Raw genomic sequence first — 72,089 nt, 5'->3', positions numbered from 1 at the left:
ATGTTGGTTTTTAATCCAGTTTTGGTTTTGTTTTTATGTTTGGTTTGGTTTGTTTTTACAAAAGCAAATGAAAAAAAAAAAAAAAAGCAGGAAGCCCCAGATAATCTTGAAATGCATTTCTTTATGATTATTTCTTTTCCCAAATCATTTATCCTATTTGTGTACATTCAGAAGTATTTAACACAACTGGGATAAGGTGGTTATTTGCACAGCATTTGCCTTTTTTTTTTTTTAAGTTTTATGCTTTCTCCCAATAGAGATGAGACATGTAGACAAGGCATCAACAAAAAGCCAAATGGATCAGCTTTTGGCTTAGGCAGCTTGAGCTCTTCCAAACTGAATACATGCATAATTTTTGCTAAAGCATCTTGCGAACCAAGGTGGTTCTGCTGGCTGGGAGTTTAAAGGCAAGTTCTTTACAAGGGTCAGCAAGTATGGGGAGTGCATGGCTGTCCTTTCTCTTTCACCCACTGCAGCCATGTACAGAAATCCACCACCTTTGTTCATTCAGTGGTCAAAGTTTCACTGGGTAGGAATTTACTGTTGATGAATCTTTAAGCCATTTGCTGCCACTTACTGGATAACTAGACAACCTGCTTCATAAAAAGGGAAAAAAGAAGCAGAAATGGGCTTAGGATGAAATCCACAGTAGGCATCGCCTCAGGCCAGTGCCAGTATAAGAAAAATGTCAAGGGCAGAATGAACATTAAAGTTGTTCCACTCACTGGAGACTGAGTTCTTTGTTAATGAGTTACAACTATAAAATTCTTGTGAACTATACTGCCCTATTTCAGTTCCTCCTTCTCCGTGCTGGCTGTGCAACTCTCTTGGGAGTGGGAGCAGGCAATCGGTACATCTAAATGAAATTGGATCCATTTGCAGAAGACTTCAGAGAGAAAGTGGCACCTACCTGGAAGAGAGAGTATCTTTTCCTCCCATTTTCGTTTTATTTCCACATGATTTTGTTTCCTGAGGATGCCAATGCTGATAGCACTGCAATTTGCTTAATGAAATGAGAAATTTGTTTTGTTTTGGTGTATCAGCTGGAGAGTTTTAATTGTAGCTGCCGTTAAAAAAGAGATGGTTAAAAGAACATTAGAGGCTGCAAAGGCAAATATTTACAAATAGTAGCCAAGACTGAGAAGACAGAAACAAGAGAGTGCATTTACACTGCAGCCTAGTCTTTAGTCATGCAAGAGCATACTGTTTTGATGGAATCGTTCCATAACTGGGAACTTGATGGTGAGGTCCAGTCCATGCGTATTTGGTCTATCCTCACTTCTCAGTCCCTCTTCCCTTACCTACTACGCATCACCGAAACCCTGATCTGAAGGCAGAGGTATTGATTTCTTCCCAGGCTGTCCTGTAGAAGTGTTACCTTATTATCCAAGCACATCACAACCAAAAATTAATTTATTTTTGTCAGCAGCTCTCTGGGAAGAAAATAATTGCTGTGAATTTCTCATTTCACAGCTGACAGCTGAGATGTAATCAGCAATGTCCACAATATTTTCATAAATGAAGCAGCCAGCTCTCAAGCAGGCAGTCTGGAAAAGAGAAACACCACTAGTAGCTGCTTTTGAAAAGTCTGGCTTTAGCAGCTTGTACAAGGTTTCTGTGACAGAGCCAAGGACTGAGCACGGTTCTGCACCACAACACCCGTTTCCTTGGCTGTGCCTCTTTCAGCTCCTTCAGCTAATATGGCCAGGATCCAACAGCTTCCTGCAGCCAATAAACCTGATCCATGACCAAAACAGATCTATGACGTCCATCAGTTGAGCTGGGATCTCAGTACAATACAAACTGATCATATATTTAAAACTTACGGACTGGAAAGACAGCAGGTGTCTGAATTTCCCTTGCATATAGTAGCTTTGGGACTTCGGCATTTCCATGGATCTCACTAGCCGCATTTTGAGGTTGGCTTTTTCTATTTCTTCCATGGCCTTCTCTGGTCCAAGCAAGAGCTTGTCCAAGGAGCAGGAAGCCACCCTGCCTGTGCTGCCTGCATGGGCAGGAGAAAGCGAGGAATGCTGCAGTGTGGCTTGGGAACAGGAGATGGGGAGATAACAGCAGCTGCCAGCGGGTATGTGCCATGAGGGAGGTTCCTTCTCCTCCTCTTGGGGCTCTGGGTGAGGACAGCCTGGTGTATAAACAGCCCCTGATGAGAAAGGTGGTGTTTGAGCTTTGCCTGAAGGCACAGCCATTGTTAACAATACTGCTGGCCTGTTTTCTGGTCATAAAATAAAGTAGATCTTACAATGTGACAAGTTTTATCATTTCTTGGATGCAAAGAAAGCTGCACACTCACTGCTTGGGATGGTGCTTTTCCTGCCTTACTTTACATTGACTTCACTCATTGCATGATCAAAGAGCACTAAGAAGAAGAAAAAAAAAATCCAAACCCTCAGCCCTTCCAAACTGTCTTCTATTTACCTTTTTTTTTGCTTCTTTTTAAAGTAAATCTTGAGTGAAAAATGAATTGCTGCAACTCCACTGAGCTTTAGCTTTTCCTTCTGCCAAAGACATAATGGAAAAGTGACTCTTAGCAGGGAGAGGCCATGGTGTCCAAGGGGAACAACATGTCCACTGCAACTCCCCCTCTGAGATACCCTTAGGAAGCAGATGCCAAAGGTAAACCATACAAAATGCTTGACACCACATCCACCTGGTTAACAGCTTAGGATCAAAGCAGAAGAGACAGCACATACTAAAATACATACATACACAGATGGAAAAGGATGTTAGGAACAACCTAACTGGTTAGGACTATCTCTGTGCATCAACTATATTTAAATTTCAGATTAATATGCAGCTACAGTAACCTGGAAGCTCAGGGACTAGAGGAAGGGTGCATTACCTACAGAATCACAGGCACTACTGATGTCTAGAAGAAGCTTGAGGTTTCTGCGGTGATATGCTAAATGCCACATGAAACTATTTCAAAACCACCCAAGGTCTGAAACCCACGGCCTGTCCTGCAGCTCATGCATCACTGGGAGAGTCTGGCTGTCATTAAAACTGCAGACATCAAATTGGCTGCCATGTCTGGCAGGCTGTGTTTTAAAAACCCTTGACATAGGAAGGTCAGCATGAACTAGGTTGGATATAGATGTGGTTATGGACGTGCTGTGAGCTCCAGATGCAAGCTGCTGTAAAGCTAGAAGCAGATGCAGTCAGACCTTCCCAAGGCTGAGCTTAAAAGCCAGGTGAAAAGGCAGATTCAGTCATTTAGCTGCTCCATCTTAGTGTGAGGCCACTAGGACTTGGACTCAAACCTCTAGTTTGAAAAAGGCCCTGTTGGGCAGCTGTGCTCAGCACCGGTACATCCAGCCAGCCAGAGGCAGGAAACTGTGAACAACACAGACATGAGGAGCCAGGACACATACACTTGCCGTTCCCAGGACCTCCAGACCTCTGAAGGTGGCCCTGGGTTTCTCTTATCTGGGACATTATACAAATGAGAAATTTGACAGAAATGGGACAGCAATGTGTTTTGTTAACCTGTATGACTGTGATGTTTGTCTTACCTTTTCTACTTGAGATAACAGCTCTCCTCCAGCAATTGCTTTCCTTTAGTTCTAGGTGGATTGGTTTGACTACAATAAGGAAAACATAAACAAAAGTTTCTCAAACCAGTTTTCTTCTGCCTTATTTGCACTCCAGGTCTCTGCCTTTTAAACTTTTCCACTCCAACTTATCCATATTCTTGTCAGGATCGATCTACTTCTTCACAGTTATTTTCAGGCCTCAGATTTCATAGGGAGACATGTAAGATGAATACACAGCTATTAATTTGGAAATTGTCTTCTTTGCAAACATTGGTCAGTCATTTTACATGAATCTGCATTTAAAAATGAAAGGGAAAAAAAAAGCAAACTCTAACTAAATTTGTATCGGAACTCTAATACATAATTTCTTTTAATTTTGAGGACAAGTTCAGATGATGATCACAACTATTTGTTATAGGTTCGTGTCTCCTAATCTCCTTACAAACAGGTTTTAACATAGAACATTCAGCTAGTCACTACTGACTGGCATTCCCTTGTGTTCTTGGTCTTGATGTTTCCTATGGAGAACGGAAAGTTCAGGGGCTTGGCTGGCATTTAAATCACCTGCACATAACTGCTGGAGCCAGGTCTTTTGCTTCTCTAGGACTCGTTTCTGCTGCCCCGAAATCGCAGGAGTGCTGTAAGCCAAACACACCGGTCCCAGCTGCCTTATTCCATGTCAGGCAGCCCTCCAGTCCCTGACCAACCCTAAGCTCTGAAACGCACAAGGACTCTTTGAATTCCTCCTTCTGCAGGTGACTCAGACGATGGGAATTCAGCCTCACCGTAATTCACGCTCAGTTGCCTTTCTAACTTGTCCTTTAATTAACTGATATGTGCAAGAAAACTGTTCTCCTAGCTATTCAAAATGTGGCTATTCAACATTAATCCATGGTCTTTTACTATATCAACAGTCACCAGCAGAAATTATTGCAGCTACCTGACTTGGATCGGTTTGGACAGAAGTGAACTCACTGCAAATAAAAGAACACTGTTTCAGACCAGCCTCTCCTGTGATTATAGATTTAAGGCCGAACCAGCCCTGAGTTACCAAAATGTCATGGGATACGGAAGCCTGTTGATTACATGCAACCTGAGCTGGTGAGAGTGGTTATCTTAAAGAATAAAACAAGTCTGTTTTCTTGAGCTGAACTCTGGTGGGAGTATTTGCTAAAACATATAGCCCCAACTCAAACTAGTGAATAGCAGCATACCCAGATAATAGACCTGAGTCTCTTCCTTCAGGATCAGTTAGATGCTCCCTCTCCTCCTAAGCTCTGCTTTTGTACAGTGTTATTGAATTTTGTTAACCATCCATCCTATTTAATTCTGGAAACAACTGTGTTTTACTTATGGGTGAAAAACATACGATGTTGTAGTTTCATGTTTAATTTTCTTCACCAGCAAAGCTGGTTGACAGGCCTGTCCGGAGCTGCCTGTTCCCACCCCCGCACTGTTAGTGGTTGTGCCAACACTGACGGTGTGCAGCGGTGCCTGGTAAACTGGAACACTGAACTGCTCTTTTAACCGTGTTAAAAGACCTCCAAAATAACCCCAAAACAAAACACATCCAGGGCCGTACTGCTCACAAAGAAAATGTAACGTGAAACTATGGCCTTCCTCAACCCCACCCTCAAAATAGCTCCAGTTCTTTGATGAATAAAATACACTGAGTTTCCTCACTGTGACTGTTTTAATTCCGTTTCAGGATGGAAAATGTTAGCACACCAGGTTTTTATAAAGAACAGAAATTCCATTTCTTTACTGGGGTCAATTAAACAATTCAGGTTCTTTCAAAACAGTAAAAGCAGTATTTTTAATGGAAAAAAAAAAAAAAAAAAAGAAAACAGTGATTTTCAGTTGTAATTTCGAACCCTATATATTTTTTTTCCCCTCAATATTTTCCTTTTTCCTTTCCTTCGCTTATTTTGTGGGGGTAAAGAAAAGCTCAAAAACATGCAAGTATAAGCTCCCTATCTGACCTGCCTTATCTCATCTGGAGGGTTTCCCCATCTTCGGCAGAGCTGAGCGCAGGAGGAAGCCACATCCCTCCAGCCGCTCCCCTGCTGCCTCCCGAGCAGTCAGGGAGAGGGATGCTGGCACCTCACCAAGAACCAAACACAGACGGACCTGAAAACCTCACCTGTCACCAGCACAACTCCTCTCATCAGAGGAACCCCTGTTTCATCTTTTCCTAAAACGGTTTCCTTCAGCTCTCTTGCTCTCCTAATGGAATTACAGGTTGACTCTATATCTCTGTCCTCCAAAGTGACACAGCTACAGCCTCTCCCTCCCAGCCTCCAGTATACTTTACCTCTTCTCCCCAGAACTGCATGTGTCTCCACCCACCCACCCGAGACCACCAGGCACCAGGACTTCTGCTCGCCCACTCCACCTACAGCCAGCACTCTTGAAATTACCCACAAATCCTGGCCATTCCCCACCCAGTCCTGGGGCAGAAAAGTGCAAACACAGAAACACCGGATGCTGCAGCTACCCATGGACCCCCATACATCCACCTTTCCCTCAGAATATCCAGCATCCCCGGCTGGAACCCATTCCCACTCTGCTTCCCCAAAGTCCACAACTTTGGGCAGCCAGTTGCCTGCCATGGCTCTGAAAATATATATTTACTGCAAACAGAGGCATATGTTAATATAAATTATTAGCAAATCTACACATTAGTTCCAAAACAAGTGTAAGAGGTCACAAGTGGAGCTGTGCAGAATTTATCAGCCAGACGACTGGCAGCAGCCTGCCTCTGGGACAGCAGAAGCAATAGGTCCAAGTGAACGGCTTTGACTATCTTCACTCTGAAACCTGCTGCCTCCTCAGGGATGGACAAAGCCCTCAGGTGGGAGTGAAGTCCGTCACAGGCAAGGGACAAGTTGGGTACAACAAAATTCAAAACCGGGAGTGCCCTGGGCTTTGTTTTGCTTCAAGTCAGACTTGCTGAACTTGGTTTTCCACAAGTCCTCTTCCTTCAAGATGCCTTCATTCCACCTAGTTCTGGGGTGGGGAAAAAACCAAATCCAAAGGCCAAGCTTTTCAATGTGTATTACAGAACAGGGATTTTTACATGAAGAGGATTGACAGAGTTTGGAAGTACATCAACATGGAAACAAGGACCTTTTACCTTCCAGCAAGAAAAAACATCTTCCAGAGAAATATTTAACTGCCTCTGCTAACAGACAGACAGTCCAATGTGGGTGAGGATGTGCTTATTTTGGCAAGACGTTCCAAACTGAGCTGTTTTGTGTGTGGTTACGAGTGTTGGATGCAAGCTCAGTAATTTGCTAGTGGCATCTTGCTAGTTCTTGTGAGAAGGTTGACTAGGCAGCCAAAATATAGGTCACCAGTGGGTGGAGTTCACAACCTCCCAGCTCTGCTGGTCAGGATGCAGAACTTAGATCTCTCACAGAATCTGAAATAACCAATGAAGCCTGAAACCTTGGCCACTAAAAATAAGCTTTTAGAATGATAATTTAATTGGTTCCTCACATATAACGGTATATAATGCTCAGTCTGTTCCTCGATTAGCTTTTATTTAGGAGAACTTCAGGACATGCAAAGGTGTGTGTCTTGCTCTACAGGGTTTAAATATCCATGGGCACTTGCAGTTAATAAATAAAATTTTCATAATTCAGTTTGAGTATTGTTACTCATATATCCAAAGTGTGTCCTTCCTATTGCCCTCATGACAAGCTACTGAAATCTGATGGCCATTAAACTGGTAGGACTTTGGAGCAATGATGGGTGACAGCCATGCGGTTCTCCATCCATGCCTGCTGCTCAGCTTCCTGGCCAAGCATTTAGCAAGTGGAGTCAGGGGATGGCACTAGTTTCTCAAGCGGACATTTAAAATAAATTCTATATAGCAACATGCCAGCCTTTATGCTTCCTGCCGCATGTATTTCAGGGAAAAAAAAAAAAAAAAAAAAAAAAAAAAGCTTAATAATTTTTCTAAACAACGAAACCAAAACAATACACCCTTTTATGTTTGCACACCCTCCATAGCCACCTTAACTCCAGGCTAAACCACTTCTATATATCTGCATAATCTTAAACCTTAGCAAATTAGAAAATAAATACACATGCATGCATTTGAAATAGCACATTCTCCCCCAGGCTTTATCTCTCTCTAACTGGTGAAGCTGTCTGACAGGGATATTCCTCAGAGTTTCATCACACAGATCTGTGGTGAAAAGGTCTCTCGCAGTGCAAGATGTATCATCAGGATTGTCACTGGGATGCTTTGGAGGGACTTGTGAAACACAGCTGCCCTCGCAGAAGATTGCTGCACACAAGCAAGTGTGCTCTGAGTGCACAGGCTGCACAGACATGGAGTTATTGCATATAGCACCTCTGATACATCAAATATCAGACTTACAGCCTAAAAAAACAGTAGCTTCAGTTGTCTCTGCAACAGCAAAACTGACCAGGCTACTTAGAGAGTGGCCTGTCTGATGTCTGTGTGAGATGTACTGGTAGGATTCATGAAACAAAGCTGGCAAGGATATCTGGTGCTTAAGGCTTTAAAAAAGCAGGACTTTTTTTATTCTGACCAAGTAACATAAATGGAAGCTTGTGCCATAGGGTTTCATGTTTGTAGTCTGTTACTTCGTGGGAAAAGGATTAATTGCAGACAAAGGTATTTCATATAAGAGAAGTACAACTGGGAACAATGCCAGCTCTATATCAGGATACGTTTTAATGTGAATGCCTGTCCTTGCTTCTGACCCTGAGTGGTCAGTCTGCATTAGGCATAATCACCTATCAGACTGGTCCCTTCAAAGGGCAAGGGTGCTTGGTTCATGTGCCCTAAACTGGAAATAAAATAGCAACAAAACAACCAGCATGGACTAGCCAAGTGGGACTCATAGAGTCATAGAATGTCCTGTGTTGGAAGGGACTCACAAAGATCATGGAGTCCAACTGTTGTTCCTGCATAGGACAACCCCAAAATTCACACCATGTGTCTGAGGGCATTGTCCAGTCTCTTCTTGAACACTGTCAGGCTTGGGGCCGTGACACCTCCCTGGGGAGCCTGTTCCAGTGCTCCACCACCCTCTGGGTGAAGAACCTTTTCCTAATGTCCAACCTAAACCTCCCCCGGCACATCTGCCTGCCATTCCCTCAGGTTCTGTCATTGGTCACTAAAGAGAAGAGATTAGCGTCTGCCCCTCTTCCTCCTCTTGTGAGGAAGCTGTAGCTGCCATGAGGTCTCCCCTCAGTCTCCTCTTCTCCAGGCTGAAACAACCAAGTGACTTTAGCTGCTCCTCATACGGCTTCCTCTCTAAACCCTTCACCAACTTTGAAACCCTCTTCAGGACACTTTATCCTGTGGCACCCAGACCTGCACCCAGTGCTCCAGATGAGGCCGCACCAGTGCAGAGCAGAGCGGGACAATCACCTCCCTGCCCGGCTGGCAATGCTGGGCTTGATGCATCCAGGACACAGGTCCCTCTTGGCTGCCAGGGCACACTGTGGGCTCATGTTCGACTTGCCATTGACCAGAACCTCCAGATCCCTCTCCACAGAGCTGCTTTCCAGCAGACTCAGGAAATAAGTTATTAGGCATCTAAGAAACTTTACAAGTAAAAACACAGGTGTCCCAGAAGAGGTGGGTATTGCAGGACAAGCCACGTTTGCTGTCACTTGGGTCTAGGCAGCCAAATTCCACCTGGGTTGCACATGAGGCATCTTATGGCTTTTCTGGATTGGGCTGTATATTGAATTTACACAGGAAATCTGTGGTGGAGTAGGAGACTGACCTCTGATTTTCCAAATCCCAGTCCAGTGACTTAACCACAGGCTTCTTGTCCTCCAGTGCCTCTGACCTCATATGGATGCTACCAGGCCATTGCTATTTATTTCACTGGTGTTCTTCCAAATCAGCACAGATACCAGAACAAAAATAGGTCCTTTCAGCAAAAAATAAACACGAACAGTCCATAAATGTTAATGATACAATTTAAGTGTCACTGTGTTTGGTGAGTACATCCTCACACTGCTAAATGCTGGCAGCTGGAGTTTCTTTTTTTTTGAGATCAAACACTGGTTATTTCAATGGGCTTTGTCTCAGTAATCTATGTTAACATTATGGTTAATATCTGACAATTATGCTAGATTAACATCCAAGAGTAATGGAAAGACTGAGGTAAAAGTATTCAGAACAGACTCACCATAAAGTTCAACATGAAGATGTTCGCTGCCAAAGAAAGGCTTTCTATTATAAACAAGTATGTTATTATTAATGCTGCTGTATAACTATCTAGGAGTAGCAAGTGGGCCCTTTGCCACTTCCAGTGTCAAGTAACTAACTCATGCAAACGTTGAGGCTTTAAATGTAAAAAGTATTGGAGCTTCTCTTGAAAAAAAAAAGGGGAGGGGGGAGAGATAAAAGAACAGCAAGAACCTGCAATGCTTTGCCTCTTCTTGTCTCCCCATCATGATCCCAGCCTTTGTAGTTCCCCCGCCTGTCCACTCAGTACATACATGCCCAGTCAAAGATCGAAACCAACAGAATCAGATTTCACAGGGTGCTCTGGTATCTAAGGAATGATGTGAGGGTGAGACAAGGTACAGAAAGGAATTTAAACCTCATTGAAAAATAACAAGAAAGAGGCTCTTCAGCCTGAGAACACACAGTGTGAAAAACAAGGAGACACAGGTTTTATTTTATATTTGTGGTCCATTAAAATTACATTCATTAAAGTGTGTGATTAAATATGTCCCCAAAGGTTCCAGATTCCTTAACTAATGATGTTTCTGCCTCATGAACTACAGACACTGAAACACTGCAGAACTTCCACTGAGCTGCACCCAAGAAGTCACTGGCACAACACACATGTAATATTTTAAGCACAATATTCCACACCAACTTTTTCTTTAAAAAAAAGAAAAAAAGGTTTCTGCTGGTTTCACTGCTCGTATTTCGTGAATGGTTATTCAGGTAAGAGTTGTGTGTACAAATACAGAATCCCAGAAGAGTGTCAAAGGCACAATTTCCCTCTTCTGTAGTGTGACAAGTGCTTTGATCAGTACACAGAACCATTATTTTTCTGTGTTATTTACTAGTGATCAAATCCTGCTGTGTAGGGTCAGAAGAGATCTTTGACCTGTTGTTTACCATGATTCTTCGTAAGTTATTTAATGAAAGCATTATACCACATCATTAATGCAGGATTTCCAGTGCACACTGATGCCTTTCAGCATTCATCCTGTGGCTCCCAGACTCTCACTAGGGTGATCTGGCTGTCACTGCAGACAGTGCTGTCAAGGCTGCCACATTTCATCTACTTTGGAAGTGGGTTTCACAGAGCCACAGAATCACAGAGATCATCCAGCTCAACCCCCTGCTCCAACCTAGAACGGGTTGCCCAGGACAGTGCCTGTTTGGGCTTTGAATATTTCCAAGGATGAAGACTCCACAACCTCTCTGAGCCACCTGTGCCAGTGTTTGACCACACTCACATTAAAAAAAATCTCTTTCTTAAATTTAAACATAATTGCTTGTATTTTAATTTGTGCCTATTTCGTCTCATCCTTTCACTGGATACCACTCAGAAGAGTCTGACTCTGTTGTTATTATGTCTTATGTCATGCTATAACATAATATGTCGTCATATTATGTGATTATTAGTCATGTTATTATGACTTATGTCATCTTATTATGTCTTTGTTATTAAGTCTTTGTTATATCCCACATCAGGTATTTTTCTGCATGGATAAGCCACCCCTCACCACAAAAACCTTCTATTCTCACAATTTGTTTGCTTTCACTCTGTCATCTTGGTGGTTTCCTAAATGCTGGCCCTAACTCCAGCATGCACTTGAGCTCAAGGGCTGCCCTTCTCCTTAAAGTTACTTGGATGCATTAATGCTTGATGGGACAATAGCACTGTCCTTATAAACACATCGTGGGATCAACTCTCAGGAATGACAGGACAAATGAGAATACTCTGTTTTAATGAAGTTTCTTTTTCTCCTCACACTGAAACCCATCCGTCTTTTAAATACAGAAAAGAAAACTCCTTTCTCTTTTTGGCAAATCTTGTGAAAATGGTTCTGTGGGAAGGAAAAAAACAAGAGATGGAATATAGATGCTACTCCATCATAATGTTAAGCACTTGGCCTTGGGAAGCGATCCAATCTGTATGACATATTGCTCAGACACTCTGTACAATCACTGGAGAGTGATCAAGTTCAAACACTTCCCCCTCTCCTCTGGCAACTCACCACCAGCACTATATGCACCCTGGTAGCAACTCAGCCTGCTCAGGTGTGTTGTTTGCCTCCTTCATTAACAACATATGGAACGGGGGGAAAATTAATGTCCCTTCATCCATTTTGAATGGAGACCACAGAGCCTCCTTCAAGGACAGGTGCCAGAAACACCACAGCTGGAGCTTAGACAGTAGTCCTTGTGTTTCGAAGTATCTGTGTAGTCCACAGGCTGAACCCCATGTCAGCAGAGAGCTTTAACCACCTGGGCAGGACACTCTGGGTGACCATGCTCTTTGAAAGCTGGACAGCTATTGAAATCTGCAGGACAGGTCAGAGGGATCCTCGCCGTAGCCTGGCAGTTGGGTTGCTTTGCTTATGGCAAGGCAAAATTGATGTTCAGAAGCTGCTTTCTGCATCAGACTACCTACCACAGGATAAAAGATTGTTTCTCCTATGCCACTGACATGATGTCCTGTTCTCCAAATGCATCAATCTTTTAAAAACTGGAAGAAGCCTCAAATATCCACCTCCAGCTGTCACCGCTGTGGCTGTGAAGCTTTCTGGCTTTCTTAAGAGGCTTCTCTGCCTTTCTCTGATATTGAGAGCTTTATAAGCTGCATTGACTCAGTCAGATCCAAGCTATTTACAAATAATGTTGTTTGGATGCAAACTCAGGCAGTTAGAAGCCAGGAAATACTAGATCTGTGCAACTGCAGTTTTGTTCTCTTTTGAATTCATTTTATGCTGTCCTGTCAGTGAGTATGTGAGGTACTTACTTAAATTACAGTTCCGACATTAATGTCAGCACCATCCTAAACAGGCAAGGAGGGGAAATAATTACAGTGGCACAAACAGTCAAATAACTTCCTTTTCTAAGAACTTGCCTTTGTAAGTTAAATAACAGTAAATCGGTCTTCCTCCTGCTCCTCCTCAGTCCCTCGCCTCCCTTCTCTCTTTCTTCCTTCCCAGCCACAGCAGCCCTCCTCATTGAAATATCAGCAGCATTTGAAGCTCTGAACCTTGTATGTTGTACATTGAGCTGAGATTCAAGACTAAAACCAACCAGCAAGAAGTAAAGCTCTACTCTTAAAGCCATAGAGAGTTTGCAGAGCTACAGCTCAAGACTGAAGGAATGTCATTGTGAAGTCTGAGCTAATACTCCCTCTCCCTTGTGCAAAAGTCAGGGAACTTCTGCTATATGTGTTGCTGATGGCATACACAGTAATTAGGTACTAGAGCCATTGGCTGTGTCCACTTGATGTTAGTCTATGTGCCTCTTTCTGCTTAGGAGCCGAAGAGTTAGAGAAGGGTTGGTGTCTCCAATATCATGTCATTCCTGGAGAAACCCTAACACAGAAGCATGTGTGCTGTGTGAAGGAGGTAACCCAAAATATCTTTCTTGACCTTCAGGTTTTTTTCCCCTCAAAGTACAGCCTGAGTGTCTTTGTTCTACATTAAAAAATTCAATGCTTTATACGTGGAGAAGAAACATACTCAATTGACAACATATGGTTTTCAGCAGTAAAGGAGGTCCTGGACACTTATTTTCCTGAGTAAATAAGTTAGCTAGTTTGTCTTACAATTAAGTGCATACAGTTGGACATTTAAAGCACTTTCCTATCTCAAAGTCTGTGGGGGATATTACAGGTTAAAAACTAAGATCTGTGGAAAGCCAGACAGTTTGTAAAAAACTAACGATAATATTGTTTAAAGAAAATTGTTTGTTTCTTGAGTTCCTGCCTTGTGTAGATAAAATCTTAACATAATTCAGGGTTTTCATGGTACACATGGTTGCCAGCAATGTGCTCTCTGCCAAGCTCAGCTGTGTGACCCAGCCGTCAGGGTCAGAAGTCACTAGGACAGATCTGGTGCTCAGTCAGACTCAGTTTTCTCCTGTCCCTGGTAACTTATTTGTTAATGCTGGACATGCAGGAACATAATTTTATTTTGAGACATTTTGAGACACCCTTATATTAAATGCAGTCAAAGCTGCCAGTAGACTGAAACATGTTAATGGGGGGACACACACAGACATAGAGGTGATCACACAGTTTTCCTTCCCCAGAAATGGTGACGAGCTGCATATTGCATGTTGGTGAAGAAACAGATGGAAAACACCATCGAAGAGGCTTAACATTTGATCGTTCCTTTGCTTCCAGGGGTGTCACAGCCAGCAGTGGCTCCATGGGCTGCTAATTCGATTGGCAGGGCTCCTGCTGCCAGCTCAGATACATCACAGCCATCTGACAAAAGGCGTTGAAGTGGTGCAAAATCTTTCTGCCAGTTCAAGTGTGTTGAAAACAAGTTTGAAGAAGCAGTTTTGTCCCTAAAGATTTATTTTTTTCTGATCAGGTGTAACCTGTCCTCATGCAGATGTCATTAACATTACTGCTCTGGGTAACTCAACAGAAATACCATCAGGAGTTCACATCAGACCTACATTAGGGTGGTTATCCACTGTTTTAATGAGAGCAGAGCCATGTCCTGATACAGAGTATAGTGTCTGCCCATGCAAAGGATCAGAAATAATGAAAAAGAAGCTCTTATTTCAAGCTCTTTCAACATTGTCAACTTCACCTTTGGCAGATCGCTGAATCTCTTTGTCTTCCCTGCGTGCAAAATTGGAACTATAATTACTCTCCCATGGAATGAGATAGGGATGACAAACGGGAAGTTGTAGCTACTCAGTATTAGTTCACATCCGTTAATCTGTTCAGGAGCACCTTGTTAGTCTCGGGAGTTGCAGAAATTTTTGCTTCTGCTGTTACATGTGTGGGAGTAGATCAGGATTAACTCTCCTGAAGTTAATAATAAAGCTGGGCTGAGTAGATGCAGAATCAAAGCCTCCCAGTAAGCACCCCAGACTCACTCTTATAGGAGCTGAACTTTCTCTAGCCATTTTCAGCATCTTTGCAATCTAGTGTGACAAAATACACCTGTTTCACAGTTTCACTCCTGCAGGAGCCCGTACAGACCTAACATTTCTAAATATGACCTATTTCCCAAGCAAAGAGTTTGATTTTCTCAGCTGGAAAACAGTTATGTCACTGATCTTGGTGTTTTGCTCCCATGCACAGACACTCTGGAACAAGAAGCTTCCACAACCTTTACCAGTGATGGAGACCACACACTGAATCACTCCAGCCACTTAATCTCTGCAGTATCTGTTTTACTCAGCTGTTACTGAATGATGGTGACTGTTTCAAACAGAGAATCCATGGCCGTATGAAGGACAGTGGGCATCAGCTCTAACATCTTCCCTGCCCACACAACCCCGCTGCCTGAAGTCAAGCAGTCCTGTTGCACGTTGTACCTTCCAGGCTCCTGCTAGGTTTCATACGCCGCCTTTAGCATCCAAAACATGCCTGGCAGAAATCTGTTAATACTCACTTGGCCTCTCAACATGAGGAAGACATAAAATTGCAAATTTAGTTGCAGTTACATTACATTGTTTCAGAGAAGTGAAACATAGTAAGTAAATCTCATATATGATTCCCACTGCTTATAGATCTTGAATAGGTTTTGCCTTTTTTCTTTTCTTTTTTTTTTTTTTTAAAAATATGTACTATATACCACCTCCCAAAATAAAGAAAATTCTCTTTGTAACATTTTCGTGCTTCTTGTAGGCTTCCAGCCCAGCCTCAAGTTCAGTGAAAATGCCTCTGCTTTGGTGTAAAATGGATTTCTTTTTAAGGCATGCGTCATTTTCTGGGAAGACACCAGGTAGTTTGCAGCTCTGGACTTTCTGTACATCAGAAAGGAGCCCTCGAGACACGCAAGAGGAGGGGGCTGCTCCAGAACGTGGATGCATGCAGAGCAACTGTGCCCCTGCATCAGGGACAGCAAACTTCTTAGGGTGACTGGCATCAAATATGTTTGAGAAAAGACTGCAGCTTCTGGTTGCTAGGATCAATCCAAGTCTGTCAGTGACAAAAATAGCTCCAACAGTGCCCTATACTGCCCGCCTATATAAGTAGCTACAGCACAGGCTCAGGGCAGAAGACAGCAAGCCAGTTGCGCTGGAAGAATTTAACTCCAAATGGGGTGGGGATCCTGGCTTCTCTGCAGCTCCAAGACCACTGCCATAGCAACGCTGATACCGCTTCACTCAGCCTCTGCTGCTGCCAGGAACTGTTGCAAACTCCTTTTTCCTTTTCTCCCTCAGGTCCAATCCAGCCTTGGCACCACCTGCATGGTGGCCGCCAGGATGCCAATCCACAGGATCCCGAGCTCCCCCTCACCTCAAAAGGCCCAAACTTGCTCCAATGTCTACACCTGGCTCCTGCTATAGTCACCTCACCCAGCCCCCCAACACTATTTTTCCTGGGGGGGAATGAGCGCAGGAGACACGATGTTTCTCCACTTGCCACGGCTGCAGGGACCGTCCCGGCCAGCGCTGCCTCAGCCGCCCCAGAATTGTTGCCTTATAAAGACCATTTTGCCGCCAGCTCATGCCCGTGGCCTGTATACATAAAGAGAAATTGAAATGTTCCAGGCTCCACTGTCATCTTATGAGCAAAGTAAGAGTACACTGCCCCACGTCTCCTTTTCACCAGACCAGCTGCTTTGGTTGAGTTCCTCTCCCCACACGTGGTTTCGGTGGGATAGTGAGGAAGTGGCTGCGCTGGCCAGGGTGGCCATCCCAGGGATGGCTTTGCTCAGTCTTCACAATCATCACTGCCCTTTTTTCCTAAGGTGATTTTTGGTCTAGGGTCTTCATAAGAAAAGACCTCAAATTCCTGGTACAAGCAATAGACCATCTTGCCTTTACAACACACAGACTATCCCTACAGCCCTGGTAACAACCACCCACATTTTGTCAGCTACCTGCTAATAAAGCTGCACAATTTTCTGGAAGGAGTTGTAGTGGAGGCTTACTTCAAAATTACCTTTTAGAAAGGAGTGTTATGACAGGATAAGGGGTGATGGTTTTAAACTAAAAGAAGGGAGATTCAGTCTAGACATGAGGAAGTATTTTTTACAATGAGGGTGCTAAAACATTGGCCCAGGTTGCCCAGAGGGGTGGTAGATGCCCCATTCCTGGAGACATTCCAGGCCAGGCTGGACGGGGCTCTGAGCAACCTGATCTAGTTGAAGATGTCCCTGCTCATGGCAGGGGGTTGGACTAGACCACCTTTGAAGGTCCCTTCCAACCCAAACTATTCTATAATTCTATGAAATCTCAGCCAAGGCAGCTCACATCTTTCCACTTAAAAATCTATAAAAACACGGAAGGCCAGCGTTTCACCCTCAGCAGCTCATCATGTATTTCAGGGCAGAAGAGCAGCACAGCCAGAGGTTGGATACACCAGCCCTCAAACTATAACTCACCAAACCAGCTCAGGCTGGCAAAAAGACTGCTGCCACTGGGAGAAATTAATGTGGTGTAATTTCTGTTCAAAACAGTGTCACACTGGAGCTGTAACGAGGAAGGGGATGTAACTGGTTCTTGGCCCTTCCTAAGCCTTCTTCCACAATTACAGTGGCTTGAAGGGAAAATTGGGCTCAAGGGCTTTATGTAGTTCCTTTCCAGTGAGAAAGATCAGGAAACTCTTCCTTTATTTACAGAAATTCTGGGGAACACCTGTTTCAGACACAAGAATATTTGGCTACTGGTGGTAAAGAAATCCTTCTGTCCTACCAGTCTGTTTCCATTCACTCCTGATAAGAAAACCTTGTGAAGACTGTGATCTAAACTTCTCATAAGCAGAGATTTAGACTTAATATGTATTATTCCCCTTGGCCATATTGCTTTGTGTATGTCAGCATATATCCTGCATTCAGTTCAAATTATAAGAGTAGTGACCTGTTTACAAAAGGGGAAGCTGGTCACCCAAGCATTTATCTTTTTTCTCTTTTTGGCTACATGAGCTCTTCTGACACAAATATGCTAAATGTTTCTAGATCAGTTGATTCACATTGAAAGCTCTGCTTTAGCTTCAGGCTTACGTCAACTAACTCTTATTGAAGCCACTCTTGTTAGACCATCAACATCATCTTTCCTTAGCAAAGATGTTTCACAATAAAACACTGCTGTAACATCCTATATGATCCTTTCTGTGCTTCCCAGGCCAGGATCTGCTCTGGGACTGATACCTGCAAGGCTTTTAGTGTCTTTCCTCTGTCAGGATGGAAGCTGTCCATCATCTCCCACCCATTTCCCACTGTGAGAGGTGGGCACGCTGGGCCAGAAGGGTCCAGCTTCTCTCACATGGGAAGTAGCGCAGAGAAAGGAGAGACCCCACAGAGGTAGGGAGAGGAGATCTTGACATGACACATCCTCTAATAGTCCTAGAAAGACTGAACTTGGTGCAAAAACATTTCTATGTTTATATATTTGTATAACATATATATAATATTTCTATAACATATAAATAGAAACATACAAGAGGCAAACACTTTCAGGACATTTATAATAGACTAGCTGCTTCTTGGTTCAGTGACCTCAGAAGATCTATGGCATCTGTAGCAATAAGAAGGAGAGAACTAAGTAAAAGAAAAAGCTCCTGACTTAAAGTTGGATATTTTTTTTTTCCACACGAAATAGCCATGTGTGTTCTGCAGCCTGGCAAAAGACCAAGAGCAAATTCTGGAGGACAAAGGAGATAAACAAACGGTGGTTTAAATTAGCAAACCACAGGCTGATACACAGCACATACAGCTAGAGCAACAGGGAAGGCTAAGGGAGAGGCTTCGAAAGGCGAGGAGACTGTTTTGCCAGAAGCAGGATAAAGACTTGTCTGCAGCCTGGAAACAAGCTTGGATCTGGAGCACACAGCTCCACATAGCTGCTATATTTGCAAGACTGTTTTCTACAAAAACTTCAGACAGGTTGATGTGGTGTGTGCAGTTACGGTCTAGACTTTGCAAAGAAAATCTACACGTGCTGAATATAGACTAGTAATATTCTACCTTTTAGAGCGGGGAAAAACAGTTATTTTGGGGAAAAAAAAATACATTTGTAGTCATTTTAGCTAGTGGGAAGGGTTGAAAAACATGGGCTTAATAATAGGGATTCAATTCAGTTGCCTAAGTAAGTCATTTACTGCCCTGAGATGCCTTAGAGAGTCCTATCTGACCCCATCTACTGCTCCAGCAGGGCATGGGTCTCCTGTAGGCCCCATGGGTACATCCATCAGTGTATTGGCATGTCAAGATACTCTGGGGTACCAGCAACCTGTGTCCAGCAAAACGACCCCGATCCCTAGGTGTCATTAGCAGAGCACTGAAGATAGTCAGGTTCATGAGGAGAACAGCTAACAACACCAAATAAAAGTATAGAATTATGGGGAAATTAAAAAACTCAAATTCACAAGAAGCAGATTAATAGCAAATTGATAAAATTTTGCTACTACTAAGTGTGATTTGAAAAAGTTAGCACAAAGTCCGGAATCCAACCTTGTCCTACTGTAATAAAAATATATTTGTACTGATGGATGTAGATTTGTCCCTTGGCCACAACCTCGGCTCAGAGGGTTGTGATGGGAGGCACAAGCCCCAACTGGTCACTGAGGGATCCCAGGGGTCTGGGGCAACCTGCTCTAGCTGACCCTGCTTTGAGCAGCAGCTTGCAGCACATGATCTGCAGAGGTGCCATCCATTCCATGGGTGAATGGGGAGAAGAGTTATATGCTGTGTCTAAGTTATTATTTCTTCTATCCAGAAATATATAACACAGCTGAAGGGCATATAGTCCAGGTATTTGCCAGAAACAGCATACTGAAAATGGCAGTGGTAGACAACAGACCACAGCTTGATTCTTACAAATAAAAAAAATCAAAGCCTTCGCAAATCATTCAAACATTTTACTTCAAGTGCAGGATATTCATGATATAAATGTATTGTGGGTAGTGGTGCTAATCATCTAAGGACACTATAGCACGCAGATTTTAGGGAAGCCAGATGTTTTGTGAAAAATAACTAAAAATATATAGAAGAGCTCATATGAATGATAGAAAAGAAAGGAATACTCAAGTGACAGTAGCCTATAAAATAGCTTAAGGAAAATCTGGAGTGAGTTATACCAGAGGAATGTGTGTGAAGAGAAGAGAGGGAACATAACCACATAGAGAAAACTTTGCCAGTGCAGGCCATTCAGAAGGACTAGTCAGAAATGCAAGTTCGGATCTACGAAAAAAGTGAAGATTATCCAGCTATGGAAAAGGTGGACATAAACAGCCCATGACAGGCAGTAGTAGCTGAAAGATTGACAAGGATATGAATAAATGAGAAAGGAAAATTATCTAAGGAAGGACTGTAAAAGAGATGCAACCACATCTTCAGAAAAATGTTTTGAAAGAAAGTCTTGCTTAAGGGGATCTCCAAGAGAAAATCACAGAAGAAAGATTGAAAACTGCGAAGCCTCTAACCTGAAAAGGAAGGAAGATTAGGTAATGATTGTTCTCTCTATTACTGACCCTTGGAGAATCTAAGAGCTCATCATTCCACCCTGTCAGGAAGATAAAGACAGGGCAGAAAAGATTCAGATGGACATACAAAATAAAGTTTAAATTTTGTATAGGGCAAGACTCCGAAAAAAAGGGAAAAGTGTAAAAGCATGGAGAAGAAAAACTGCCACAGGACACACGGCCAGGCTCCTCTTCGCATTTGTACTGAGCTTGCCACATAAACGAGGTGTTTGGGGACTCTGTCAACTGTTCGAGCAGCTGGAACACAGGAACCCCTTCCTGACAAAGGTCTTTGTGCCAGGACCCCTTGCAAGGGACAGACTGTTACCAAAACTGCTACACTGATTCTTCCTGCTGAAGACCTTATCAGAAGAATTTCTTAAGCAATTGTGGGTGGTTTATTAGCCTATTCACACAGTAATGTCGGATATGGGACCAGGACAACCCAGTGAAATACAAAGGACAAATTCTGTGGCACAGGCGATAAACAGGACATGAGATCAGATAGTGAAGGATGAACAGCAGTTAAAAATGCAGCAAAATGCATCTGCACAACAGGATACTGAAAACAAAAGTCATACCTTGGAAAAGAAAAAAAGGTAGAAAAATTTTTTCTAAGGCAACAAGTATCACTGTTAGCAAGGCTGGTATTGCTGTCTTCATTAGCCAAAAATAAAAGCCAAAAACAAACCCGCAAAAATGGATTTGATTTGAAGAATTAGGCTCTCAAGAGAAGTCTGGACTTTCTCCAGCTCCATTCAGCAGCCAAAGGTGTGAGCAAGATGAAAAGCAGAAACCAGTCAATGCAGAGGAGTGTCACAGATGCCAGAATGTGAAACAAGAAGAGTGAAGACAAAGCATTAGAATAGTAAGACACACAAAGTCCATAGCCAGCTCAGGGGAAATGCTCCCTGCCCCAGATCACTGCAGTATTTGCAGGAAATGCTACAACAACGAGGTTGATGGAGTGTTGCATATGGAAGATTTTCCTCGTTCACGGTGTCACCTAAAAGGGGCTGAATCAAATGTGGTCTGATTTAATGGCCAAAACTCTTCCTGAAGAGATGCAGCATTTTGTTTCAGACCCTGCAGGTCACATGCCCCCAGTGCAGACCATAAGTCATATGCCACAGATAAAGTATAATTCACCAGCTTTGCTAAAGACCTTTTGCAAGAGCCCATGGTGAAAAAAAGAAAGGGGTGAAGATTTTCTTTCCAGCCGAGCTCCTGCATTTTTCCTAAAAAGAATTAGTACTGTCCATGCTCCTCTGAAAGAGATGTGGCTGAAGGAACCTCCTCTGCAGAGTTTACCAGGGCAGGCTAACAAGCATCTACCCCATCTGCCAGTGTCTGCTGTGAGTCACAGTATCTACTGGGACTTCTGGAGAAAGCATCTGTGCTCATTAGCACTAATCTAGTGCATGTTAGATGTTGTGAGAGAGCTTGTCTACCATCACTGATCCCAGGGCAGACGGATCTTAGTCCACCAGTGCTTGCTGACACACTGTCCAGGCTCGTCCCCTGCTGCCCCACGTGGATCCAAAATAGGAAGCTGATCTGTTCCTGCATTTAGTTACCCTGTTAATTTGCAAGGGTTTAAATCAGACATAGAAGACGCTGAAGAGGACATGTCAGCAACTCTCTGAGGAAAAGTTTTGCAGTCATGTAGGTTTGTTGGTGATGTAACAGACTGAAGACATCTGAAGCAGGTTGTGAGATTTTTGTCCGTGCTAATTCCCAACTTTGGTGCAGCGTAACAACCACAGAGAAGTGCAATTCTACTGTTCTGAGACCTTGAAAGACTAAACAGCATCTCCAGAACTTACCGGTGAAGCGTGTAACACAATCATCCAACACCAGAGCAGGGGACGAGGAACGCTCTCCCACCTCAGAAGCAGGTTGCTGCTGCTCTCTGGAAGCTTGCTGAGCTAAACAGCTGCAGCTTGGTGGCCGACCAGCCCCGCGTTGGCAAGTCAACTGTGGGTACTATAGTGAAACATCATGGTCACTTTTTAAAGTACAGGCCTGAACACAAGAAAGTGAACTATGTAAACAGAAGCATGTGTGCTTTATCCTATGATACAGACTGCGACATCGAGTAAGAACATCAGAGTAACTTTGTGAGTGCACATGCCCAGTGATGAAGGTGTTTCACATTCACTGCAGAGTAAGAACACCCACAAAGGGCTCAAAGTGCAGCTGAGGCATTGCCAGTTGGTATCTTAGTTTGTTTGCAGTGACATGAACATCTGCCTATATGTTGCATTATGCATTCATACCATTGAATGCATAATCGGAACAAGACACTCAGATTGGTAATTTAGTTTCTCCTGAACACGATAGTAGGTCCATAACAATAATAAAAACATTATCCATGATCATCATCATCAACAACAGCCTTCAAGGATACATGTATTTGGAGGAGAAGGAAAGCAGGGAGCAGCTATAGGGTTTGCAGTCCTCATCTCCCCATCAGCACCACCTGGTCTGACAGACACTCCAGGCCATGTGATGCTAGAACATTCTGTGCCTGTGCTTCCAGCTCTGACAGCAACTGCATTCAGCCCCAGTTCAAAGGACTAAGTCTGCATCTGTGTTTATTGGGTTGCAAACGGCAGCCAAAAGCCTTCTGGTCATAAGTGTGAAAGCACCTTTGCTGGTAGGTGAGGGAGTCAGAGTAGGATTCTCTGTATTGTTTTTATTTCCTATATAACTTGGCAATATGATTTTTTTTAAGAGGGTAAAACCAAAATTATATTAGCTTTTCAGGAACACTCAGCAATTATTCTTTTCCAGAGTCTGAAGCAAAATTTTCAGTTGAAAATCCTGCTACTACTGAGTGTCATTTACAGAGTAGTTATGCCAAATATAATTTTGATTAGATTTTCAGGAACAGACATGGGTTACTGTAGTTCACAGTAGGTAGTTTTGTCTTGAAAACATTGCAGAAGCATGAATTAGTAAATTCATTCAAAAGAGAAGAAAAATTCATCATGTGCATTTGTTAATTAAGAAATACAACTAAAGAAGGCTTGTGGTTATGTTTTGGGCAAAAATTTCAGAAAAAGAAAAAGAAAAAGACATGTTTCTGTAACAGCCACTTGAGCAACATGGTAACTCTCAATAATAATAACTAATTTCTTCAGACACCCTTCTAGAAATACTAGAATCTCGTCACAAATCCTTCAGTCTACTTGGACCACACTACTGTTTATTTTTTACTGTAACCTTCTACTTTCAAAGTCAGCAGTTGCTCAGAAACGAGGTTTAATATATTCAAGATCCAAATAGTTCATACTAACAGAATTCATCTTGCATTTTTGTTTTCCCACATGAACATTTGTTTGTGACTTCTATGTCTGTTGTACATTTAACATATTGGTTTTGATATAAAACATGCATTATTTATGAAAGACTGGACAAAAGAGGAGTTGCTAGTATACTTACCGAGCTAGTACACAAAATATTATGGAAGTATTACTAAAATGCCCTACTTCATACTCAGATCAGCTTTAGAAGAAGCATTTAATGCCTGAGAAAAGGTAAGTGATAGGTTTATGCAAAACTTGTCAGGGAAGATCTTGTTTCACATCAAGCTAAATTCAGAATCCCCTTCCCTTGGGAAACTGGGAAGTGTCAGTATCCATTTTCATCCCTTTTTATCATCCCAAAGAAAGTGGACATTTCAACATTTCCTACATAAAACCAACACTTAGTCATCACCAAGAAACAGGCTTCAGCAATAGGCAAGATGTGAAATTGTTAAAGCTGGTCTGGAGGAGGGAAACTAAAATGGTCAGAGGCTGGAGCACCTCTCCTGTGAGGACAGGCTGAGAGAGCTGGGGTTGTTCAGCCTGGAGAAGAGAAGGCTCTGGGGACACCTTATTCCAGCCTTTCGGTACTTCAAAGAGACTTATAAAAAAGGTGGTGAGAATCTTTTTACCAGGGCCTGTAAGTGACAGGACAGGAGGCAACGTTTTTAAACTGAAAGAGGGTAGGTTTAGATTGGATATAAAGAAGCAATTTTTCACAAGGAGGGTGGTGAGACACTGGAACAGCTTGCTCAGAGGAGTTGTGGATGCCCTGTCATTGGACGTGTTGCGGGTCAGACTGGATGAGGCTTTGAGCAACCTGATCTAGTGAAAGATGTCCCTTCCCGTAGCAGGGGGTTGGACTGGATGATCTTTGAAGGCGTCTTCCAACCCAAACCATTCTGTGATTCTCTAAATCTATTAATCTATGTGAATTCTACTGCAGTTTTATTTATTGTTATACTAATCAACCAAGTTTGTATTTTTCACCAGTGATTACTCTCCCACACTCAAAGATATTAAGAGATGCATTTGACTGTTTAAAGGTACTATTTCAAGGTGCAGCCTAGGGAGGCACAGAACACAAATTCCAAAAGCTTTTGATTTAGGAAACATCATGGTAGGGAATCATGTTGAAACAAGGCTAAAAATCTTTGTTTCCAGTTCAGTGTTAAACTTTCATTTCCCATTGTGGTGAAGCTCCATAGCTTGAAAGAGCTTGTTGTTTCAAGTGAAGATGGCCCGTTCTTTCCCACAGGCATGGCAAGCTGGTCAAACCACATCTTCCACAACATACCAGCCAGGGTGGTCAGAGGGAAAGCACTGTGCTACGGAGAGAGATGTAATTTCCCAGAAACGTCAGCCAAACTGAGAGATGTGACAAAACAAAAATTGCCTATAAAAATTCCAATTTTTTTCAGAAAGTACATTTTCTGATGTAAAACATCACTTTCTAGCCAGCCCTAACAACTTCTAAAACCTAGACTTTCTTGACATGATTAGGAAAGCAGCGCATGAAGTATGAAGTTCGTCTTTACACATTCCTACATGCAACTGGAAACTAGATCAAAACTGGGTGAACAACTTGCTATAAATGAGGTAGGAGCGTGCAGCCTGTCTTTTCTAGTACCTTCCGTTGTGCAAAGCGGGGATATGGGGGCAGAAAAAGTCTTGACTCCAGGTTCATCCCAACTCATGCAGTGACCAGGAGAGTTAGCCAGGCACCAAGGATAAAATAAACTTCACCCTTCAAGTAAAACAGTAGTGAACCTCCAGGAAGGCTGGGATTCACTGTCCGGTATGTGAACTGTATTTATGACTCAGAATGCTTCTTTGAACCAATTTTGGAAGCGTGTAATTTATACAAGTAATATTCAGATTTGTGCCAACAAAGCAACCCAGCTTTACTGAAATATGACCCAAGAAAGCCTCTTGAAGTGAGCTCAATAAATTAGTGTATTTTACGGCCAGACAGAGCTTGAGTCAACAGTTCGTAGTCATTTACTCACAGTTCCACAGTCAGGACACCACTGCAGAAGGAAGAAAACAATAGAACAATCCTAAGCAAGTAGTATCCAATTAAAAAGGAATATACAATGCCTGTTGATCTGAAATGAACATATATTTCACATTGGTGCATCTTTTTAATTGAGTAGGAACAGTAATGAACAGAGTTTTCTATCACACACTAGTCTATTCATGCTCTCACCGCATTGCAGCAATACCCAATTGCTTTCCTTGCTTTCCAGTACTGCATTAAGCAACACATGGTTTGTTCTCCCTTCCTCTGCCCCAGGGCAAAGGCTTGTAGAAAGATTTGCTCTGATAATTTGGGTGCTTTTCTTTAATGTATATGTTGCAATGTATTTATGTCATAAAGGCAGGTTAAAGAAATCTTGTTTGAGTTCGGATGATGATGATGATTGTGATAGTCTTCAGCTCCTGAGGGAGTTCATTCCAGAGTCTTGGACCAGACTTGGAAAGTCTTTAACCTCATGCACAGAGCACATTAAGGCCAAAGAGTAAATATTTCTTTCTTGATTTTTGTCTTTTTTTTTTTCCTTGAGCCTTAGCCCATCTTCTAGATCAGCAGTTTTGAAAGTGAGGTGTGCACACCTTAGGGGTGTGCAAGACAATCCACTGGAGTGCATCAAGAAAATACATTTTGTGCCATTAATAAATAAAATAAATTAACAATGTGTTTATTTTCTCTTTAGCTTATCATTTTTTAAATTATATTTTTGTGTATGTTTTATAATGTGCATAATAAATTCGGACAGTAGTACATGTATATAATTTATAAATAAAAATATATACATATATTGGGGGTGCATGCTCAAAATCTTTTTACAGATGGGGCCACACTATCAAAAAAGTCTGGAGACCACTGTTCTAGATCACAGTATCACAGTATGTTTGGGATTGGAAGGGACCTCAAAAGATCATCTAGTCCAATCCCCCTGCTGGAGCAGGAACGCCTAGGTGAGGTCGCACAGGAACATGTCCAGGCGGGTTTTGAATGTCTCCAGAGAAGGAGACTCCACAACCCCCCTGGGCAGCCTGTTCCAGTGCTCTGTCACCCTCACTGAGAAGAAGTTTTTTCTCAAATTTAAGTGGAACCTCTTGTGTTCCAGCTTGATCCCACTACCCCTTGTCCTATCATTGTTTGCCACCGAGAAGAGCCTGGCTCCATCCTCGTAGTACTCACCCTTTATATATTTATAAACATTAATAAGGTCACCCCTCAGTCTCCTCTTCTTCAAACTAAAGAGATCCAGCTCCCTCAGCCTTTCTTCATAAGGGAGGTGCTCCACTCCCTTAATCATCTTCGTTGCCCTACGCTGGATAGATAGCAGCTCCCTGATGATAGTGCACCCTAACAATACAGACTGAGATCCTGAGTTTTGATTAGTATTCATAAGTCAATGCAAAAAAAAACCTCCCAAAAAATGTCTGTCAAGCATACTTAAAAGAACCACTGCTGCTGTGGAGAGTCGCTGCAACCTTCTCATACCACATGGATTTCTCTGGTGCCAAGAACCTCCTGCAGAAATAGTGTGTAGCTGCTGTCTAACCCAGAATTGGAAGGAATACGAGAACAGGGCACAACAGATCTGCCAACACACGAGTCTCCCGGCCAGCGATGACTAAATATTGTCACCTCCTGTTTGGGTATTAGCAAGAAACACAGAATTGCTCCCAGACTGTGCACTGAATAGACTGTGGGTTTGTGCATTCACACATAGGAAAATACAGTGGACACACAAATCCTTAAAAAAAAATCTCTGTGAGCACCTCTTCTGTCTTGCTGAGATTTCTGGCCCAAGAGCTGATACCATTATGTTGTGTCCTCGAAAACTCAACCAAACTGCCAAAATTAGTGTGTTGATGTAGTTGGGTGACCAGTGCTAAGTGCTCTGGTATCAGCATGTGGTTTTGAAAACATAGCCTTCCTAGATTAAATCAAAATATTACAAAGGTGTCAATAGTAATTTTTAAAATCTTTGTGTACATATGTGTCTGCAGGGCTTTTTCTTTGTTTACTCTAACATAATTATTCAACTATGATATATGCCTAATTTCTAGGAACACTTACAGGATACACTGACAGAAAGTCAAGTAGCCACTTTGATTTAATGTCAATAGTACTATACCTTCATCCATTTTCTCATACACAAAAACAATTAAACGTTTTCCAGTTTACTTAAAACTTCCAGAAGAGCCTGAGTAGTTACACTGAGAAAAGCCTGAAGTTTTCCTGACTAAACTGGGTTTTTACACAGCATTAGAGTTCACATTTTAGAAAAAAATAGACATGCCTTTCTGAAACAACCGTTTGGAAACAACAGTGTTCCTCGTGGCAACATAAGGCTGTTAAGATTCAATAGATTAGGACAACAGCCTGTCCATATCACGAAGAGGAAGAAGAGGAGGAAAGTAAAGGATATTGAGCAAAAATACTTCACACAAGCACCAGAGGTGCTGATGCTTCTGGGACACGCTCCAGGTCCATGCCATGGTGAAGGGACCAGCCACCAGTGTTGAGGCAACACTCTCCCAGGCACTCAACAGGGTCTCCAAGACAGCCATGGGCATTACTACTATAATTATAATTTAGGCAGGGGAATGTAATAGGCATAAGTTCATCAACACTGGATGTGGGAAGCCATGCAGAGGTTCCCTGTGTTGGCAGGCTGAGGGCTTTGATGGTTGGGAGAAACGTCCATTGGTGAGAGGGATGGCACGAGGGCAGTGCAAAGACAGTCAGCAGCGCTTTGGACTCCTTCCCTTGCTGGCACCAGAGAAAAGGGAGCACTAGGCCAGGGAATGGCTGGTGAAGCGGGCAGGGGACTTCAGCAGGGACAAAATGGAGTGTCAGGGCCCAGAGCCCACTCCCACCCCTGGGGGTCTGGCTGTCTGGGCTCAGGGCCAGCTCAGAGATAGCACATCTGGTGACCTTGGGAAAGCTCATCCCAAAAGCCATTCAGGGAGATCTGTGCCAGGGCTGCCTCTCCTTCCCTTGGGACCTGCTTTGAAACTGAGTTTCCTCCCTTTGGTCCCTGTCGGAGTCACAGTGTGGCTGCCCTGCAGCCATGCCTGGGCAATGCTGGCCACAGGCTGCTGGAAGAAAAGATCTGCATGGTCACATCTGGCTCGGCAACAGCAGAAACTGCAACATCCTATGAGGAGAACCTGAGTAATTACCTTTGAGAGTGCTAACTCTCCTCCTTACTGACCTAGCATTAGAATTTTTGCTTACAGATTTCACTCAATTTAAGGAATTTTGGTTTAAATTTGATTGTCTGAGTGATTAAAGATATCCTGTACAAACATTTTTAGGAATCACTTGAATACCTTCTAGCAAATAGCCATAATTGTGGCTGCTATATAGAACTGCAGAATTAGCAAACAGTGCCATGATAAATCAGTTTGTGTTGTTTTCTTATTTCCTCCCAAGACAAGGATTCACACTGTTATTCAAGAAGGACATATTAGTAAGCAAAATTTTCAAGTCTCACTCCCATTCACCACTGCATGGACTAACTCTGCCCAGTTGAGATTCTGTAGCCCATGATAACTGTAATAACTGCTTGGTAATTAATATGAGGATGTTTTAATGGAGATAGATGCTTTCTATGTACTTTGATAATGTAAGACAAAGAGAGTACCATTGGCCCACTGGCAGTCTTAGAAACATGAAAAATGCATAAAATCATATAGAAAAACAAGAGATGGAAAGTTGATATAAGAAAGAGAGGGCTAAATTGGATTACCTGAAGTCAGCAGTCACAGGAGGAGGCTGTGACCTGGCTGAACAGGCACTGATCAAAGTCACAGAGAAAGTGCAGTTGCTTGAGCACCCAGAAGAGGATCCTCATTCCCTTCCTGATTGGAGTGTATCTTTCACAGCTGGTCCATTTCACATCAGTCCTAGCTGCAGGCTAAAAATACATGACAACTACGGAGGACCAACAAAAAAAACCCAACCAACCAACCAACATGAAATACCATGACTATACTATATATTCAGTCAGATAAAGGTTGAAATCCAGTGGCTTTCAGAGCTGACCTCCATTCAGAGTAGACAACTAACACAAAGGCACACAAAAGGACCAGAAAGATGTGAATAAGAAAGACTAACAAATCTTAGTTAGAAAGAGGCTATGGTACTTTAAAAGAGGGCTGGAATGAAGCAGAAATGCCTTGCATTTGCTAAGGCTAAACTGGCCATAACTATAGCCACAGCAATACAGAAGAAAAAAAATCCATCCATCTCCTGAGTGCTTGGCCCCAAGGAGTGAGCAGATTTTCAGCTCCTGCAGCATGCTTCACATCAGCTCTTTCAGTCCTACTTCAAAAATAATATATCTCTTTAGCAAAACTCTGTGTCCTCTCTTCATGGAAGCACATGAAAACACACTTATCTAGAGGTAAACACATGTTCAAGTGGTTTGCTGGGAAAAAAAAATATTTTTAATTTAGGCTGCAGGTGACTGACTCAAACAAAAGCAGTGCTGTCAATGTACAGAAAGAAAAATAAAAGAAACATCAAAAAACAGCTGTGCGAAGCCACAACATTGAGAAGATTGGAATAAGCTGAACGTCTTCCAAAAGCAGCAATATAGTTAGCAGTCATAACAGGTACAACAACAGTGGATAAAGCACAATCCATTAGTAAGGATATCTAGAAGCCCCAGTCTGAAAAGACAAGAAAAGACAAGCTACAGAGATTAGGAAAATACTACAAAGGAGAAGAAAACAGAAAGCAGGAGATAAACTCTAGAGTGCATCTGTCACACAGCAACAGTTTGACGAAGACAGCGGAGATCTGTGAGAGGAAGGAAGAATACATACCCTGGCTGCTCCAGGCAAGGGGATGGTGCAGCTGGAGAAGGCTCTACAAGAGGAAGGACCCACCTGGGAAGACTGGGTGACAGGGACATCTGCTCACAGCCAGGCAGATGAAACTCGTCTCAGAGCCCTGTGTGCAATTGGACCCCTCTAGCTTTATTGAGTAAGGGGAGCCATGCACACAGCGACTATGAGAAACCTGCGAAGTGGGAACGAAGGCTGGACCTCACCCGTGATGTGAACTTCCCCCAGCAGTGTCACACCAGTGTGATACACAGCCCCAGAATGGACTGTCCTTTGGCCAAGGGGTAGCAGTGCCACCCTGCACCCAGGGATCCCTGTGCATCTGGCAGCTGCAAAGGAATAGCCCAAGTTCTGGATAAGAAAATTGTATTTAATTCTGCCAGATAGTCATTGATACTCACCTGTTAGAACTTACATCATTTTGCAGAATAAGAAGGCTTTAACACCTTCAGATGCTTTCAAATTGTTTTGTATTGCCAGAGAGACAGAAAAATACTTAGTATAAAAGAGAATTAAGCCAGGAATGTGTCAGAGAAAAGGCACAGACATGTTTGGGAGAGCTATAATACCCAGAGCGCAGGCAGGACTAAGTCATGCTCTGGCACTCCACTCGCAGACAGGTGTGCCGGTCGGTCACATTATCATTCTTCCAGTTGTTTCTTACCGCTCCTCTGCCGAGAGCTTCCACCCCCACAGCTCTGTTGGCAGAAGGAATTAAGTGAGCGCTCCCTCGCGTGCTTCCAACAGTTAGATGGATTAGTCAACCAAGAGGGTTTAAACCAACCTGCTCGCTTTGCCTGAAGCAAAAGAAAGAGCTCTTGAATAAACCCTTTTACCAGCAGCGCTGTGGCAGTAGCAACCACAGCATCAAAGGGGTAATGTGTAGGTGCAAACTGGCAAAATCTTCAAATGGTGCAGACAGATCTGGAACACCGTGTCTGTCCATAGCTTTACAAGTACACACAAGCTATAGAATCTTACATGCACAACACCTGTCCATGTATTCATTTTATTCTGCGGCAAATACAAAGTTCATGCAATTACGCTGAAAATTCTTCTACCGTGGGCTAAGTTAAGGCATGTTATCTCATACTCGCTGTGTGCTAAGAGTGTGCAAGGGAACAGTTATCAGACAATGGATGGTAAGTTTTAATTCTTGATACCTTCCTAACCTACCTAAGGTCATAAGGTGTGATTGTGAAAAATTAAATAATTGACCTGAAAAACGTTGTGATTTACCTTTCCAAATGTCAGTTACAAGGTATTCCAAGAGAAATAACTGCACAAACTCAATCTGAATTCAGTTTACTGAAGAAAAAGCTACTGATTGTAGTCTAAAAATTCTGCTGACACTTTACAGATGTGCGAGTTTCTATTCTTGGGAATTACACTTTCAAAAGTCTTCTCTAATTGTAATCTGGAAGCAAGGATTGTGACATGAACAGATAGGCCTGTGCCATGTTGGACAGCAATGAAATCTCAGCACACAAACATTCATCCCAAAATGCTCAGTGCTCCTTCGGCAGCTGAACCCCTGCGACCAAGATCTATTTCAGCTGCACCTGAGCACACAGCACAGGCATCACCTCAGACTAGGGATGGCATCAAGGTTTCTGAGCCCTTCCTCAGCTTTGATCACTGTCTTCTCTCCCTACTACTTGTTCTGTGGAGCAGCACAGTTAGTACTATTAATACAAAGTGATGGCTTATGCTATTTATTTTCTGCTACAATCTAATTTTCCACCTTTGGTATATTAGGACAGATGTGCACTCATTCCTGCCCCATTAATAAGGCTGATTCCTACATGCTTACTTTGCTGCATGACCCCACAGTACATCAACATATTCTGCAGAGTAATGCTTTTGCTTAAGAGACAAGAGAGCCCTCTCTCCTATCGGTGAATTTTGAGCTTCCAAAATCCCTCAATAAGCAGGAGCATTTCAACTGAAACTTCATATGCCTAAGAATACAGATTTCTAGTAACACAAAAACCATGCTAGAAAAACTTGAAGTATCTTTGAAAAAAGTCTTGAATCTTCTCTATTGAACCAACATTGATCACAGAGATGTGCTGTAGGGATCAGACAACATCCCACTGGTTTCAGAAGCAATCTTGGAAGAGTCTTCCTCATCATGAAAGTGATTCCTATGTCACAGCAGGAATTTTGGCACACAGATCTTTCCAGATATCACATGCTATATGACCAGTATTTTGCTGAAAATGCTATGATCGGCATATACTAGTATACACTGGTATACTGACACACGTGCTTTATCAGCAGTATTTTGCTGAAAATGCTATGATTGGTATACACTGTTTTGCATATACATAAAATATATTTATATATGATTGGTATACAGTGAGATATATATGTACATGATGTCTCTCCTGGCATGATCTGTTTCTCACTCATTTCTCTAAGAGTTAGATCAGACTTTAGATACTCTCCTCAGCTGCAACACAAAGAGATGCTGGATGTGTGTAACAAGCTACCTGTATGGATAACACACCGTTCCTGATCAACAGGATACTCTACACCAGGCACCACACAAGTATGAGAATTTAATCCTCACAGTCTTGCACAATGGGTTTTATTACCTAAAAGCAAAAGATTCTATTCTTTGTACGTGAGCTTGCTATTTGTTCATTGAAACCCTAATTCAGCAGAATATACAAACACGGGTTTAAATGTTTTGATGGAATGAGCTTGAAGTAGTATTAAATATAGATTTGATTAGTGATGATGTTCATCCACAGAGGAGCTTTATAAGCCGTTCTTCCCAGATATACATAGAGATGGCATGATAAACAGGATTTTATGTGATGTTCACTCCCTTTCACAGCATTATGCCCATTTAAATATTTTTAAATATTGGACCTTAGATCCTGGAAAACAAAAATAAGTGACAACAGATGCCCTCCTAGGGTGTCTTCCTTGCACAAAGTACTACCAGTAACTGACATCTGCATAGTTTAGATTTGGGTTATTCTAGATTTGGAGCAAAATGCCATACTGCAGCAGTGTATATATCATGATGCATTGATTATTAATTCCGCTCTTTCATGTGAGGGACTAACTTTTCTTTTGCAGGAAGCCAAATCAGTTTATGGTTCTTTCCCAATGAGCTGTGAGAGATTGTTGTGTCTGTAACATACAGGAAAGCAGCAGAAAGAACCAAAAGATTTTCAGAGAAATAAGGAAGCTGCATGTTTGTCGAGGGTTTAGATTGCGGGATGACAATAAAACCCCGGCAGATGTATTGTTAACCTCCTCTCCCCCCACTTCCCCCTTTTGCCCCTCCCTCTCCCCCCTTCCCACTCAGGACAGGTGATCGGGAGGGAAAGAAGGACAGAGAGAAGAGAGTTGGAAAAAATTAAAGATGTTTTACTAATGCTACTAATAAGAATAGAGAAAATAATACAAAATATACAAAACCAATCTTGAAAGTCTCAGCAACTGCAGAGCCGGCACCCAAAGTCCTGGACTGGACTCTGCAGCCAACCGGAGCTGGATTCAGTCTCTCACTAGGCCTCAGTTCGCAGGGATGACTAGCAAGGTCCTCTCCTAATGTCGGCCATAGGGAAAAGGGAAAGAAGAAAAGGGGCGAGATCCTCGTGATCTCCCACTTTTATATGAAGTATTCACGTGAATGGAACGTTATACACAGTTGGTCAGTTTCTTGGTCACCGGTTTCTCGTCGCCCCTCTCTCGAGATGTCCATCCGTGCTTATCAATAAGTTAGCATTCCATTGCTAGGTTTTACCAAAACATGTGTCTGGTTCTCCAGGAAAATGCAGCTAATACGAAGGCTTTAGCTGACAGGGAAATTCACTGAAAGAGAAACTTGTTTTTAACAAAACCAGGACAATGTTGTATTTGGAGACTTAGATTTCAGAGTGAACAAAACAATATTTGCTATCTACAGGACTGGGATGGTTAACCACTGGAGATACGAACTTCAGCAGTAAACAATGACTTGAGAGAGAGTATTGGTGAAAAAGGTATATTAAAGAATTACTGTGAGGTGTACATCAGTGATTTTTTTCAACTATGAATCTTAGCATGCAGGTTTGTCAGGGGAACTGAAAACCAATGATGAATAAACAGCAAATTACTGTTTCTACAAAATAAATATATTTTTGCCACAGCATCTTAGGATGCTTTTTGAAATAGTCCCATCACAAATATAAAACCTCATGTACAACGAAGCAGACTGAAAACAAGGATTTTTGTGATGAAGATTAAGCTGTTTCAAAATCTTTGCAAATTACTCAGTGACAAAAAAAGTGTCTGGGGAGACGTGTGTCCATGAGGACACTCAGTACAATGGAATTATCAAATAGACTAATACAACCTCAATTCTGCTGTGAGAGAGCCATTACAGAGCAATTAAATTAGCCAAAATAATTTGGTTAAGTTCCCTTTGTTGAGTGCACTGTGCAGGAGTGGAAGCCCTTGTAGCAAACTGACGAAGCGAAAGTGTGGGGAGCGGATTTGGAAGGAGCTATTACCAAAGATCTTCTCAGCAAACAGTCCAGGAAAGTCCGAGACGTTGTTCCTGAGCAACCAATTGTGACTTTGAGGTTGGCTCTGCTTTGAACTCAGTGAACTCCAGAGGTTTCCTCCAATCTAAATTACTTTATGATTCTCTATCGATACATTAGCACTCAAGGTTACCTGCTGCAATCAAATGACACTTCTTTGCATTCCATAACAGGAAACCTGTGGCTCACTATCTTACTGTCCCTCCTATGTATCTTATCCCAGTTCATTCCAGGACATCCACTGGGTAGGTTTCTTTTAAAAAAACAGTCCTGGGTGCAGGTTACATTCCCTGAGATTACAAGAAGCGTGCTCCATAAATGTGAATCCCAGGAGGGATTCTTAAATTAAACTTTCTGTATACTCTTAATGCAATCTGCACCAATTGAAACATACAGTGGGAAATAATCCACAACATCGAACGTCTTTCTTTATATGCAATATAAAATAGGTAAGCAATTCTAACGTAGGTAAGTGCTGAGGCACTAGTCAGCTGATGAAATGTTGCCAGGCAAGGATCGAGCACCACGGGAATGCAAAAATATCGATACACGACAAAGCCCAAAAGTTTATGAAATACGCGTCAGGTTTGCATTTTACGAAGGCTGTGTCATGGGAACCCTTTGCTTTGATGGACCCAGATCTGAATCGCCATCTCCACCTTCCCACCAGGCACAGCAAATTTCAGAATCCTTCAATTCCCATCACTCTTCTTTCACCTTGCCTAAATTCAGACCATCTTTGCTCCTCTCCTGGAAATGCTGCCTTTTAGAGTTTATCTGTTTCTCCACAACCAACTTAACTCTCCCTCTTCGAATTTTAGAAAGATTTTTGCAAATTAATCTTCCACCAAACATGTCCTTTTCCCAAATAAGTCTTTTGAAGGATGAAAGAATTCTTGCTTACAGCATTATTTACAGCATTTTCATAGTATTCTTGCAAACCCTTCTCAAAAGATGAAGTCAGGTCTCCCCAATCCCTGCATGTTTCCAACCCAAGATATGGAGGAATCTTTTTTACTACTGAATGTATCTGCATGACACCACAGTGACAGCAACACACATCCATCTGGACGACTCTCTGACACTTTTTGTTATCTGTTGTACTAGGTCTGACTGGGATGGAGTCAACGTTCTTCTCAGCAGGTCGCACAGGGCTGTGGTTTAGATTTGGGCGGAATGGTGCTTGCAGAGCATGAAAGCCTTTTCTGTTTCTCACTCTGCCCCCCCAGGGAACAGATCGGGGGTGCTGACGAGGCTGGGAGGTGACACAGCTGGACAGACGGCCTGAACTCACCAAAGAGATGGTCCATGCTGCGTAACATCAGCTCCACAGCCGAGCAGAGGGTTGAGGGCAGTTAACCGTCTCCTCATCAGGAACTGGCTGGGCACGGATCTACCCGCGGGAGGTGGAGAGCAATCGCCTCAGCATCACTTGCCCCACTTTCCTTCTTTCTTCTCCTACGTCTTCCCTTATTAAACCGTCTTTCATCTCGATGTACGAATCTTTTTGGCTTCTCGTGTCGTGCTCCCGGTGCGGCTGGGGGAGCAGCAAGCGCGGGAGTTCCGCGGTGCCGCTCCCCGCCGCGGTCACCCCGCGGCTCCGGCCCCGGTCCCGCCCTGCGCCTCGAGCCTTCGCCCCGCGGAGGGACCCGCCCCGCCGGCACGTGCGGGCCGGGCACAAGCCGCGCGCGCTGCCCGGCAGCCCGCGCCTGCGCTGCGCCGCGCCTAACGGTACCGCCGCGCGCGGCCGCCCCACGACACCCGGCCGCGCCGCTGCCGCCGCTCGTCCCGCCGGACCCGCGGGGTCCCGCTGCGCGTGCGCGGGGCCGCGGAGGGAGGGGACGGAGGGGGAACGGCGGCCCCTCGCGGAGGGGGTCGCTCCCCAACCCCCCCCCCCCCGCCCCCAACCCTCCCCGGCCGTGTGACGGGCGGGGCGGGGCGGGGCGCGCGCGGCGGGGCGGGCGGGCGGCGCAGGGGCGCGTGACGCGCCCCAGCTGTCGCGCCCGCCCCGCGGCCCCCCGCCTGCCCGCCCCCCGCTCGCGCTCCCCCTCCCCTGCGGTGGCTCTCCCGGTGCATTGTGGGAGCAGTCCGTTGTTCATTTGCCATTCGACCTGATCCGGGGCCTGTCGGGACGGAAGCGCCGCCGAGCCGGATCCATTGTGGGGAGCCCGCGGCGCTGATCTAGGCCGGAGCCGCGGCGGGGGGGAGCGGCCGGACTTGGTTTCTCGCGGCCGCCACCCCCGCCCTTCCCGCACGGCAGCCGGCGCCTCCTTCCTCGTTCCCGGGGGCAGAGCCCTCGGCCGGGCGGGGAGCGGCGGGCCAGGGGGGCGAGGCGGGCGGGGGGCGCGCGCGCCATGTTCGCGGAGATGAACCGGCGGACGCTGGCGTTCCGGGGCGGCGGCCTGGTCACCGCCACCGCCGCGGCGGCCGGCGGCGCGGCCGAGGCCTGGGAGCGGCAGGACCCCGAGCCGCTGAACGGGCGCGGGGCGGACGAGGAAGTGGAGCTGGAGGGGCTGGAGGCCGAGGAGCTGGAGGCCGCCGCCGACGACAAGGAGCTGCTGCTGCCTCAGGACGCCGTGTCGCCCCCCGCCGCGGGCCCCACGTTCGCCGAGAGAAACCGCCGGACACTGGCCTTCCGGGGCGGCGGGGGGCTGCTCGCCGCCCCCTCCGCCGCTAACAATGGCTGTGAGGCCTCGGCCTGGCCGCGGAAGCACTTCAATGGGCGGGGGGCGGACGAGGAGATGGAGCTGGAGGGCGCGGAGGGCCTGGAGCCGGAGGGCCTGCTAGAGGGGAAGGAGCTGGTCCAGGACGGGGCCTCCCTGAGCGACAGCAGCGACGAGGAGGACGGCGAAGGGGGCAGCCTGGGCGACGGCAGCGGCGCCGAGGGCGGCAGCTGCAGCAGCAGCAGGCGGTCGGGGGGCGACGGAGGGGACGAGGCGGAGGGCAGCAGCGTGGGCGCGGGGGAGGGGGAGAGCATCAAGCATTTCCCGCTAGCCCGGCCCAAGTCGCTGCTGCAGAAGCTGCACATCTCCTTCCAGGGCTCCTGGCTCAAGGAGTTCCCATGGCTCTACTACTGCCAGGAGACCGGCCTCATGTCGTGCGCCTGGTGCACCGCCGCGGCGGCCGCCGCCGCCCCGCCCGAGCTCATCATAGCCGGCGGGGCCCTGCCCGGCGGGCACGACGAGCTCTGCAAGGGCACCCGCAACTACAAGCGGGCCCTGCTGCTGCGGCACCACCTCTCCGCCGAGCATCGCCTGAACGAGCCCGCCAGCGCCGAGCAGGTAGGGGATGCGGGGCGGCGGTGGGTGGGGGAGAGGCCGGCCCCTTCTCTTGTATTGTTACTTTATTTGCCCACGTGTGTTAATTTTAGAAGGCTTCCCGTATTGTGGTTGCCCGGCGGGCTGGGCACGCAGAGCTGCTCTCGCCCGCCGTGTGTGCAGAGAGTGCGGTTTCCCATGCGGGCTGGCTCTCCCGCTGGGTCCGGGCAGCTCAACGCTGTCCGACCCGCTGTCGTGGGGCCCGGGAGCTTTTGCACCAATGGTTGCGTGTGGCTGTACCTGGTGAACGTGGCCTCGCCGTTCGAACGTGACGGGTGCCGTTTTCATTAGTTTATTTGGTTATCTCGTGAAGGTAAAGCGGCGGTGTGGGAAAAAGTTGCGTATGCGTGCCAGTGTTGCTGCACTGATTTAAAAGCACTCGTTACAACTTCCTCCTGTGGTACCGGGGAAGGGAGTGTAGTGTCCGGCTAACGACTTCGTGTGAACTGGTGCTTGCCAGCGTGAAATTAGAATCACTCTGCTGTTGTTAACGGTATGGTCCCTGTGCAGTAATCGGAAAACTCTCTAGTCGAAACCTTCTCAGTTGAATCTTTTTTTTCCCCGATTGTGTTGCTTTAGATTGAGCTACTGAGCAAGAAGTCTGCAATTGCTTGGTGTATGTTTGAGATAAACATGTGGTTTCCTGAAAGCCATGTTAATATGCCAGTTCTCCTCTAATGCTTTAGGAGTAGTGAAACTCTTCATGTTCTTTGCTTAAAGTTATTGTATTTCTTGGGTGCTCTTATGAAAAAGACAGTGCTAACTCTAGAACATACGTGGATGAGAAGCTCTTCAGGAACGCTCACGCTGAATCACCAGCCTTCTGCAGCCTTTCCCCGTAAGGATGTCTGCGCTGCGAAACTTCACTTGGATTGCCTGGCTGGTGATTAGCTTGTTTCCGCTGGCAAGTCTGTGTGCTTCAGGTTAGGCTAGTGCTTGAGCTGTTGGGCTGAAATCGAGCTGATCATTATTCAGAGCTCAATTAAAACACCCACCTTGGTTGTATAGATGTATCTGGAGTCCAAATTGTAGCGCAATACTGAAATTTGGCTTATTGGTTGAATGCTTTAAGCAGCTCAGGGTACCTTGGACAAGAGCTGCTATTCTGATGTTACGGTATAAGGATGACACGTAAAATGTTAGGGTAACGTAGGTTTTTCTTGGAGCTAGTTGAAAAAGGAAGGCAAGGTTTATGGGAGACTACTGCAGTATCACAAGGAAAACCTTATGCTGCATAAATATCAGTTATCTAAAATATTTTGTTTGGATTTATAAATGCAATGTCCGCCTTCAAGATGACTAATACTATCTTTTCAGTAAGTGTTTTTCTAAGGCAACTACTGTTACAGACACCTTATGGCCGTAGGTCATCTTATCAGTTTCCTCCCATCTGGGGTTTGCTATGCACTCTACAGTATCTTAGCCCAACTTGCCTTAAATAACTTGGTTTTGATTTTGAAGCTTTTATTTTTAATTTCTCTTATCTTTGACTATGTTCTTTTTGTTTAATGTTATTGCAGTATATTCCTTAACATCTTGTTGCCTAGTTTCTAACTTTGAGTTGTGAATGATTACTTTGTGAAGATATGTCCTGTCACTGTGTAACCTCCAGTCTCAGTAGGTGTTGCTAATTTGTGCCCCACTTGGAAGTTTCTCTCTCTCCCATTAAGCCATGTGTAAATAAAATGTATTCCAAGCAGTTTTTCCTACTAAACTTACTAGTTTTTTCTTTCTGTTGTCTTATTCCCAGTCTCACCTTAGTGTCATAAGACTATTTAATACTATGAGGGTGGAAGAGGGGACAGAGTATTTGCTTTCATGTCAGAGTAGCCTAAAAGTTATATTATAAGTGTTGATTTGAAGATTAACCTTTCATTGTCATGGGAATTTTTATAGAAGTGAGTTTCTGATTTTATACCGTTGATAGTTTAAGAAAAAACGTTTGTGGTAGTTGTAATAATAAATGAAACAGTAGGATAGATGAGATGTGTCTGGCTGTTTTGTACTGTACTAGAGATACAGAAGCTTACTTTTCCAGACTTTAAGGTAGCTGTACAGAGATTGGCATTTTCAAGTGGAAAACAGTGCTGGATAGATCTTTTGTGCAATTACATTTCAGTTTAAAATTTCTCATGAGGGAAGGAATTGCAGTTTTTCAAGAGTTAGTGTAGTTTTGTGTGTGGTGCACTTTATCACAAATCTGATTAAGAATCTTTGTTTTCTTTCTGCTTTTATGTTTAATTTCCATATCCTTTCACACTTTTAATAACACTTGAATTTCTCTTGATACATATGTTTAAATTAATACCGAAACAAGAGCCCTGTTTTTTTTCTGAGTGCCATAATACCAGATACTTGGAACAAAAGCAGGTAATTTGTAGCCTGACCATATTTCCAACATACATAATGAGGCAGCAAAGCTGTTTAGATTTAATGAAACTTGAGAGAGATCTTTCAGCCTTTGTCTTAGAGACAACACACGTGTATCCTTGACTTGACAAGCTTCAACTGCAGGGCATGTTTAGCAGCTGTTAATAAACATATGGCAGAGTGCCACTGTTCAAGTGCGAAAAGGAAACTGTAGGCGTTAAGACAGTAAGGCAGTGTAAGTTTCTATAGGTCTGTTGGCTATTACACTCATGAAGAAATGAGTGATGATTTCAGTTTATTTTTGGGATACATTTAATTAGGAATGCCAAAATACATTGCAAGTGGTTGCAGCTGCTGTTAATGCAAGGGTGCTGAGCTGTCAGTTGGTGCTTCTTTCTAAGACAAAAATCTTGACTCCTTTTCTTCTAGTTTTTGAAATAATCTGTCTCCATATTAAAACTCAAGGAAATACATAATCAGCCTGCAACTACCTTGTATATTTTCTTTTTGTTTTTTTTTAATAAACAGGCTATTGTGTTGCCGAAATCTTAAGAAATAAACACTTACTGGGAAATCACTGCAAAATATTTTAATTCTATGATGAATTTAGATCCATGAGATGCAGATTTATTGGCTGCTGGGGGTTCCTTCCCTCAAAGCTGCTGCTTAATACATTTTCTCTCTGGACATAATTTGAAGCTGAACTTTGGAATTACTGCCAGAAAAGCTTTCTTCAGCCTAACAGGCATGTTGGTTTAAAGCAGAAGCTCTCCAAAAGGACGAAGGCCTTTGATGTGTTATTTTTTCCATGTGAACTGTAATTGTTTGCTTTGTGTGAGTGGTAATGAATAGAAGTTGTGCTTCAGATGTAAGAATTACATTATAGTGTTCTAAGTTAACTTCTTGAATTACTTTTAGAAGAGCAAAAGAGTTGAGGAAGTCAAGCCTTCAGAGTAAGGACTGTCATTTACTGTATTTTTCTATAGCATTTTTACCAGACCTTGAACTACTTGATTAGATATTATGCACTTAATGAAACAGTTTTAAATTGCTGAGTTTTCTGTGAGTGATTCTATGGCATGTAAAATAGCAGCAGAGCATCATATGGGCAGCTGGTAGGACCATCTTTTGAGATAATTTTCTTCTGTAGCTGCATGTGCTTGAGAAGTTCCTGATAGCTCACTTTTGTTAGAGGATCCATTTTCCAGGGTAAGAATTAATTTGGGGGTGTACGGAAACTGCTGTAGAGTATGGTGTGGTAAGGGGAAGGGATTACAAAAATGTGGCATAACTACTTTTCATATATGTACAGCTGAGATGGAATCCATGGTTAGATTGGTTTGGGTTTGGTTTCGTTTGTTTTGTTTTTTCTTCTTCCTCCCCCTCACTGTTCTAGCTCCCAGGAGACAGAGTATGCTGATGGCACAGAAGGAAGAAGAAAAGCAAGTTTCTAGTAGCAGTTTTTGGTCATCTGTTTCTGTTCCTATTAGCTTTTTAGGCAAGTTTAATTAGTGCATTATACATATGAAACAGTAATTTATTTTGGGGTGTGTTCAGATGAGTCTAATTGAAACTGAGCACAATATTGGTTTCCTTGAGTAGTCTCTGTTATATCACTTTTTAATCTCACCTACAGAGAGAAGCTTTTCAGCCATGCAATGCTGTAGATTCCACAAGTAAAACTGAAACGGTCCTGATTTTTATTCTAGATTTCTTATCAGGTTTTATTAAAGGAGAAGTTGGTTTGCTCTTGTAACTTAAATAATGGGGATACTTGCTGAAAATGTAATTGACATCTAATCAAATATCATTACTTTGTGGTTCTCATCAGAAAAACAGTACTCTTATGATGATGTGCCACAAGCACAACATAACAGAAGCTAAAACTTTTTAAAATTTTTTCTGTAAGGATTTTCTGCACCCTACCTCCTATGGAACTCTGAACTTTTTCAGTACAAAGGGGAGATGTTTAAAACTCTTCAAGGTGTATTTTTTTTTTTTTCTCACAGCAAATGTTAATTCTACTTGACACACTTGGTTTACTTTACATAGGCTTGATAACTGTTCAGATGCCTAGGCTTTTGTTTCATTTGAGGTGTGGCATTAGCGTTAGCTACTTCCATAGCAGCAGTTGTTTCCAATATTACAGTTTTAAAAACCTTTCTGCACCCATTCCCTTTTCCCTCAACACATGACCCTATAGCTTAGACATTTCTTGCATAGTGGTTCATATTTTCACTCAGTCTTCTGGTCTTTTCACAATGGAGATTTTGGTCTTGTGTTTCTGTAGCATGTTTGAGATCTCACCTCACTTTTACCATGTCTTCTTAGAAAAAAAATATTGTAAATCTTGATTATTTTTATCAGCTTTATTGAATGCATCCACATGCTCAGTTAAAATGTACTCTATCTCCATTCTTTAATCAGACATTTGTAAAAAGAAAATTATCACTGCAGATTACCTTTGAATTTTATGTGGTGTTTAACGTGTTCTGAGAGAACTGAATTGTCAGCTATCGTAGCACCTACCTAACAGTGGCTGTGTGAGATGTGACTGATGACTGACTTTGTCTGGAGTGACAACACTTCAGGATATGATAATTCTCATCTTAATCTCATCCAAAGTCAGTGTAATTGGTGTTTTGAAACTGTGCAGTGCCTTGTTGCTGGAGTGATGGAAAACTAGTCCAGATCCGAAATCCACTGGGAATGTAAAGAATGGTAGACTTAGTTGTCACTGATTGTACTTTCTCTTTCAGAGTTCTGATCTGAGGGAGTACTTGGGTATGCCAGAGAGCACACAGGAAAAATTAAGCTGAGGTTGGACAAAGATCTGTTGCTTGTTTTCATATAAAAGCCCAAATGCTTTTATTTCTACCTCTTCTTTTCACTGAAGTGTTCTTCTGAGAAGGGTAGAAATTTAGAAGCAACTTGAATGTGACAACAAACTGAAATTTCTCTACAGGAGATGCTGAAGTGGTGCAGTTTCTATTTTGGTTATGCTGGGCATTATTTGCTGCTTAGGGGTGTAAATACCGTTTTAGAGGATGTAGTTGCAGCCTTAGTTGTCATCCCAGTAATCCACGCTGGGATTTATAACTCGAGGTGAATACTGATTTAATGCACTAATTCCTGTGTGGTAGAAAGTGATTGTTTTTCATATAGCTGGTTTCTGTCATAGTCCCAAATTAAGAGTAGTACTTTTCTGCAACATATACTTTAGCCCAGTATAGATCACGTGCTCGTGACAGCATTAATGTTACCTTGTTAATGCTGATTTAGACCTGTAATGTTGAGGCAGTTGAGCTTCAGTGATACCTCTAGCCCCCCAGTCTGTGAATGGTTTGAGAAAATAGTGACATACATAATTTGCAAAATCTCATCTCTTATCCTAAACCATATCAGAGCCAGACAGTTTTGAACTGTTCTTATTTGCTACGGAAGAAGAGTGTCTTAGAGATCCAGTGTAAAACAGACTGTCATCGCTGCTCTTGATGGCAGCACATATCAGTCATTATGATCTCAAATATGCCAGTCTGTGGTGTTTTCTGCTTTGTTCTAGATGCTGCTTTGTAGCAGCTCTGAATCATCGTTGTCTGAACATCACTTATAAATTTTCTTAAATGCTCTAAAATCCAGTTCAGATCTCTTGTTACTTATCAGCCTCTCACTGTCTGATCTAATCTTCACTAACAACTAGTTTCTTGATGTTGGATTGTCTGATACTATTTTTAGCAAAATTTTCAAGCCATGTTTCAGATCACATCTTAAGAAGATTGTAGGAAGACGCTTAAGTACATATTGTCTGTATAATAAGTATGTACCAGTTAAAGGTGCTGCTGCTACAAAGTTTCAATGAAGCTTGTTTCAAGAAAGTCTTGGCTAAAAAACATAATGGAAGCTTAAGTTCTGGTCACCTGCAGTATTCTGTCTGCCTGTCATGTAGTACAGCTATTAATTCTAAGGCTGCCACAGTTAGAAAATAAAGAATAAATGCCTAATTTGTAGAACTGTATAAGAAAAATATCTGTTATTTGAAGTACTTCAGTAATATGTTTTCTAAAGAAAACACTAAGACTTAGATTGGGAGATACAGACCTAAGCTTCATGTATTCATCTCTCAGCACAAGAAAATGTTGAATCAGTTGTCAGGGTTCTATATACCCATTGAAGTGGAGGTTTCTAGGGAGAAACAAGGGTTTGGATATGTGAGAACCATCTAGTTAAATCTTTGGAAAGAGACACTCCTGAATCTTTAATATATGGGGGTTAAGAACAACAAGTGCTTCACACGCAACTGAATCTTCTTTTTTTTACAATTGGCTGAAATTTCCTTTGCCCTCGAGGCAATTCTGCTAGTTCTGGTGTTCCGAGTTTGGAGGTGGGAGGGTGCAGAATGAGATTGTGATTCTTAGTTTTCAGAAATACGGTTCAAAATTAGTTATTCCAGCCTGCCTTTATCACCAAGAACATAAATAAAAGAAGACTAAATAACATTATCTTCTTAAGTTTATTTTCATATCCCTGTTATAGTCTTGGAGGACTAAGGAGTGCATTCACTAAGAGCTAATTATGGTTGTGGTTTTTTTAATTGCAGGAGTCAGAGTTACCATCAGAACTGAATAATGAAGGATACTGTGATTTTAACAGCCGGCCAAATGAGAACTCTTACTGCTATCAGCTCCTGCAAGAGCTCAACGAGCAGAGGAAGAAAGGCATTCTTTGTGATGTTAATATTGTGGTGAGCGGGAGGGTCTTCAGAGCTCACAAGAACATCCTGGTTGCAGGCAGCCGCTTCTTTAAGACTCTGTATTGCTTTACAAACAAAGAAAACCGTAACCAAACCACTGTTACCTATTTAGACGTTGTCGCTGTTCAAGGCTTTTCTGTCATCTTGGACTTCTTATATTCTGGTAACCTTGTGCTTACGAGCCAAAATGCCATTGAAGTGATGTCAGTGGCCAGCTACCTTCAGATGACGGAAGTTGTCCAGTCCTGCCGCAACTTCATTAAAGATGCCTTAAACATAAGTATAAAATCGGAAGCTCCAGAGACCGTTGTAGTGGATTACAACAGAAGATCTGTTAGTAGGGATGGTTTGTCTCCAAGGGATCAGAAAGTTGCCAGTTTCTGGGCAACGCGAAACCTTACCAACTTGGCAAGTAGCATAAAAACTGAGAACGATGGTTACCCTATTGATGAGGGCCAAATGGAAAGCTACCAAATGAATGACTGCAGTTGGGTCCAGGACAGCTCACCTGAAATGGCTGAAAATGAATCTCAAGGTGAGGGAAAAGTTTTCGTATGGAATGACATGGGTGGACAGGGACAATCAGTTCAAGATCCTGGAAAAGCAAGAAGGAAAAACCAAACTGCAAAGAGATTTATTTATAATATACCACCTAATACTGAGGAGAACTCAGAAGATTGCTCGGTGTTGCAACCGTCAGTCCCATACCCAGAAGAAGATTTGTCATTTATTAAAGAAGAAGCAGGTAAGTATTGCTTAATGTATGCTATGTCAATTGAAAACTAAACTATTGAATAAAGTATGCGAGAGTGTAATTTTTGTAAACGGATGGTGGATAGGATGTTTTAGTGAAGTCAGCACACCAGTCAGGTCACCAAATCAGTAATCTGGTTTTCCACCTTGGCTGGAGAAAGGAATGACAGTGCTGTGCCATGTGGTATGTAAACATGCTCTTTGCATTTAGCACTTGAGTTGGGGATCCTCACCACCTGGTAGCAACTAAAACTACTATATTTACATTTAATCTGTAGCTACTATTAGGCACAAAATCAAGGAGTGATAACTGATGGTTAATGATGTTAGTTAGTTGTAGAGAGTGAAAGGGCCTTTATTATTCCCTTCCCTACACTAGCAGAAGATTTTTGTGGCAATCTCCCTCAATCGTGTCTCCAGAAGCAGAAGTCAACTTTCTGCTGCTGTTTATTGTAGAATGTGGGAAACTACAAAATGGAGTAATCCTGGCTGGTATAATAGAAACTCCTGAAGCAGATTTGTTATACAGATGAGTAAGAGATGCCACAATGACATAGGGTAGAGGGAGTATCTTCTTGTTGAACTATTCTTTAAGCAAATCTTGAGAATGACTGAATTAATAGGATTTTTTCCCTTAAGGACCTATGGTTAATGTAAATGCTAGAATAAGATTAAATATCTGTTTACTAAACAAATATGGTCCCACAAAGAATTATAAGCACTGTTCACAATGTAATTGGAATTTGGGGAAATACAATTAACTTCACTTTTTTGGTTATACTATATGAATAGTTTGAAGTATATATTTGAAATGCTGCCACTTACCTCTATCTGCTGTGGATGAATTAGGAGTTTTGAGAACTCACCCCATTTTAGGAGTCCAGTTAAAGGTGGATTTGAGACATAGCTGGAACCAAGTTCTTTAGATGTATCTGTTTCTAAAGCATTTAAAAATGTATGCCACCTTCAAACATTAAGGGACTGTGGATATTCTCCGCTTCCCGGGTTCAAGTGGTAGAATTAAGAGGGAAGTTTAAAAAAAAAAAGTCATTTCCACCTGTGGGTATAGACTATTTCCAGATAGTTTTGTATTCCAGTGACAGAAGAGAGATCTGAGAGCAACCTGAGTTCTGGGAGAGTCTGGGAACCTGTGTTTACTCTGGCGGCAGGAAGGATGCCTTAGGTTCCTTCCCACCCCCAGACGTGTTTACAAACACGACTGACAAACCCCGGAGAGCAGCAGTCCGGCAGGGGGCGCTGTGCGGGCAGGTTCCGTGTCCCCGTGGGTTCCAGGGCCCCGTGGGACAACAGCAGCAGCTCTAGAGAAGCGGCCGTGATGCGGAGCTGACATTCCTTCTGTAGATGCCTCAGGGGGTGTGCTTATCTCTAGTCTTCATCTCTGAACTCCAGCTTTGCAATTCAGCTTGGGAGTATGCTCTTGTGGATTTCCTCATCTTCTCTTACTGTCTAAGCTTTCTTAGACTGCACAGGGTTTCTTCTGGCTGAAATGAAAGTAGAAGCTGTGTTTCCGAAACATGCCTGTTCCTTGCCAACTGCTAAGAGGCCATGGGCCCACAGCACAGGGTTAGACGTAGTCTTTCAGCACCTTGGGATATGTGCAATGGGGATGTTGAGTCCTCAGCAGCTACACAACAAATCCGTGTTGGGATACACTACTTGCTAATATGTACTTAGTTGCAGCAGCATGAAAAAGGGCAGCAGAGAGTCTAGAGCAGGAGCTGAGGACCTGTATATAATTGTACAAAAATCAAATTTCTGACACAATTTAGTATGTGATTTCTGTTTCTGATTTATGTGGTGCAGTTATTCAACCTCTTTTACTGTTGGAAGTATGAACAGAGAATATGTCTACTAAATTATGTCCCCAGCAACAGAAATGAATACTTGTTTATGTTCTGTAGGATTTGAATATCTGCTGTGGAGCTTTCTTGAAGAAATAATGGAGGATATGGGCAGTGTAGTAATGATTAAACAAGTTTAGTCCTTGTTCATTTTTTTTGGACAGAAGCACCAAGGTTTCCAGTAACTTGTTCTGCTGAAGAATTAAATTACAAAATACATTCATGCAACATCTTGATGAAAAAAAGCTATATTAGAGTCTAGGGGCACACTGAATTTGTGCTCTGATGTCTGTCTGAAACCATTGAAAATTCTGTGATGGGGGCTTGGTGGTATTTTATTGAATTATAAAATAATGTCATCTAATTATCTCTTTGGTGCTTTCAGAGCACAACATAAGTGATCCCAAGTAAATAATTACATTTTCTGTCAGTGGTAGAACTATTTTGGAAGCCATGTCTATTAAGACCTTTACTTTCATGAAGTTTTTTATGTGCATTCACACTGTTTGAAACAAGGGCAGATATTGGAAGCAGGGCTTGGTATAGCTTACTTCCACCCATAGCTTGTGCTTCGGCATTTAGTGTTTTTTTTTTCTTTACTGCTGGCTAGCTTTTGCTTTGCTCTGTAGGTAAATTCCACTCTTAAACATTGTTCTTTCATTTTTTCCCTCTGTGCCCAAAGAAAGGCGGAAGGGGAAGGAATGGAGTATTGGAAGAATGACAAGAATGAATTGTAGAGTAACCTGCAGGTTATATGGTAACTACTTAGTTGTGGATTAAATTTCTTGAGGAGATGAGGAACTATAAAAAAATAATAGGCACGGAGAGTTAAAAATGCATAAGGAAATGTCTTCTGGAATAGATGTGAGATGATGCTGTGAGATGTGTGTCTTACGACAAAAGCTAAGGAGTGGGATGTCTCTTTGGTTGCTAGAAGAGAATGAGCCTACTACTATTACACTTTGTCATGTGCTGATGGTGATAACCAACACTGGCTGTGGTCATGAGATGTCCAGTTACATGCAAAGTGAGATGCTGTGTGCTTGATTATGGTTTTGGGTTGTCTGGTGTTTTCGTGAGGAGAAAGAAATACCATAGATATGATGGAAGGGGAACCTACTTAAGAACACTTCTCTCACTTCAAAAATATACCCTGAAAGCCACTACCTTGAATTCTATAGTAAATGGACCTTCCACTTGGGTATTGCTAGGTAAGTGTTCTGGTTTTGCTGGGATCAGTTTGAGTATTAGATAATCAACAATAAAAGCTTTCTGAACCATCTGCTACCCCCTTATCCCAGTAAAGCAAACATGTCAAACTGCTCTTTGCTGGATGTGAGTTTTCCTACAGGTATTCTTACTAAAGCTTTCAAGCTTTCTGCAGTTGTGGTTATATTAACTAAAGTATCTGTTTCTTCACACTCAATGTTACCGTGTCTCTTACTATTTTTCTTTCTAGTTGATAATTTTCTAAAAAATGTCTTTACTGTTTACAGCCATGGTGCATGTGACAATTAACCATTTACCATAGTGAAAATAACAGTGCAGTCAATTAGCATCTTAGTCAGTTTCTGTTTCATAAAAGCTCAGTGGTTCTAATTCATTATATTCCTAATGTTTGTTCATAGGGTTGTGGGGTTTTTTTTGTAAAATTTATCGCTTCTTGAATTTGTTTTTCATTTGGGGTTGGCTTTTGTAGTACAAGTGTTCTATCCTCAGGCTTCAGAACACAAGTGTGAAGTATTGTTTATGCTTTCCAGAGCTGACCGTGTTGATTCTTAGAGAGACTCGTATGTAATATCCTGATAGCTTTATGAAGCTACCACTGGATTATTTGTTACCATTATTTTCCGGCTAGATATTGCTCTGTCATATATTGTGTTGGTTGTGAGGGAGAGGATAACAAGGCCAGGATGAAACCAGCCCTTTTGTGGAACAAGACGGTTTCTGGATGATTTTGTAGGGGTTCTTAAGGAATTTAATGCAGCTTGCGGAAGAAGCAGTTACTTTTTGGAAGGATACAAGCAGCAGTTAAACCTGCTTTAGAAAATGTAGTGCTGGCCCACAGTTTTCCTCATGATGTATGGGAGCAGCATAAAACAACTTGATCAAGACTTTAATGATAAAGACAGGTAACTTTGAAGGAATCAAGATTGATGGACTTGTCTGGGCATGTATATATTTCTTGTAGGGGTGACCCTTCACTTGACTGAGTTACAAAAGAAAAAATAAAAACTAGTATAAGAAAATTATAATAAGCTGGTTTTTTTCCTACTCTTCCATGGTAGTATGAGTCTCAGATTTTTCTCGGATCTCCAGCTGACACCCTGATTGAAAGATTTAAATTGCTTAGTGGACTTTTAACTGCTTTATTTGCCCCAGTCTGTATGAAACCTGGTATTGAAGACCCCACAGGTATTTAGCAGTCATATCATGAGAGTATAACATCTAGGGGTTGACCTCCTTCCTATTTGTTAAATTTACCTCTCCTCAGGATGATTCTGGAGACAAAGTAGATCCTCTCATTCTTATGGTGTGGTCAGCCACTGACCTTGCAACTTTAAGGTGTTCTGCATATTACTGTTGTGTTGTGGTGGTGGTGGTGTTTGTTTCTTGTTGTTGTTGTTGGGGGTTTGTTTGTTGGGGTTTTTTTATAACAGAAAGAGAAAAAAGCACGCAAGGTGGGTTGATTGGGGAGGAAGGTTATGTGATATCTACAGACTTTTTCTGCCTGAAAGATTTTTTTTTCTTTTCTCAGTCTGATGGAAGTGCAGGCAATACATTAACTTTTAAAAATTATTGATCCAAAGTGCCAATTTGATTTTTTCTGCTGCCTCATTTATGAAATAGTGATGATGATGGCTGCAGCTCCCTAAATAAAGAATATCAGGGGCTGTGTTTCTTCTTGATTCATATGGTGAGCATAACTGGCTACAAAAGTTAGCTGTGCTATTTCTTCAGCTGGTTTCTGTCCTGCTTCTCAAAGATATAGCTCAGTAAATCAAATCTAATTAATTTTATCATATGCTGAGCAGTAAAAGTGTTTACTCCAAATGTTTTAGATCCTTTTGGTTTGTAGCTGATTTTCAGAGTAGTGTGGAGCTTTTCTAAACTATCACAATTAGAATACAACTTACTTTAAAAAGATTTTTTTCCCAGATAGTAATTACCCTAGAAAGTGAAGTCTTGTTTTTATCCACAGCCCCTTTATCTCCTACATGCTTGCCTTCACATGCCTACCCATTCCCATGTGATATTTATGAACTTTAAAGACCACTAAAGGGCTTTTTAAAAAATATCCTTTATGCTTTAGCTGACATATGGTATAGAAAACCAATGTTCTTATTTAACCTGTAGGTTTTCTGTGTTGGTGAGCCTGTTTGATTTAGTTACACCACTGTAACTCCCTGTGAGAGCACTCTTACGCTAGGGTGACTTTGTCATGTAAGAGTTTATGGAAGTATAAATCAATCAATTGCTGTTCAGTTATTCTGGGCTTCTAGGTTCTCTGTCCTTGCAGAGTTGTTTTGCTCACTGCCCAACCATTTACTCTATGTGCACATTCTGGAATTCTTGTGTATGGAACTCTGAGTTGTTGGTTGGGGTGGAGAGAGGCATACAGCATTTCTTGTGCAATTTTTTGCCAGTAAATATATGCAACCAGAAATACATTTATAGTGTAGAAAGTTTATACTAAATGTAGAATACTACAGCATAGCAAGCTGATAGCCTACATTTACCCTGAAGGTCATGTTAGTACTTGCAGTACACGTGTTGGTAGGACTACAGCTTTAGCAGGCAATTCCACTTTCACCACACCAGCCTTCACTGGTGCAGCTTTATTAGTTATTAGCTTCATCCTGTCATACTGGGAGCAATGGAGAGGGGAGTTACAAGATCAGAGTTGCCATTTTTACTGTAAAAATGTAGCCACAATTGCAGAACTTGGGTATTCCCAGGGCTCAGAGGCCATTGAGGGAACATTTTAAAAAATATGATCTTTAAGGCTGGAAAAAAACACCTTTGTTAAGCAGCAGTTGTTTTTCATGGTCAGTCTACGGAAAGTATGAGATGTGTCATAGTTCCAGTATTTTACACATTTGCTTGATTGTGACTTGAGCTGATCCCCTTTCTTTAGGGTGCAATGTTGCATGTTACTTGGTAAGGAGAGTGTGACACCACCCTGTTAAGCTTAGTTTGTCATGTACTTACAGATCTTACTATTCAGAGCTCCCAGGGAAGTGTCTGGGGCTTTGTGGGGGTTTTTGTTTGGTTGGTTTTGGTGGGTTGGTTGGTTGGTTTTGGTGGATTTTTTTTGTTGGTGTTGGTTGGTTGGTTAGGTTGGTGGTTTTGGGTTTTGTTGGAAGGTTTGCATTTTTTATTTTTTTGTTTTGATATTTTTACAGATTTGTGTCTGTCTTGTGCCTTACTTTCCTTCAAAGCCCAGGGTAAAGATAAACTCACTTGTTATTCCTGGACAAAGTTGGTCTTGAGCAAAGTAAGTCTTGAATGAATAATAGCGAGATGCCAATTCAGCACAAGGGTTTTGGTCAATTATGTTATTGCTTCTTTGACCATGAGGGCAGTTGTGTTGGAACAGATTGCTTAGAGGGTTTATAGAATCTACTGTCCTGTAGATATTTAAAACTTGGCAAGGTCCAAAGCAACATACAGTCCAGCTTTGAAGTCAGCCTGGCTATGAGCTGGAGGTTGGACTAGGTGGCCTTCAGAGGTTCCTTCAGACCTAAGTCTTTGAGTGTGATAGTCCTCGAGAACAGTAACTCCCCCACAAATAAATGATCTGGGTGAAGAAAGCTCTTACTGTCTTGTGTGTCACTGATGTAATGGGGAGGGAGCAGCAAAACAGCTTTCTTATGTGAATGGCACACCTTTCTCAGGGAATATATGATAAACATTGAAAATGCATGTGGATTATATATTTGGCATCAACTGGTAGTCATCTGGCAGGGTTAGTTGGTGATAAATCTGTCTCTGTAGTCAAGGCAATAAGCCATTTTTTCATGAATGAGAAATAGTAAAAATTATGAGCAATTGGGAGCAGTACATAGAGTATGATTGCATTGGCAAAATGTTTTAAGTTTGTCTGGGCCTTCTGTTGCAAGAGGCAGTTGAGAAGTAATATGCTTTGACCCCTTTCAGAAGCAAGGTTAAAGATGTGAGTAATTCTCTGGGAACAAATGGACTACAATATATTTTCTTGCCTCCACCTTCCCAGTATGTCAGTCTTGGCAGTGCTGTCTTTTCTGTCATGTTACCTAACGTAAACAACAAATCCAGCTCTCCGAACAGCAATCCAGATTGGATCAGTAGGTTACCACTACTCTCTTTACAATCCTTGAAACGTGTGGCCTAATGGCTTATCCTGTCTACTTTCTGTCATTTTTAATTGATCTGAATGAGCAGTCAGTGTTAGAAAACTTGGTGGAAAAATAGTAGTCCCTTTTTTCTCCTCTTTTGGCACTGTTTGTAGTTGTAATATGTATAAAGAAAACAAAAGTTCATTACAGACAACTGTATCTAATGTGAAATTTTGTATCTTCTCCCTCAGTGCACCCTATATCCATATCCCTTTCTACAATGACCTGTTCAATGGCTGCTATTGTTGATCTTCTCATTAATTTTGATCATCCCCCCACATGAGATCCCCCATCTCATTTTCTTCCCAAAAAATCAGCATATTTCTGGTTACAGAAAAAGACCAAAACTTGTCAAACTGAAGATGTTTCTGCTGAGATGTCTTCTCTCTTTCTGGTGATACTCCCCTACTTTTTGCCTTTCAAAACTGAAAATCAGCGTGTCTGACTTCTGCTAATCCTTTTTCCTTAGATCAAACACAGTAGAACATAAAATCCTTCCATAAAGCTTTTGTTAGTTGTGTAGAAGCCTACACAAACACTTCATTGTGTATTGGACTTTCTGTATCTCACCTCAGTTTGACATATTGAGAATTCTAGAGCTGGTAGTTAATTGGCTTATTTGTATCCTGTTTTGTTATTTTGTGGAGTTTCTGGTTTGTTTTTTTTTTTTAAGATCAGGTTACTGATAGAAACCTCCTCTCCAGGGTAGAAGAACGGGTAGGTATTGTAGGTATTGGAGGCTAACTGACATTTGAATTATTAACTTACACCTCTTTTAAGAATCGACTAAATTGTAAGTGGTTATCCTTAGATCAGAGGAAAGTTGTCATCAGATGGCCTGGTCTGGAGATACAGAACATTATTGATTCTAATTAGCCTTTATTTATTTATTTATTTATTTTAAAGATCTTTCTCACTGCTGTCTGTATTTCCCCCCTTTTTACCACTAGTCTAGCAGTACAACTGCAGATGTAATTGCTTTCAGTCTCCTATCAAAATCATCTGGGTTTAAATTGACAGGAGCAGGTTAGGTGGTGACTGTATCTGTGGTTTTGCAAGCAGGTTTCAGGGGGCAGTAGCCTGCATGGGAGGAGGAATGGGAGAAGATGTTAGGAGCCACGGGGGTCCATAACATCTTATACTTGGCTCAGCTACAGTCAGAGGATTATCTGACTACTAGGCTGTATGTACACCTGGAGAAACCAGTGGAGGCTACGTATTGCACTTCCAGTTCCAGTTCATGTCCTCCCTATATGAGTGAACCATTAGACATTAAAATGGCCTTTTTTTTGTTGTTTTGTTTTGAATGCATTAGTTGTGTGCTTAATCTAGCAAGGAGATTTTCTAGGTCAACTAATTATTCGAAGAATAAGCATTAGGTTTAATTATGATCTACTTAGTCCTGTACTGCGAAGAGATTGAAGTGTCTGTAGCAACCTCTTATCTCTTGTGGTATCTGTGCCGATGTTCTTTCATGTTATAGCAGGCCTTCTCTTCAAATTGGAAGCTATTATCTAGACTAGACTACAGCTCCTAAGTCTATTTGACTGTGTGCAGAGTCTTATGCTAAGATCTAGACCTGTGCAGGGATCTGAGCTCCTGTCTTCCTTCAAACTTCAGTACCAGCTGTGAGCATAAATGTTCCTAATGAAATTTAATTGTGTTCTCTTAAATTGAGAAGAACTGCCAAGGTGATGGTTTTACAAATGTACTCAGCTTGGTCAGTCTTTAATGCATGCTTATTTTGGAGAAAGCTGTGCAATATTGCCTATAGACAGCATATACATTACATTTGTGAGCAGTCAAGGTTTGGTCTGTTGAGCTTAGATATTCTTCCCATAAGAGGGAGAAAAAGTGATTAAAATACTTTGATCACTCATCTTCCACTGGCCGACTGGAGACAGGACAGTTCTGTTAGAGGGGAAAGATCTGTAAAGAAAAGGTCTAATATTGGCCAAGAAGGCCAACGATATCCTGTCCTGTATCAAAAATAGCGTGGTCAGCAGGACAAGGGAAGTGATCCTTCCCCTGTACTCTGCATTGGTGAGGCCACACCTGGAGTATTGTGTTCAGTTCTGGGCCCCTCAGTTCAGGAAAGACATTGAAGTGCTGGAGCAGGTCCAGAGAAGAGCAACAAGACTGGTGAAGGGACTTGAGCACAAGACCTATGGGGAGAGGCTGAGGGAGCTGGGGTTGTTTAGTCTGGAGAAGAGGAGGCTCAGAGGTGACCTCATCACTCTCTATAACTACCTGAAGGGAAGTTATAGCCAGGTGGGGATTGGTCTCTTCTCCCAGGCAGTCAGCAATAGGACAAGGGGGCATGGGCTTAAACTCTGCCAGGGGAAATTTAGGCTGGATATTAGGAAGAAATTCTTTACAGAGAGAGTGGTCAGGCATTGGAACGGCCTGCCCAGGGAGGTGATGGACTCGCCGTCCCTGGAGGTTTTTAAAGTGAGGTTGGACATGGCACTTAGTGCCATGATAGGCTGGATATTAGGACGAAATTCTTTACAGAGAGAGTGGTCAGGCATTGGAACGGCCTGCCCAGGGAGGTGGTGGACTCGCCGTCCCTGGAGGTTTTTAAAGTGAGGTTGGACATGGCACTTAGTGCCATGATCTAGTAAACAGACTAGAGTGGGACCAAGGGTTGGACTCGATGATCTCTGAGGTCTTTTCCAACCCAGTCGATTCTGTGATTCTGTGATTTTAAAAATATTATAAAAGTTGTTTTAATTTTTCTCTGCTAGATCGTGATGCCTGCTTTAATTTGGAGGCTTTTGGGCTTGAGGTCAAGTCATCTTTACTCTTACCCAGACCTGTACAAGACTGTTTCTTCACTAATCCTTTCCTGTGTATTACAAAAGGAAGTTTTACTGCTCACCTCAAAGGAATGTATAGTTGGCATGTCTATGGGGTATCTGTGTTATATTCCTTGAGCTGTGGTGAGATGTCATTGCTGGAGTCCTAGCTTCAAATAGTGTAAAGAGTTCTTGCCTATTTTGGACACAACAGCTATTAGAGTCACTAATTTAAAAAATTTTGAAATATTTTCCTCACTTCTCTGTTTTCTTTAAAAAACCAAAGATTTATTCCCTTACCCTCCCCCTTGTTTCTTTTCTATACCAAAATAGCTAGGTGGATGAGCCAAAATACTGGGAATTCTCTTCCTTTGTCCACTCAGGCTCTGCTTTTTAAAAGCTCCCATGGAATACCTAGTGTGGCAGTCATCATCCAGCTTTGCTTATCATTTGCCACTGTGTAACAGATAGGATAGACCTGTAAGCTTCCTATTTGTGAAATGATTTCCTTTTGAACTGTTGTCTTATGTTGCAAATGAAACCACTGCTGCCAACTGTAATACTGCCTGAGCCATAAATGAAACTACTGTATATGTCTAATCTGTATTCTTTTTCCAGTAAAACTGTAAGTTGCAAGTGTTTGAGTGTGCAGCTTACCACTAGCTGTGTGAAATTCTAGTTTACACTAAGAGAATTTCCTTTCCTGGAAAAATACTTAGAACAAGCAGTATAGAGACAAAAAGTCTTTGGACTATTCAAATATACAGTCTCAGGCTTGAAAGCAAAAATGTATCTATTTGCTATGAAGCCCTGCTTAAGGGTTGTCGCAACAGTGACATTGTGAATTCAGTGTGAGGACCCAAGCACCATCCAGACAAACAAATGCAAATTGCCCGTTTCCACTGCAAGCTTGTTTATTTAACAACTGTGTGCCTGTGAGGAAAGTAATGGATTTATGAGTTTGTTTTTCAACAAACTCCCATCTTGGGGATTGGCGGGGGGGAAGATTAATTTGCACTCCTGCCAGAAGAATCTTTGACCCACAAATATGATTTTGTTAAATGCCTAGTGCAGCTTTCTTGTGTACTATTTATAGTTCTCTGTGCTGTGTAATAGTGATTACATATTCACTTATGCAGTTCCTACTTATTACAAAAGTTTAGAATTAAACAAGTGAAGATCTTCTTTATAAGGCACTGTTCAATTCTGAATTATTTTGTTCTTTTAAAGAGGGGGGAGAAAAGCTACAAAGACCATGCAAACTGCATTAAGAGGTTGTCTAAAGACCAAATGTAAACACACTAACTAGTCTTTTGAAATGGTGTATTCCAAGTAATTGTGGTCTTTTGAATTGATGTAGTCATAGAGTAATGGAGATGATTATTCAATAAGGGATTTTAGACTTAGCTGTAGGATATTTTATATAAATAAAGGTATTTAAAGCACTTTAAATACCATGGAGACATTTTAAGGCAGTAAAGAAAAACACACCTCCAGTAGAAAATGTTTACTTTTGTACCAACTGGACTGCCTGTGGTAGACCAGATGAAGTCATTGCACAAAGCAGTTGTAAAGAGAATCAGTGAAAAACTATTCAGCCCAGTCGTGATGATAGTGAGGGAATAAATGTTCGTACTGTAAAAGTTCTTGTAGTATGGAAAAGGCTTTGAAGTTTTCTCAGGATGGAGAGAAGTGGTGCTGTGGAGAGCAGTTCAAAAGGTCTAATTTCATTGAAATTAGGAATGAAGTTATTTCTTAACTTCAGTATAGAACATTATGTGAAAAAAAATATTATAATTACTATTTTAAGGTTTGAAACTTTTTTGTCACAGTTTAAAAAGGATGTGTATTTTGCTAAACAGCATGACTGATTAGAACCTGGGACGCTAACATTCGGTTGTGTCTGTAATAGGTACTTCAAGTGACTTCAAGTATGGACTGATGCCAGGTACTTCGAGTGACTTCAAGTACGGACTGCTGCCAGGCACTTCAAGTGACTTCAAGTACGGACTGCTACCGGGTACTTCAAGTGACTTCAAGTACGGACTGCTGCCAGAATCTTGGCCAAAAGAAGCTTGGGAAAATGGCAAGTATATCTGATGGAGAGGAGGAGGGGTTTTTGCCTCTGATAGGGATTCTTTATCTTCTGTGTCACTGCTGGCAATATTTGATTAATTTGTTTAGAGATTTAGATGATTAAGTGTTTACATAATCTTCTTCCATATTATTTGCCTTTCCGCATAATGTAAATAGGAGCACTTCCTTGGAGAGAGAGAAAGGAATTCAAATGTATGGAAAAGTAAAAACAGAACATGATTTGTATCAGCTCTTGTGTTTGACCTGAATATGAAGGTAACTGAGGTCTTCTATGATCTGAAAGCTTTCCCCCAGTTAGTAAGCTAACTGCAGATATCTGGGCTTTGAAATTGAACATTTAGATGAAGATATAAAGTTAAATAGAATTTAAAAGTAGATCTTGGAGCATACGTCTTGCTATTAAAAATCAAAAACTCTTTGCAGTAAAGGCTTTGAATTCAGTGCAGCCATAGCTAAAGCCCTCTTCAGTCAAACCTGTGTTATGTAACCTACCTTTTAACAGCTTATGTGCTCTGCTTAATAGTACAAGCAAGCAATTACCTATAAATATTTTTCTGTCTGAAAACATACCATAAAACCTACCACATCTGAAATAATTACTGCTAGATCCTTAAAATACGTAAGATCTTCAGTAAAAAGAGGATCTTAAGGACTGGGTGATAGTAATGCCTACCTCTTTTCTGTAATACTTTGAGCTACTACTGGGATGTGGTTTCTGGTTTACTTTAAATATTTTGGTTTATACAGCGGAAGAAATTGGGTCATCAGAAGGTGAAATTCACTAGCAGGCAAGGGATTAGAACTCCAGTCTTGGGAGATCTGCCTGTTCTTAAACCATTAAATTTCCATATATCTTACTGCTCTGACATCTGCCTATCATACCCCTGTTGATATGTATAAGACTGTAATTTAAAACCTTTTTTGAATTTACTTTTCTTCATGTAAACTGTTATGTGACATGTTAACATGCAGCTTACGTGAGTGCTCCAATATACCAAGGCTAGCTGTTGAATATTAGCGGAGTTTAACTTCCATGTTATGATGCATTTTGAAGCTGGGAAGAAGCCTATTAGATGCAGGCATGCAGGCCCATGCCCATAACACACAATGACTTTTGCCTTCTTCCTGCCAGCAAGAACATGAGAAACTCTTATGCCTATAATCATGTAGCCTTAGCCTGTGCTTTTGAATGCTTCTAGATGGTTATGATCATGTTCATAAATTATCTCACCTGTAGTAACTTGAGTCAGTACCCTGTTCTCAAAATAATCTTTGCGTTCCTTTGTGGCCTTCTTCATAGCTGTCACATCATCCTGTGCTTTCCTATTTAACACAGTAACAGGCAGTTGTAGTAAACCTGGTTTTGCACTTATCCTTTGAGCAAGTTATGTTATCCTTGGTCCAAGCATATGTAAATAGGTCTCTTCCATGATAAGGAAGAAGTGGATATTGCGACTTCCAGAAGTATTTTCTGCTTGCCATTTTTTTTTTGTTTGTTTGCTTTTTGTTTTTTTACAGTTAGACCAAAATAGATTTTGGGTACAGAATAGCAAATATCTGAACCAATAACTTCCCTTTTTAGCTATTTCAGAATTATGCTACCTCTTACTGTCCTACTTCTTTTGTTGGTATTTGTTCTTGCTTAGTTATACTTTCTTTTTTATTTATTTGTAGAGTCAGGTCTTGTCAGGCAGCTCCTGTACATGGTTCTAAATAGAATGTTGGGAAAGAGGGTGGTAACTGTCCAAATACCGCAGAGCTAGAGGGTTTCTAATGAAGAATAAAGTGTTTTCTGGTATAGGTGACCTCTAGAAAATTAAATATTGCTAACTTGTAGCTAGCTTACTCTGTTTAATGAAATAAGAGTTCTTTTCAAAGAATTGATCTGTACTTTTGTAGTAAAAAATCATTGGTTACAAGTAGGTATTTTTCTAGCAAGATTATACATACAGAACCTATGAGTATTTGTGGTTTCTGCAGGCAGGCATTGTCCTGATTTGGCTGATTAAAAGTCATGTGGGTGCTTATTGTTTTGGCACCTGCTTATTTTTGTGTACCAGGCAGAATATATTGAAAGAGGATTTTTTTGTTTCATCATTTTTCTCCTGATGGCTCTCTTTCTTTTAGGTGATTCCTCTGCTTTAATCATGAACAAGTTGAAGTGTCCACACTGTAATTATGTAGCCAAATACAGAAGAACACTAAAGAGACACTTGCTCATTCACACAGGCGTGAGATCTTTCAGTTGTGACATCTGCGGGAAGCTGTTCACTCGAAGAGAGCATGTAAAGAGACATTCCTTGGTGAGTAACCTCAAGTGTGTATATGCATGCGCGTGTATGAGTGGGGTTTTATGGGTTTTTCAGATGTTTTGGTAGTTGGGAGAGACACTGTTCTTTGATTTGCTATCAGTCAGTTTGTTTATCTTAATCTAAAATGGATTAAGATAAACATCTCTTTGTAATAACTATACCTCTCATATTCTTAATGGAAAATGCAGTATCAGTTAAGACAGTTAGTGGAATTCCAATAGTCATAATTTCAAGATGATTTTGAAAGTGACATGATAAAGAGATCCGGTATATGTAAGTATTCTGTGGATAATGAAAGGGAATTTTGGTGGTAGAGTAGCACAGCTTGTTTTATTAATATAATGCCACATCACTGTTTGCCCTGAGGACACTTGTTAATCAGCAATTGCACACTATCTCGGGGAAGTTCTGAAATACTTCTTTCACAATTAGACAAAGCTATAGTATCTGCTGTAAGACTTAGGAAAGAGTGAACAATATCTGAGATGCAGAAAGTAAACGTCCTTCTGACTTGCATTCTACCAGTACCATTGTCAGCAGTTGAGCTTACCCTGTCTTGTGCATGTTGCATAACTCGGAAATTGACCTGAGTACTGTTTATCTGAGGATCCAGAGAAAATATTATCTCTTTGGGTATTTTGCAGCTATTCTGTATCTAGTCTGTAAGGAAATTAAGACTTCATTGTAGTATTTACTGTATAAAATCCAAGGTGCGTTTTAGGGGAGTAACAAAAGCAAGATCGTATTGGTGGTGAGAAGATAATAACATTTTTCCATGCTGTGATTGTAAAAAACTCGTTTTGTGACATGGTTTACAATTTCTCAGAATAGGTTAGTATGTAGAATGGGGTAAATTGCACTTGTCCATTTTGGTATCTTTCCTCAGTCCTTTTAGAATCAATGAACCACTTTCCTCCCTTATGAAGGTGTTCCATAAGCCTCCATAGCTTCCTCGCAGTTGGCTTTTTGTTCATCAGTGAGCAGAAAAAGTGCTTGTGAGCTTCCAAGTGTTATCAATGCAGATGCAGAAAGAGGTATAAGTCTTCCTAACTTTCTTTTCTAGCTTGTGCTATCAGGAAATGTACTTTTTGTTAGCCAGTAGTAATATTAAAAGTAAATAATAATCTGAGTCATATCAGGATATAATTGTAGAAGATATTTACAAGACCACTGTAGTCATTTTAAGTATTCCTTCAACTGCTCTGCAAGTAGGAAAGACATGTTAATAGCTCCTACATAAATCTTAGAACCAGCCTCTTTCTTATATTCCACTGGACTTATCTCATCGTAGATACACTCTGTTCCTGCTGCCATCCTTCTTCTTCCCACACCACCTGGTGAAGGCTTAGATGCCCGAAGGGACAGGAGTACCTGTGACATTACTGAGTCTGAAGGTCATTTTATTCTGCAGTGTGTGTAGGTGACTGTGGTGATGGGGCTGGGCAGAGGAGGCCAGGTCATTATCACCTTGGTGGTGGTGGTGATACCCTGTAATACGTCCCAGCAGCTACTCTGCTGGTTCCTTTGTAGCTCACCAGAGAAGAGAGCAGCAGTGGGCGGTAGTCAGTCTACCGGGAAGAATAGAGTGGGACTCTGGTTTCTGGCCCGCAGTATCTGACTGGGTCTTGTAGCCGAAGATCTCTTTTTTTTGTCTTTTTTTCCTTCCCTCCAGGAAAGGAGATGCAGTCAGAATGGGTGAAAATAGCTATAGAATGAGCTCAGCCCAGCCCTGTGCTTTAACTGAAGTGTGCTCTCCCTGATGGAGTCAGAACATGTTTGGGTTTTGTTTTTCTCCATTCAACAAACACTTCAAACATTCTGCTTTGTGTGAAAAGTTATCATAACAAGTCTAGAGGCTGGTTAAAAAACATGTAGTATCAGCTCTACAGATTATACAGAGAGACTAAAGTAACTATTTGTTTCTTGACCTTGGGATATTTTTTCCTCAGCTGGGTGGTAATTTGTTTTACTTAAAATGGCAACTTTTTCAATGTGACCTCAAGTGAGACAGTTACACACATAGTTGTATCTGGTGTCCCTACAGCAGATTACAAGAAACAAGTCTTCAACTTAATTTTTTCCAAGATGATAACTGTTATCTATAGCTGCTGAATTCAGCAACCTTGTACAAGTAACATTTTCTCAAACGTATGGTTAGTAAGTAGCAGGCTTGTAATTTTACACATGAGCTCACTCTACATATAAGATGAAAAATTCCCCAAAGGGGCATGGAAAGATGATGTTGGGTGTGGTTGTGTTGGGGGGGAGGTGTGGAAGGAGGATCTTGCTCTTTGGATCCACATAGAATTTAATAGCTCTTGCTTAATGTTTCTAGGCCTTAAAATTGTAAAGGTGATTTTCTAAATGAATGTTGTGTGGAAAATAAGTGTTTGTACTGTTCTCACTGCCTTTCAGAGTCTTGTTCTGTACAGCGAGTAGTCAAACAGTGAACTCTCCCCTGCTTAGGGAACAGGCAGCTGCTGGGCTGCAGCTGGGCAGTGAGCAGCAAGTCTGCTTGTGGGCAACAGCTCATGTCATCAAAATGGATCTCTAGGAGTACTTCTTTCTCTGAACAGCGCTGGGGTATCTTTCGGAAGAGTTCAAAAAATGAATTTTTATACTAGTAATTATGAATAGTTTTCTAGTTCTATGTGAAAATACAACCTGATATACGTATTTTCAGCTGTTAATATTTTTCTTCTGTAGGTGCACAAAAAGGATAAAAAGTATAAATGTATGGTGTGTAAGAAGATTTTCATGCTAGCAGCCAGCGTTGGAATAAGACATGGATCACGACGTTATGGAGTTTGTGTAGACTGTGCAGATAAATCTCAACCCGGAGGGCAAGAGGGAGCAGACCAGGTGCAGGACACAGATTTCCCTAGGGATGAAGAGTATGAGGAAAATGAAGTGGGAGAAGGTGATGAGGAGCTTGGAGATGATGTAGAAGAACAGAACGACCAGTCTCGATGGGATGAACCTGGGGAAGTTTGTATGCCTTTAGATGACTGACGGAGCATATGACTTCGTGGTGCCGCCAGTGGACACTATATGGATTGACTATTTGGATTTTTGGACTGAAGGCTTGCAAAATATGGTACAGGCTGGATGGTAGTTATGTTGCTGTGAAAAATGTAGGGTCAAAGCCTTATAGCAAAAAAGGATTATTAATTTTTTTATTATATTTACACAGGACTGTACAGCATACAACCATTTGGTTGAATTATACAGAGTCCTCACATCTACAGTCAGTTATCAAAAGAAAAATGTATTTTTTATTATTTATAGGATATAGCTACTTGGGTCCTATTCAGACATAGTAGTAACTGTACTTATGTTACACATTCATGTGTCTGTAAACATGAATGAAGAAAATTGCAACTTTGTATGGAAATACAAAGACAGCTTTCCTAAATCCACTTGTACTTTGTCAGTGAACCAGTGAAGCTAATTTGGGCTAGTGGCTCCTGTTTCCACAAGCATGTCTTTGCCATACAAACCTTACCTCTCCTGTACTCTGATAGCTGAAAGCCAATCATTTAAATATGCATCACAGATAATGCTGACACCTTATTGAAATTTGGTTTTAAAATTATTTGCTCTATGCCAGCAGGCGGTATAGGTGATAAGCACTGGAGAAGTTAATAATGGCATTAATTTAGTGTCTGTTTCTTCACAGTTTTGAATTTTCAAGAAGGTTGTTATTGATTCATCAGTTCCAAAATGTTCTTGCAGAAGAAATGACCAATAATGGAAATAATAGACTGATCAGAGCATGGGTAACTCTTCTGCCACTTAGTCAAAAGAGAGAGTCATGCTAAAAGTATCTGATGTAATGATGTTTCCTCCCTCCTCTAAGCCCCACCTTGTCTCAAACTTTTTTACTTCCCTGGTTTATACCTCAGTCCCACAGAATAAAAATACCAGGAATGGAGAAAGTGTCATATTAAACAACTTTTTGGTTGATAATTTCTTATTTGTCTGGTTTTTGCATAGATTATGTGGTATGAGTTGGACACTAGGCTGTTGTGCCCATTGTTCGTCATTAAAATGAACACAAACTATTTTTTATTCTTTTGTACTTAATGGGTTGTTGCTAGTGTTTAATATAAACCAATTACACTCAAATTGTTGACTTAATTTGCTGGATTTTTTTTAAGAAAAATGAAAAGTCCAAAGTGAAATAATGCTCTTGAGTTGTCTGCTTTTCAGGGTGATTTGCTCCCTACACTCTTTATTTCAAATATTCTAGGAGGCATTGAAACTTGAATTTTTGTAGCCATGTGGATACTTTTCCTAAGCTTGTAATATTGTACCAATGATTTCAGGCCTCTTTCATAAGGAGGGGAGGGCATTACAACCTTCATCTTAAGCTCCTCTGTTTTGTCTGGTCTACAGCAAATTAATTCAGGCAATCATTGGAACAATACATATGATGTACTATTAAATCACTATGAGTAAATATGCAGAGCATTTATCATGACACATAGCTAGGCCAGTGTGACAGTACTGTATAAAAACCATTTGAGGGTCACCATATTTTTCAGCTTTGTTTAATTTTAAAACGAATATATTTTTTCCTATTTTATATCAGGTAACTAAATTATGCTAGTTGTGTGGATAACTGAACTATGCTTTGACGGACAGAATCTTAATGGTGCTCCATCTGATCAAAGTTGGTATGTATTTAAAGAGACAAGCTTTACTGTTTTCATTTACATCAGTAGAACAGTAACACAATGTTAAGGAATTGTTTTTGCTGATTGAAGCTGAGATGAGTTTGAACTACAGATATATGGGAATTAAAATGCTTTTTTTTTTTTTTTTTTTTTTTTAAATCATCCACTTGTTTCATTGGTAGTTTCCACATCATTGTAAACCTGACAGACGATTGGGTTTTTTGGGGAGGGTGGGAAGGGTGGGGTGCCTTTTTTTACACTGAAGAATACATCTTATTCTCATTGTTCTAGACTGAAATGAGTAATGTGTAATTCTGGTGGGGTCCAAAGTAGAAATTAGTTGGGAAAAGATGATATGAATGAAGAAGTATTTTAAACGTTAAAGTAATGTTCTGCTTTGTGAATATGTAAGTATAGCATAAAGATTTTTCCATCCCATTTATCCCCTTTAAAACCATAGTTTACAATTGGTAGATCTGTCTATATATATAAATATATATATATATCTGAAATTCACCTAAATTAGAATACTGCTCACTTAATGCTTAGAAACTGGACCTGGCTCTACATTCTTAATGTATTTTCTTTTTTTTTTTTTTGTTTTGTTTTGGGTTTTTTCCTCAAGGTATGAACTTATTCTCTTGGAACTGAATCTTCTTTTACTGCTTAAATCATTTATGTATATCTGGTAAATTATGACCAAATTTGTTGTTAGACTGCATACAGTAAATTGAAATATACACTTGGTACACTACAGAATTGTTGTGCTTTTGTTCTGGTTATATTTGCAAAAGCAGACTTTAATAGAAATCAGTGTTATTTATAAATATTCAGTTATTATTCACTGGCATTAATATTCTGTTGCATTGTGATAATCCCCTTTTCCTTGGTAATACTTAACTGCTTGCTTTTAGAAGTTGCATGTAGTCACCCTTGGTAGGATTGAAGAGAGAGGGATGAGTATTGAAATATGCTACTAGCTCTTCAGCAAATAGTGTAAAATAGTTTAATGGACATCTGCTGTTCTTGTGTTGGAGAACCAAAATAATTTGTTTGGATGCTATCTGCAGTCTGGATTTTCTGAGCTGGTTGTTCAGAAGTTCTTTTAAATATGTTACTTTGATTGGAGAGCTCTAAATTAATAAAAGTAAATTTCCTAAGAATTACCTTAAAAGGGACAGCTCAAGTTTCTTTACTATTATAAAAAGTAAGAAGAGATTTCTGTTTGTACTAGGTGGTATCTTCTTTTAATGCTGGAGCTCTGCTGTAGTAACATGGCAGGGAATTTTAGACTGGAGTTTGGGTTGGTTTTTCTTTTTAAAGGAGTGGTGCCCTTAAACAGGCTTCCTTATCAAATCAAAAGATACCCAGATGTTCGTCTTGTGTTCTGATGAAATACCCTTCCAAATAAACGTCTGAGATTTTTTTTTACTTGGGGCAATACCATACAAGAGTAGTTCTATGAAAAGAATTGTATATGGTATGAAAACAGACAAACGCAGAGTTCTGATGTTGGCATTCCCCCTTCCTATGGGTTTTTGTGTGCTTTCTGGTCTCTTCAAGAAGTGGCAGTTATCTTTTAGAAATAAACATACAGAGCACTTTCTGGCAGGGAACTGTGATGCAGGACAAAATCCAATCAATAGGTACAATCCCTTTGGTTAGAAGTCCCTGTCGAAGGAGCTGTCATGTAAGGCAGACATGGCAAAATGTGTTTGTCTCGTGCCACTGTTGCTACAATGCACTCACAAGCATTTTTCAGTTGTGATGTCCAATACATCTTACAGGCAAAATGGCATTTTTTTTTTAATTGTGTAGAAAACTTTCATAGTTTGGGTCACAAGCAGATCTTCTAGTAAAATCATTTTCTGAAGTAAAACCAGTTTTGAAAGCCAGAAATGATACTTGGTTGTCAACACAACAATGCACCCTAAGAAGTTGAAACTACTGGTCCCCATGGTGTACACTGTTACTTTTTGAGACATACATACTTCTGCAAAAGCATCCATCTCAGGTATCAGCACGTGCCTCTCTTTCTTCCGAAAAGAATGAGCATTATCAGGTGAGGAAAAGTTTGGGGCAAGGACACTGGCATCTGGTGGGCTCCTAGTTGTGGGTCAGAGCAGTAATGCTGTTAGCAGAAGATGCTTTAAGTTGGTAAGGCTTTTAATCGGATTTTCTTTAATGAGGCCAATCCCTGTGCTTGGAGTTTTGTTTTGTTTCACTTGACTTTTCCTATTCTTGCCACTCAGTAAGACAAATCTTCCTATTCTAAAATATTTATATGGGCTGCTGACTCCACACGGATGCAGAATTCTTTGCAAGAACTGTACTTTATTGGCTGTTCCTTTGTACTTTGTATTTAAATGGCTTAGGAAACTAATAAGGTAAATGAAAGCAAGATGCCACCACCAGCCCAAGAAACTTATTGTGCCAAAAGAAAGCAAAAAGGAGGACTTTTGGATTTGAGTTGTTAAAATTGCTCTGGTTTGCTACTTGAATGTTTCAGACTGTCTCTCCCTTTAGCACAATTTGGTGACAACCTTCTGATGAAGCAGCTGTGCACACAGCTCAGTTCTGAGTTTATTCAATGTCTCTGGAATGTGGCTCAGACTCTGCAGCAGCAGTACCACTGAGTAGTTTCGGTAGATATTTTACCATGTACCCTTCTGTTAGCACCCCTCTTCACTGCGTAATGTTATCTGAGATTTGTCTTTTATATATTTTAATAGCACATTACTGTGTTTCACTAAACAGTGTGGTAAAGGTTAAATATTGACAGAATGAATAAAAATAAATAAGTTGTTTATCATGTAGAATACTTTAACAAACCTGTAATAAGTCTTTATTCAAAAAGAAAATACAGGTTTGAAATCCAGGGGCAGGGCCTTTGAGCTGTTAGAGATGGTGAAAATCCCACATATAATTCCCCACAGGTTTTTAAAATACTTCTAAGTGAAAAAAGGTAAAAAGATACTAGAAGTATCCTATGACTTAAACTGGAAAATAAAATTGGCTTAACAAGTAGTTTGTTTTTAATATTATTGCAATTCGAAGCAAATTTATAAATAAACTATACATAACGCTTTGGTTACTTTAATTGATTTGGATAAACCACCTCAGAATACAGACATAAGTAATTTCTCACTAACATACTGGTATGCAAACACAATTTCAGAACTTGTAATGCTGTCTGCACTGGTCTTTAAGTTACCATACTGCAAATAAATTTAAAAGTATTTATTTAATTCTATCTATTTTTATCTGTGCCCTGTCTTGTCACCCTCCACAAGTAGACGCAAAGAGATTTTTGGATAAATGTTAACATACAATCACATGCTGCTTCTGACATAGATTATATTTCCTATAAATTCTATTCTAAGGTTGCATTTTAAGTTTTGTTCATAATAAAGCGCATCACTTTAAGATAACTAGTTGCCGAAAACGAGCATCCCAGATAAGATGTGTGTACCTAAAAATGGGTTTTAGGCAAACTTCAGTGCAACATTGAGCAGATCACTTCAGGGATACTTTCAACACAGCTCAGTGCATACCAGGAGGATTGGATCCCTTCCAAAATGCACTTGTACTGTTTGTGCCCAAAACCTTTGTGGTTTTTCCCCCTCTCTCCAGCTCAACCAACCTGAGATGCTTGGAAAAAGTGTTTTCATCTGGATTTCTCAAAAGCATCTTGACTGAATAATGCAGGACGTGTGTTTGAACTGATCCTTTGGCTTCTGTTACCTTCCTGAATGAGTCTGGTATTTTTTCTAGGTTATATACAAATGGTTTCCTTCAGTTAAAAAAAGTTCAGCTTTGTCAATTCTTTCAAGGATTTGAAAACTTTAACATTTTCTTTTTGATCTATAGAGAAAATTTTAGGTTACGTATCCTGGATAGGCAAGTCTACTTGTACATAGGAAAAGAGCTTCACGTTCCACAGAATAACATTAACTAGAAACATAGCTAGAAAGGAGCAGCAGGAAAAGAAATGTTTGTTAAAATTCAGCAAATTCAGTCTAATTAGATAAGAATTAACATCGGGGCAGGAAGCAGCTGTGGAAGATGAACTGCAAAGTTTGTGGGAGGGTCATGAAAAAAGCCAGTGCTGAATGAAATGGTCTCTGGCAGCTCTGCTAATGGACCTGAAGTCTAGCTGCATTCTTCCAGGGCAGGAAAAGATGCTTATCTCTGCAGCACGGCCCAGTTGATGTTGCTCTAAACCCTTAACCCTTGAAATGCTGGTCTTTAAAGGACAGACCTAACATCAAACTTTTAAGCAGTCAACCTCCTTCTAGCCCTTTAACTTGAAAATGCCTACGGGATTAACTCTTAAGAGGTACCAGACTTAAGCCGAGGAACAGCCCAAATTATTTTCAATCAAGATTTTTTTTTTCTTTAGCATATAAGTGGATATACCACATCAATGTATTTATTTCCCAAATTCATATGGAAGAGGCACACTACTAGTTCAGTTCATTCAAAGATTGTGTGTGCCGCTTGGATGTTGTCATACCATCTTTATGCAAGTTACTTCTGCATCCTCTTGAAACATCAGACTACTGAGGTCATAGGATATAATATTGTCTATGCATTTTTGTTGTCTTAGAAATCTAGGTAGTTGGAAAAGGGAGAGTGGGAAGCTTTATCTTTAACTTGAATACTTTGAATTTAGGAAGATGCTTGTTTTTAAACCTTACTGAGACTTGATATGCCAAAATGTTTATAAACTGTATGGTATATATTACATTGTTATAAGTTTGCCAAAGTTATCATTGCCATGTTTAATTATATTTTTTCAAAACTATTGGAGTTGTAATCTCAAAGTCATCTTTACTGTCACACCTCTAACATAATTTACAACTTTAGAGTATCTACTAATTTTCTAGAAACAGCAAGATATGAGTATCTAATGTTCACAAAGAGGTTGTCAATAACTTTCTGTTGAAAGGTATTATTCTGCCCTGGTTTCTTCCTGGAATTACAGTTTTTACTGCCTGGAAGATGTGGAAAGGGCACGCTCTCCACTGTACGCATAGGGGAAAAAACCTGTTCATCTGCAAGAAAAGCATATATATTCATACTAGAAGCAGACTTTTCCCTTGGAATCTTCTGTTTTGAAGGCCAAATAGTAATACGAAGAGACCAGTCTGAACTGATATGGTAATGGTGGTGGTTATACACCATTGCAGTTAACAAAAACATGTTCTCATTGTAGTGCCTGCACTGCTGTAATGAGGGTGGCTGTGGAAGTGGGGTGCTCTGAGTACAGCGTTGGACAGGGCTTTGTAAAAGCCCTTGTGTTGTTCATTTCTGGCATGGCCTGCTGGGTGACCTCAGGGAGGTTATTTTGCCCCATAGATGTCTTTCCCTAGCTATAGCACTGTCAGTTGTTCCTTTTTGCTGAGATACTTTATAAAGCTCGCTTTGAGGTGCTGAGGAAAATGCTACTCAAGAGCCTAAGTACTGGAGTACCTGTGTGTATCTCTGGTGTTTAATGAGAATTATTGGAAGTTCCTCCTCTTTGATGTAGGTTGAGAAAAGAACCTAAAACTGAATGTATGTGGTTTTAAGTTACCACATCAAATGATGTAACTTTAGAGTATATTCATTGTGATGGATGATGACTCATTTCTTTATCATCACAGGCTAAAATCTCAAACAACTGTTCTCTAAGAAACACTTGTATCTGTTTATCTTGCAGCAGATACTCTTTTTTTTTTTCTCCTTCCTGTTCACAGGCTGGAATGCTTCAACTGAGCTTGTAATTCTCTTCTGTTAGCTGGTGCTGAGGTGATTGACCCTCGAGATCCACAGACTTCCTTCCTTGCTGGAGACACCAAGCCTCTGGAATGGAGTTCTGTAGGAAGGACCCAGTGGAGTCAGGGAGAGCTGGGTCTGCTCAACGGGAGCTGCTAGTTGCAAAACACACTAGATTTTTACCAGTGAGATCATACAATTTAAACAAAGGAAAACACTATGAAATTATTTAATGTAAGTATTTTCAGCTGGCCTAGGTGGATTTTTTGTGATGCTGTCTTGCTGTTACTTATGTTGATGATCAGCTTTCCCCACACCTACTGGAGGCAGAACAGTTATTTAAAGTGAATTCATACATCGTGGGTGCTGGCCAAACAACTCTGAACGTAAATTACCTGCAAATTCAGTGAATTCTGGAGATAGCTAACATGCAAGAATTCTTAAATTATTTGTAAGCAAACAAATTTTAATTTTGGATTTCATACCACTCTTTAAAAACATTTTAGGTGAAATATCTTGAAATGTAGTTTGGGGCTTTGTATATAACCAGCATTTGGAACTAAGTCACCCTAACTGTGATATGACTGCAAGTCATTTGTATTTCTATAACTTGATATCGGTCTCTCAAAGCAACATGTTCAGTATCAACAAGTAACCACGCGATGGCTGGACCTGAGGCAGAGCTGCTGGTCGGTTCTCTGGGGAAGAGCAGCAGCAACCGAGAACACAGCGGGAGAGGGAGCCCTCCGCTTCGGCTCAGCGGGGAGGAGGACCCCTGCTTCTAAGAATTCCTTTCACAGTAAAACTGCTTGGAATTAGATTTATGTACTTTGGAAGGCGGAAGGACTGAGTCAGCCCTGTTGGAATTTGAACTTTTGTGCTAGGGCGCTTGGATATTTCAAGTCTGAGCTTACACCGCGTCCCTTTTAACAGCGTATGAGCTTTGTTAGTACATCCTAGCATTAAGTCTGCAACCTGTTGTTGCCATGTGAAGGATAAACTTGGGTTTAAACTGACTTAAATTCCCAACTTAACATTCAATTATTTTTTTTTAAGCTGTTGCCACATGAGCATTTGAGAATCCACTGTTT

The 72,089-nt window shown here is 41.5% G+C and overlaps 1 protein-coding gene across 1 annotated transcript; it reads left to right on the top strand.

Annotated features, from left to right (window-relative positions):
- Positions 1 to 37,276: 37,276 nt before the first annotated feature.
- On the top strand, positions 37,277 to 63,571 carry ZBTB10 (zinc finger and BTB domain containing 10; the record flags this gene model as incomplete). The annotated part of the gene is made up of 5 exons (XM_080340407.1): positions 37,277 to 38,203; positions 45,207 to 46,104; positions 58,063 to 58,236; positions 60,375 to 60,550; positions 63,266 to 63,571. 5 exons carry the CDS (start codon positions 37,277 to 37,279, stop codon positions 63,569 to 63,571), a joined length of 2,481 nt encoding a protein of 826 aa, XP_080196533.1.
- Positions 63,572 to 72,089: the final 8,518 nt, after the last annotated feature.

The sequence above is a fragment of the Nesoenas mayeri genome (assembly GCF_963082525.1).
Source record: "Nesoenas mayeri genome assembly, chromosome: 2".
Classification (NCBI taxonomy): domain Eukaryota; kingdom Metazoa; phylum Chordata; class Aves; order Columbiformes; family Columbidae; genus Nesoenas; species Nesoenas mayeri.
This window is presented reverse-complemented; position numbering and strand designations above follow the sequence as displayed.